General features: G+C 37.6%; 2 long non-coding RNA genes across 2 annotated transcripts; both read right to left on the bottom strand.

Annotated features, from left to right (window-relative positions):
• Window positions 1-16,762: 16,762 nt before the first annotated feature.
• On the bottom strand, window positions 16,763-18,315 carry LOC138923442 (uncharacterized). Its single transcript, XR_011437044.1, has 2 exons — window positions 17,988-18,315; window positions 16,763-17,805 (listed from the first exon to the last, which is right to left on the bottom strand). It is a non-coding gene; the product is annotated as an uncharacterized lncRNA (long non-coding RNA).
• Window positions 18,316-27,092: 8,777 nt separating this feature from the next.
• On the bottom strand, window positions 27,093-46,677 carry LOC138923441 (uncharacterized). Its single transcript, XR_011437043.1, has 3 exons — window positions 46,201-46,677; window positions 38,195-38,383; window positions 27,093-27,225 (listed from the first exon to the last, which is right to left on the bottom strand). It is a non-coding gene; the product is annotated as an uncharacterized lncRNA (long non-coding RNA).
• Between the last annotated feature and the right edge of the window lie 14,271 nt (window positions 46,678-60,948).

Genomic DNA, 60,948 nt, shown 5'->3' with positions numbered 1-60,948 from the left:
ACCTGCTACTTGTGATTGGTGTCTAAAGTGTGTGGTGGGGGGAGTTTTATGGGACTAAGCCCATAACCTGTGCACTAACTAAGCACTAAGTGCATAACCTAAGCACTAACTCTGGGTTGTTAGTGTCAGAATTGAATTAAATTGTAAGAAACCCAATTGGTGTCCACAGAGAATTGTAGGATTGTTTAGTGTGGAAAACACACACATTTGGTGTCAGAAGTGTTCTGTATAGGTAAAAACAGATAATAGTGGTAGACCACCATACAGAGATATTCGGAATAAAGTATTGGTGAAAGAATAAGCATATTAAAACAATAGAACACCCATTGACAATGAACGCAATTAGGTAGAGTAAGATGGGAGGTTAAGACTGACTCAGTTGTGTTGTCTGATTATGGATTTGGCAAAGAGAGAAAGCAACAAGGTGAGAACTGACAACATACTAACAAAAGATACCATGTCTCTGGTCATATACATATAGAAATACATATACACGTATGCACCTGAAAAATTGAAGTACAGAAAAACAAAACATTGGGAGAAAATGGTTTTGCACTCTGGATTTCCCATCTACTTCTGAAAGGCAGATGTGTCATTAACCTCTAGTAAAACAGTCTGTGCTTGAGGAAAATGCTAGATATTTAAAAAGAGAACATAGGCAAAGGAAGATGTAATAGGAAATTGTTTTCTGAAATTAAGAATTTTACTTATCTTTGTGCTATTGTATAAAGCACGTAAATATTCTGTTCCACTTAGAGTTGAAAATAATAACATTGACATAACTATAACATGAATGTTTATGGATTAAAACTATTTTTATTATATAAAAATCTCTGAGAGAAATCACAATGGTGATTTTTTTATTGTTTTCTTATATGATATTTGTTCATTTGACTGTAACAAAATATTGGGGAAAAAATTCAACAACATCCGATATGAAAAAAGGACTAAGTGCCTTGTTAGATGTCACAGTATGAATCGCAGTCCACAAGGGCAGGTGTCAAATCCATTTCCCTTCCTCCTAGTACTGGTCCCCCAGCTATGAAACCTAACTCCTGAATTCACGACTCTACACAGGCTGCACAGCACCCTGGGAAATGTGACGCAGTCCCTTCTCTCAACCCTCACCCCAATCTTCTTCCCTTCTATGACTGCTGCTCTCTCGGAGAGCTCCTCCCTCAAGCAGAGGCCTTTCTAAACCTTTGGGAATAAAAATGATGTCTTCACTTAATTTGGTTGTTTGATTTGTCATAAATTAGGAGACAATACAAAGAGGAGATATACAATCAGAGGAGGTCAACATTTTAAAAATTATTCCAAAAGTCCATTTGCATATTATGGTACACTATCTTAGCTCTTAGGCCACACAATGGACTGCATAGATAATTGGGGGGAACGAGAAGGACATATCAGTGCATAGTCGCTTGTATATTGGGGAAAACATAACTGCTTCATACAAAAAAAAAATCACTTAAAAGACGTTCTTATGTTGATTTTTTAATTATTAAATTAATTTCATAATTAAAAATCCTTAAAATATTGAAAAGCTGAAGGACAATAGATGGTAATTATCCCATTGTATTTCATAGTCTTTAACCTTCCAGAAACCCTGGATGCCATCAGATATTAAAAGGGCACTCAGCTTTTCATTTATCCACATATATACCTCCCTATTCTCTGGGAGGAAACAAATCAGTTATTACATGCTGAACTTAGATAATGTGCAAATGATCCAGTGACATTAACAGCAGAAACGGAAAGAGCAGCGTACTTCATGGAGGGTGGTCTGGTGATTATCCTGCCTCCGCATACTTTACTGGATGGCAGGGGGCAGTAATTACATGATGAGAAGCCCACTCTATTTTAAGGCATATATTTTGTTGTTTCCAATGCTGAGTTAAAATACTTTTCCCTGTTATTTTCACAAGTGACTTTAGTTCTGTCGTGCAGAGCCATACGAAAATAATTTCTGTGGTCTTGCTGCTGCTTGTCAATGTCTCTTTTAGAGTGTCGCGCCCAGAAGGGAACGCTGTGCTCCAGAGACCAATTCAAACGTCACGTGGGAGGATGCTCAGGAGCTGTGCCGAACCTAAACTGTCAGGGGTGTCAGGCTCCTGACAAGGAGATTGTCAACGTCCAGCCCTCAACACTTCCAGTTTCCCTGAAAGTGTCACTCAAGGATCGTTTGAGACAGGACCATAGACATCTGTCTCCACCACAGTAGCAGCTGAGAACTAAAGTGACTCTAGAGCCGTTTCATATATTTAAGACATTCTGTAAGTGAAAATGCAAAGCTGAACTTAATCAATGGTAAAACTTCGCAACTTTAATCAAACTCTATTAATTATGTACTTATACACATAATTAATATAAAATGCATTATTATGGACTGAATTGTGTCCCCTCCCCCCACCACACACAACTTCATATGTTGAAATCCTGACCACTAGTACCTCAGAATGTAGCTGTATTTGGAGATAAGGTATTTAAGAAGCGATTAAGTTAAAATGAGATCTTCAGGGTGGGCCTTAATCCACTGACTGGTGTCCTCATAATAAGAGGGGCATGCTCACAGAGGAAAGAGCCTATGAGGACACCACAAAAAGGTGGCCACCTGTGAGCCAAAGGGCGAGGCCTCCGCAGAAAGCACACCTGCCATCTGGAGCTTAGACTTCTTGCCTCCAGAGAAAATAAATTTCTGTTGGTTAAGCCGCTCAGTCTATGGGATCTTATGACAGCCCTAGCAAACTAATGTAAGTATATTATGTTATTATTATACATTATCATATTTATTATTAATTGTATACAATATGTACAATGAGATATAAATAAATATATATTTTATATTATATATTAATTTATATATAATTTTATATATTAACATAAAGTGATAGATTATATCTGTCTATATCATCTATATCTTATCTTTATCTATAAATGCTCCAACAGGATGAATTCCTTGGGAAGAGACAATATTAAGGTCAATATAACTTATGTCAGCAAGCAAATTTTTATAAGTATTTGTCTATACTGGAAAACACTCTGAATTTAAAAAAACAATAGAATGCAGAGATCATTCCACATAGATAGCTTGTGGGGGGTGTATAATTCTACTTTCCCAGCCAAGAGTGGTTTAAAAAGTGCTGACAACACTCTTACACAACTGCTTTCAACCTAACAACCTTAATGAGAAATTTCTCTCGTGTTTTGATCTTCCCACAGCATGACAGGCTGTCTTTTTCCGAGTAGTGTACCAGTCATTTGCTCATGTGTGCTGATAACAGCATGCTGCCAACTTTCACATTGTTGGACCTGTCTATTGTATCTGACATCTTTGATCACGGGTTCTCACATTCTTAAATAGTGTATGTTATTGCCTTAAACAAGGCTTATTCTTTGCTCGTGCAGTATATATAGTACCTATTGTTAAGATTGCCAAGCATTTTCCCATTCATTTTAAACATATCATTGAGACCCATGGAATTTAACTCTTGACTAAAAGTGGCTCCAGAATTGTTAAATCTAAGTTCTATTTTCCTTCTAAGACCATCAGTCTGAAGCACAATTTCGGCTGACATTGTTATGTTGATGATATATGAGTTTATTTTTCATCTCTCAAAAAGCAATTTAAAAATTGATTAAGTACCTGAGTGTCATTTGTAAAGTAAAACTGTGAGCATCCATCCATCACCTGAACTGCGCTTTATAATTCTCACTTTCACATGGATTGTATTTCTTCCACAGCTATAAGGGCATTTTCATTTATATATTTAGTGACAGCAGGAAACTTTGCTGGCTCCTACTGTAGTTCAGGTTGACAATATTTTGATACTTTACATCTTTTAAATGCTTACAAAAGTGACATCTTAGGATAACATCATATTAAGGAGTCTTATATACAATAACAATTTAAAATTCAAAATTAGTCTACCAGGTAGACATTTTTATCCTGTTTTATATAAGAAGTTACTGAGAGACTCAGAAAGGTTAGATTATCCACTGATCTGAGCTAGATGTCAGGGGGAGGATATGAACCTAGTCTGATGCCAAAGTCTGCTCTCTCACCTACAATGCTACACTAACACATAACTCCCACGGAAATAATTAGGAAGGAGTTCTAATTGGGTTCTGCACCTGGAGATTCATTATTTTAAGGTTGATATTATTCAATAAACCAGGTGTTTCAAAACAGATATTTGAATTCATACAGCTGGTTGATCACGTGATTCAAATCAAGCATTAAAAATGGTTATGTAAGCCCTATCATAACAGAAAAAATAGATATTTTGTTTGTTAATAAAATTAATGTACAAAAATAACATTAAGAAAGTGAAAAGCATGGTGCTGACCCGGTGGCCAAGTGGTTAAGTTTGCACACTCTGCTGTGGCGACCCAGGGTTTCAGTGGTTCGGATCCTGAGCACGGACATGGCACCACTCGTCAGGCCACGCTGAGGTGGTGTCCCACATGCCACAACTAGAAGGACCCACAACTAAAATGTACACCTATGTACTGGGGGGACTTGGGGAGAAAAACCAGAAGAAATAAAAAAAGAAGATTGGCAAGAGTTGTTAGCTCAGGTGCCAATCTTAAAAAAAAAAAAAAAAGAAAGAAAGTGAAAAGCAACCTACAGAACGGAAGAGATATTCTCAATACATATATCCAACAAAGGATTTATATTTAGAACGGAAGAAGAACTCTTAGGAATCAATAAGGAAAATATAGCTTAAAAGAAGAATTGGCATAAGTCTTCTACAGAAACTTGACGAAAGAGAATATTCAAATGGACAATGAGCATTCTAAAAGGTGCACAACGTCAGGAAATGCAAAATAGAAGCACAATGGAATAAGTGTACACACCACCAAGTTGCTAAAAATAAAATGATTGAAAATAACAAGAACGTATTGGTAAGAATGTCAAGGAATGAAATTAAGATTTTTCCTGAGAATAAAATCGTGAAACAAGAATTAGAACATGGTATTTGTCAAAGCTCACCTTTCAGACAAGGTGTGGTGGTGCTGAACACGTTCATATATGGAAAATTTCCTCGATAGATATTCACATGTGAGGGTTCCAAACAGCATTAGGGCTGACCCATCATTTTCAAGATATGCCAATATTATCTCTTCATCACTCCCTCTGACAGCTTTGAGTGACTGTGGAATAATCAACTTGAATTTGAATGCTTTTTTTCTTATATTTTGTGGGTTTTCACCTAATAGGACTGACGTGACACTTGGAAAAGTTTACAGTGATGACTGACAACAGCAATTTTTCCATACCAGTGCTCGCTATGGTATAATTTAATCATTTAAGACAGTGTTTTTAACATCTTTTCTCTCTTTGCCTAGGCAACCCTACGAGTGGAGTGTAAACAAACGAAATGGAAAAGACTGTGCTGATCTGGTTCTAAAACAGCTTGGGGAGCATGAAAAACCCTGTTCGCCTTTCCTGCTCGCTCAACAGGCAGGGTCTCGGGCACACGATGCTTAATTCTCTCTCTCCAGGTGACTGAAAGGAAGGAATGTTTAATTTCCTGAATGACCGATGTGCTGAAACACTGATCTACTCCACTGTTTTCAGACATTGTTTCTTTAAAAAAAAAAAAATTTCCAGAACCGTCAGGAAAATCATCCACTAATCCCAATTGAGAAACACTAATGGAAGAGAGTAAACTTTTAATCTAATAAAACATTTTAAATTATGAATTAGCACTGTATATTAGAAGTTCCCTCTGTATAACTGTTAAAAATAATTTTTAGGGTTATCATTGAAATAAAACTGTCACCAACTAACTGCTCTGAGTAACTCAAAGGGAGTTTGGGAAACCACTTAACTGTTTCTCAAAAGTCGTGTTTCAGTTATGTTGAGAGATCAATCAGCAACCACACTGAACCAGTCCAAGCCCCGCCACAAGAGTGACACCTGCACAGATGGGCCAAGAAGAGCCCAAGAGTTACCTTTGCTTCATTTTAATGTTAAGATCTCCACCCCAGGAGGAGCTTAAGCCTTACCAGCCCAACATGCAATCTATGTGAAGGCATGTTTTCAAACTGTGCCTGCGCATGCTTATGCCCATCTCTACATCTGATGACAAAACTTCCCTTTTTAATATTCATCCCCATCCAAAATAAAAGATCTGTTTTCCTTTGTTCGGGAGCCACAGCATTGGAAGCAATTCCCTGTGGTCTCTTTTTTTGCTGCAAATAAATTTTACTTTGTGTGACAACTACTTCTGAGGAAGGCTTTGATGTCAACTCACCAAAAAGTGAACCCGCTTTGGTTCACTAACAAAACCACACAATTTATGATTTTCTTTTATTTATTTATTTTTATTCTTATTTTATTTTTGCTGAGAAAGATTCACCCTAGCTCACATTGGTGCTGATCTTTCTCTATTTTGAATTTTTGATCATCAGTCTCTGTGGTTCATAGATCTCTAGTTTGCCTATACAAAACCAGTTTCAGACAACTGTAAAAGCATCATCCTGCTTCTAATGTGAGATTTCTGCAGCAAGGAGGCTGGCGTCTGGCTTCAGCTCTGTCTGTTATTAGTTATGTGCCTGAATAGGTCACTTCAACTCTGCATCTTTTTCCCTCATCAAAAATGACAGTTACAGGGTCCCGGCCTGTGGTGTAGTGGTTAAGTTCAGTGCACTCTGCTTTGGCAGCCCAGGTTTGTGGGTTCAGATCCTGGGTGCAGACCTACACCATTCATTAATCCATGCTGTGGCGGCGTCCCACACACAAAATAGAGGAACATTGTTAGCTCAGGGACAGTCCTCCTCACCAAAAAAATTTTAAAAACAAGAGTTACATTAAGTTATCTCTGAGGACTTGTGGTAGGCCAAATGATATCCCTCTCCCCAAAACATAACCCCTGGCACCTATGAAAGTTACCTTTTGTATGTAATATAGCAGATGTTTATACCTAATATGGCAGATGTGATTAAGGTAAGGATCCAGAGATGGGGAGATTATCCTGGATTATCTAGTGGGCCCTGAGTTCAACCACCATGTCTTTATAAGAAGGAGACAGAGGGATATTTGACACAGAAGAGAAAAGGGCAATGTGATCACAAAATGATGCAGCCACAAGCCAAGGAATGTCAGGGTCACAAAACACTGGAAGAGGCAAGGAACAGATCCTTCTCTAGAACCTCTGGAAGGAGCACAGCCCTGCCGACACCTTGATTTTGGCCCTGATTTCAGCCTTCTGAACTCCAGAACTGTAAGAGAATACATTTCTGTTGTTTAAAGCCACCAAGTTTTCGATATTTGTTATAGCAGCCATAAGAAGCCAATATAGGACTCTTCCAGCTTTAAAATTCTCTGGGTAACAAAAACAAATTGAAGATGTGAAAGTCCACAGGTATTCAGAATAACCTGCTTTTACTAACTAAAATTACAAAGCACAACTGGGTATTAAAAGCTCTGAGCTTCTTGACATTTGTGACTGATTGGTGGAGAGATGGGCTGACTTTTTTACTTTACATGAATGATTTTTACTTGAAAACTCAAATCAGTCAGTAGTTAATAGCACTGTCCTAATGTCTAACTTGCGAAATTTACGCTACAGTCTCCTATGATAAGGGTGCTTCCTTGACCTCTGTCATTTCCTACCGCACAGCTCAACCTGTGCCCTGCTCAAAATTTCCCATTTACTGAGGGACCAGTTGGTTGTTTGAATTTTCAATTCATTCAATAAATATTTCTTAGGAACTGCCTGTTGTCTTTAATTCTTCACCTCCCTCTCATTCATCAATCTGCTCAGCTCTGGCTGTTGCCTCCGCCATTCTGGTAAAACTATTTTCTAAAAGTCACTAATATTCTCTATACAGCCAAGTACAAGGGACACATTTCTGTTCTCTTCTTAACTAGCCGCCCCCCTCCCCCCCTCCCCCCCCCCCGCGGCCAGCAACATTGGACATAATTGGTCCCTTTTCTCCATCATGAAACAATTTCCTCTTTTGACTTCCACATCACCATGTTCTCCTGACAGTCTTCTTATTACACTGTCTACAGTTTCTCAGTCTCTTTGTCTGCTCCTCTTTTACTTCTGACCTCTAATTTTTAGAATTATTTAGATCTCAAATGGCCGTCCTCTTCTATCCTATCTTTACACACTCAGCCTAGATGATTTTATCCATTCCCCTGGCTTTAAATGCCTTCTGACTTCTGATGGCTCCCTGACTTACACAGCTGAACTTCAGATTCACAAACCCAATTGCAAGATTCATAGCTCCTCCTGAGTACTTAATGGCATCTGAAATTTAAATTGTGCAGAAAGGACTATACTTTTCCACTTGCACACTCCATTTCCCATCTTTTCTTTCACCAGCATTCTCTGTCTTAGTAAATGTTGCCACCATCCACCAAATTGTTCCAACCATAAATCTGAGGATTATCTTTAATACTTCTTTTTCCTTCAGCCACCATGTTGAATCCGTCATCTAATTTTGTACATTATGACTCAAATATATTTTCTATTTAATCATGTATCTCCATTTCCATGGCTACCATTGTCTCTAGCCTGAACTACCTTCTATTTCTAATGTTGCCTGTGTCCAACCCATTCTCCACATGGCAGCCAGCATCATCTTTAGAGAAATTTGCATGTCTGCTTAAACATTCTAATTTCTTCTAAATATTTTTTTTTGTAAGATTTTATTTTTTTTCGTTTTTCTCCCCAAAGCTCCCTGGTGCATAGTTGTATATTCTTCGTTGTGGATCCTTCTAGTTGTGGCATGTGGGAGGCTGCCTCAGCGTGGTTTGATGAGCAGTGCCATGTCTGCACCCAGGATTCAAACCAACGAAACACTGGGCCGCCTGCTGCAGAGCGCACTAACTTAACCACTCGGCCACGGGGCCAGGCCCCTAAATATTTTTTTTATAAATAAAACCCCTGCCTACACAACTAGAAAGACCCACAACTAAAATATACAACTATGTACTGGGGGGATTTGGGGAGAAAAAGCAAAACAACAACAAAATCCTTTAAAAATAAATAAATAAATAAATAAATAAATAAATAAAACCCCTGCCTAATCTGGCCCTTTACTGTTTCTTGAAACTCATCTTAAAGTCTCCATCATACACACTATGAACACTCAGGACTTTTCTCAATTTCTCTAAAATGTCAAGTTTTTTCCTGCTTCAGGGTCTTTAATTGACATTTCTTTCTACATGCAACATTCCTCCAATTCTACCCCCAGCTATTCCTATGTATGAATTTTTATTCTGGTTTCAACTTACATTTCATCTTTTTAGAGAAATAGAGAAATCAGCCCTGCTTACCCAATGGGAAAAGAAGTCTCCCTGCTTATTCTCTATCAGGGCACCCTTGTTTGTTTCCCTCACAGCACTTTTCAGAACTTGTTCCGTTATTTTATCTGTGTGCTTGTTACTACCTGTTTCCGTTACTAGATTATAAGTCCTATGAAGGAGCAGACATCAGTAGTCTTTGTTAACGTTTTGGTTTTATTATGTTTTGCTTTTCATTTTTATCAAAGTTTTACATGTACAGAAATTTTAAAAAGACAAACAAATGCATGAGCTTGGTAACAATGAAAAGCCATCCCCTGACCCCTTCTTTCACATTTCTCCTTTTTCGTAGGCAATGATGTTGTGGGGACCTGGAATTGGCCACCCCAAGATATGTCTCTTTGGCATCAGGATTATTTGAGGCTGATTGCTTTTGATAAACTGGGACAGGGAAGGAGGCTCTGAGGAATGGAACTTGCCCTTCCTTAGGACACATTTACATTTGTAAGGTAAATCTCTATCTGTAAAAGGTGCCTCCCTCTCTGTACCAGGAAGAAGAAAGGAGATGACTTTCTCTCTCTAAAAACTCTTAATCGGTACCAAAGGCAAGGACATAAAATCTGCATTTTATTGTGCTTCTCTGGTAACCTCCTGTGACTGACTTCCCTCCCTCTCCCAACGTTGGCATCTCCTTAAAGATTAAGCATCTTTCTTTAGGCTGGGAACCAATTGCGGTGCTCATCTGTGACCCCCCCCCCCTCAGCCCGAGGCAACACACCTGCCACCCCGCAGCGTTCACTGGGACAGCAGACCTATCTGTCGTTTCCATCAAGTTCTGTGCTGACAGAGCGGCCTCATGACTATTGTGGGAGGGACATTTCAATCACATGTGAAACACCCTGTTTGGGGGTATATAACCACTCTGTGCACCCCACTTCTTCGGTGCCCTTTCTTCCTTTGGGAAGAAAGGCCCCGGGCCATGGTTCCTCATAAAGCTTTGTTTAATTTTCTCTTTCTATTCTGTCTCATGTGAATTTAATTCGTTCTCCAGCTAGACGAACCCCCATTTGGGGAGAGGAAATGTCCTCCTCCCCTACAATGTTCATCACTTTTAGGTGATTACTCTGGTCCATGGTTCTCAAGAACATGTTTGTATTCCCACTTCTTGATATTTCAGTTTTAGGAATCGTTCCATCAGTTGCTACTGTGGAAGATGAGCATCTAACCTTCTTCCACGAGGTCCCACAGACACATAACCATCCCACCGCCAAAGCTCCCAATACAGCTATGTCACTTGTTTGACTAGATTAATATTTCACGTTTACGTGATGATGATTATGCAAATACTAGTCACAGATGAGTTTTCTCTGGAGTTAATAATCATCTTTTTATTTGTTTGCTTAGTTTTCTATACTCATCACTAATTTAATCCAAAACCCTTTGCCAATTGTCTAAATCATCTCCTAAGTAATCAAGATTCCGAAGTCATTCTATCAATTTCATTTTTGACTCCAATCTAGTTTTGTTCCCTCTTGGCCTGATGCACAGCTGTCATCCAGGGACTCTTTTCACTCTCATAGTGGAGATTCCTTTCTTGTCTTTCCAAACTGAATCTATTCCATGTATTCCTCTTTCTTGTTTTCGTCCTTTGTTTTAATGGGTCACCTTCTCCAGCATTCTTAGAAAAAATACAAGGCACATAATTCTTTGCTACCTACATGGCTAAAATATCCTTATTCTATCCTCATCCTTGATTGAGTGTGTATTGATTATAAATTCTCAATTTAAAATAGTTATCCTTCAGCAATGTTAGCAGATTATCCAAAACCTTGTTAGCTTCCAATGTGACTACGGAGAAACTCAAAGTTAACATATTTTGTTACAGCCTCTCTTATTTTTGTTTTCCTATCTGGAAGTTTAAGTTTCTCTTGTCCATAGTGTTTTGTATTTTCACTATGTGTCTAGATGATAATTTATTTGTGTCTGTTAGCTTGAGCACTCAATGACAAGAGGCAGGGAGGAAAGTAGCAGCAGGTATATTTGTGAGATGACAAAATTGAGGTAATTTCTGGTGGAGTTTATTTTTGTAATAAGGTGAGGTCTTTTACTGAGGACCAGAGAATTTTTGAAAAGTTGTCCAAGTCTATTGTGGAGAATGGGAAAGAGTTTTTATTAGGTATGTTTATTCTTATTCTTAAGTAAGGAAATGGGACTGTTTGGGTCTCAGATTTAGCTGAGGTCCAAAAGTTCGAGAACTTGTTGCTGGTTTGAGAACTAAAAAATAGCTTGCAAGTATTTTCACATTTCACAATGATGTGCTAGACATCTCTACAGCATTGGTAAGTAGATGATTAAAAATCAGTTTTGCACACTTAGTCAGTACCTCTGCATGCCATCCCTGCTTTGAGTTCTAAAGATTTGAAGCTGAATGAACAGGAAAGAAAGAGTTTCTTTGAGGAAGGATGGTGAAGTTCGGTAGCATTTTCTTCTCCCTTCCTCTTTTCTCCCAAAGGAAGTGAGGATCAGCTTATGGCCTTTTACCAGGAGCCTATTGAGTGCGGGGAGTCAAGAGGACTGCTCAGAGACCTTGACTTGTACCGCCCAGAGTTTTGGGGAGGTACTGAGACAGTGCCATTTACACCTGGAAAAGTTTATAAGTGAGATATTATGGATGGCTAACTTCTCTGACATCAGAGTGAGTAGAAGTGGCTATTATGGAAAAACAAAAACAAAAACAACAACTCCATCTGCAGGCAGGCAGGATTTTGCGGGGGCTTAGGATAATGTTTTCCCTGAGGCAGAGTCATCTTGAATGGACCTTCCCAAGAGGATGGCCAGCCAAGGCAAGGGACCATAAAAGTAAAAGGATGGAGGTGGAAGGGGATGCGATAAGAGCTCAGCCAGATATATATCACCTGTGTAAATAAAATGTGCATTATGCAAGTCCCCACAGAAGTGTTCGAATAGTGAAAACTATCTCTGAACACACGCCAAGTTTAAAAAGTTTCAAAACCGGGGGCCAGCCCAGGGGCATAGTGGTTAAGTTCCCACACTCCACTTTGGCAGCCTGGAGTCCACAGGTTTGGATCCCAGGCACAGACCTACACACTGCTCATCAAACCATGCTGTGGCAGTGTCCAACATACAAAATAGAGGAAGATTGGCACAGACGTTAGGTCAGCAACAATCTTCCTAAGCAGAATGAGGAAGATCGGCAACAGATGTTAGCTCAGCAACAATCGTCCTCACCAAAAAAAGAAAAAAGAAATTCAAAACTGGATTGTGACAGTACTGGTAAATAGCTTCCTGTTTCTTATGGATTATAATCGAGCACTATAGTTGTTTATGTCACTGCTCAGTAGTTCCAGGTATGGGCGTTGGGAACTCTTTCTGCTTGGATCTTTTGTCATATCAACCTGACCCCCATTTTTCATTTTTTTCTTCTTTTTGTGTGTCTGTACATTCTGGCACCACAAGATGCTGTAGGTTTCCCTTGTATTTTTCCTGCCACAGCCCTGCAATCACAGCTTCTCCAAGAAGTTCTGGCTCATTTTATTGAAGAATGCATTGTGAAAACAAGATCTGGACGCTAGATGTGCTTGTTGATAATAGGTTAGTCACAGCTTCTAAACCCTCTCAGTGTTTGGAGCTAGGAAAGAAATGTATGTGCACTAAACCCTTACTCACACACACACACTTATGTGTATTTCTATATATATATATCTATTTGGAGACTTTTTTTTAAATTAGTTCCTATGATACCAATCTAATCTAGTACCAAAGGGTTCATTCTAGCATCCTCCTTTTTGCTTATTTGTGCCTCTTTCTCTGACAGCGGAAAAAAACCTACTTAAAAACCTTTAAAGGGCTTTCTCTTCTGCTCAGAATAATACTCTTTGCACGGATTCCAAGCCCTGTACGATCAGTCCTGCTCACTCTACTCTTACTGTTGTACACGCTACTCTGAGATCATTGGTCTCATTTCCCTATCTTGAAAGTTCCTGTTCCATTGAAAATCTAGTTATTTGCCCTAGAGGTGACTTCAGCGTGTTCTTTGCTTTGCTTGCTTGAATCAGATGTCATCTCCTATAAGAGGAAGGCCTTCGCTGACCATGACCAAAAGTGGCACTCTCCATGTATCTCTATCATAGCATCCTGGTGACTTCATTTATTGCACTCAGGAAATTACCTGTTTATTCTGTCTCCTCAATCGGAATGTTAAGTCTCAGAAGAGAAAGAATCTCTCACTCTTTTCTTTACACCTATGTCACCAGAGCAGAGAATAGCTCCTGGCATATAATAGAGACAATAAATATTTAGAGAATGACTCGTAGAATGACTGACAGTCAGCAAGGAGAGTCTGCCCTATCAAGGTTGGACACTATAGGGGATGGGCCCACAGCCAAGTGGTTGCATTCCCATGCTCTGCTTCAGTGGCCCAGGGTTCACCAGTTCAGATGCTGGGCAGGGACCTGCACACTGCTCATCAAGCCATGCTGGGTGGCATCCCATATAGAAGAACTAGAATGACTTACAGCTAAGATATACAACTATGTACTGGGGCTTTGGGGAAAAAAAAGAGGAAGATTGGCAACAGATATTAGTTCAGGCCCAATCCTCCTCATCAAAAAAGCATTACTTAAAAAAAAAAAAAAAAAGATCGGTCACTATGAATTTGCTATAGTACCGACACATGCAATTGTGAGAATTCAGTAACTCCTTATGGGAAAAGAAAGGTGGAGTTATCTAGGGTTGTCATTTTGCCAAATGGATGCAACAAAAAGATAATAAGATAAGGCTATTAGAATACTGGCAAGGAAGAAGCAGGGCAGCAGAAGAGGAGGCTGTGCAACATGGAGGATGATGTGGCTATAAGCTTTCCAGAATTGTTCGTCAAAGCAGTGTGCTGCTGGTGGTAGCGAGGGGCAAGAGAGTAGGAAAGCAGAAGGACTTAGACCTCTCCAAAATTACATATTCTATATTGAATAATTAGATTTATTGCTAAACCATAGCACAGGTGGGCAGCAAGTAATGTCATTTGTAAATTCCTGGCCTCTACTAAGTTTTGGAAAGAGTAGCAGTCTCTGATGCTTACAGAATGTAGATGTCTTGCGACTCCATAGGATTAAACATTGGTCAGCTTCTGAATTCCTAATAAGTATGTAGTTGTGTTGGTAGGACACCTTAATACATTAGTATGCAAGCAGCTACAATGAACTTAATTTTTGTCTTCCTCCAGCCCTTATGGAGATGCATCCTGCTAGAATGAATTCCTCCTGGTGGCTGTAATTAGATCAGTGAATGCAGTCCTTGCCTTTCCTTCTGTAATCAACTACGTTTTGCTTTGTCATTTCCCAGGAATGAGTTTTGAAATCATATGTGCTTAGATGAAGACATAGCTGGCAGATGATTTGTGAGGTTAATAGTGAAAAAACAGAGGGACCAAGAACGTGGTCCCTGACCCATCCTGATGGAAATAAAGTTAAAAAAAAATTTAAAAGACTCAAACTGTACAGAATGCTCAGAACCTAACAAAAAGAATTGAATGAGACATAGATTGTTTTTCTTCTGAATTTCATGATCTCTTTCAGGCCACTAAAGAACAATTTACTTCACTAGAAGTAATTTACCAAATGTATTCTGGAGGAATCCCTGAGTCCATGTATCACTGAAAATGAGCAATTTGTTCCTTTCTTGTAGTAACAGGCCCAACAAATTATACAGATATTGGGGAACAAGAAATGTCATTAAATATATTGAACTGGTTGAAGTAGTGGTTTTCAAACTGTGTTCCAAGGTCAGAGGCCACTTGCAGGAGGGGCAGACCAGCTCCACTTTTACTTGTTTTATATATTGATCTTCTACACGAGATTAAATTTAAAAACAGGATTCTGCCCTAAAATAAATTAGAAAACCATTGGTCTTCTAAGCATAGAAAAAATGGAATGTCTTTAAAAGACACCACACAGCTATGTTCAAATATACTATATAACATACCAATAAATGTAATATTTTATCTTTCTGTAGCTATCATTTAAAAAATGCTCTTACATATCTAATTTAGTAATTTTAAAATAAAAAGGGAGTAAAAAAAGAAAAAAAAGAGAGGGAGGGAAGGAGACAGATAGGTTGGGCTGGATTTCAGTTTCAACTTTATTCATCTTTAAGGTGAATTATCCTTTGACAATTCCCCTTAAAGTCTATGACTACATGAAAGTAGATTTTAAATAGACATATGACTATTTCTTTTTATTCATAAAACTAATAAAACATTGTTTTAAAAAAGGAAAATTTCTCCAGAAGAAGAAAGTGATCTGATATTAAAATTGACTAGAACATGCTAAGCACTCTGCAAATATTTGTTAATAAATAAATAATGAATAAATTTCACGAAAAAGTATAAAACTATAATTTCATCTATTCATTCAAATATAAGATGATTACTAAAATTTTGTGAAAATATATATTTCCATTCATTCTCAGGAAAATGTTTACCTTTTTCTTGGTTCTCAGGAAAATGACCTATTTAGTTACTGCTCTTCTTTTTTTTTCATTAAGGTAAAATTCACTAACATGAAATTAACCATTTTAAAGTGAACAATTCAGTAGGATATAGTACATTCACAATATTGTGTAACTACTATCTGTAAACAATTCCAAAACATTTTCATCATCCCAGAAGAAAACCCAGTACCCATTAAGCAGTCAGTCCCCGTTTTCCTCTCTCCTCAGCCCCTGGCAACCACTGATTTGCCTTCTGACTCCGTCGATTTATCTATTCTGGATCTTTCATATAAATGGAATCACGCACTATATGACTTCTTGCAAGTGACTTATTTCACTTAGCATTAATGGTTTTGAGGTTCATCCATGTTGTAACATGTATCAGTATTTTGCTCCTTTTTATTACTAAAAATATTCCATTTGGTGTATATACCACATTGTGTTTATCCATTCGTCTGTTGATGGCCATTTGAACTGCTTCCACCTTTGGCTATTGTAAATAGTGCTGCTCTGAACATTCATGTAGAAGTATTTTCTTGCATACCCATTTCCAATTTTCCAGGATATATAACTAAAATGGAATTGCTGGGTCATACGGTAATTCTATTTTTAAGTTTTTGAGAAACTGCCAAACTGTTTGTCACAGTGGCTGTACCATTTTACATTCCCCCCAGCAAAGTATGGGGGTTCCAGATTCTCCATATCCTCACCAACACCTGTTATTTTCCATTTGGCTGTCTTTTAATTAAACTTTTCTGCGATTAAATATAATTATTGGTTTTACGGGGGAATAAGTTACTCAAAACAGGATTTCCTTTTTCATAGAGTTGCTTTTCTATTTTTCCAAAATTGAATTCCTTACTCCTCTTCATTGAATGTATATAAAAGAATACTTTCTGGCTTTATTAAGACCGAAATGCAGAACTCCATGTCATTATACTGTGGGGACCGGCTTTCTCTAAACGGATCACAAGGATTCATTAGGAGCCCAGGTAACGTTCCTAGTGGTTTTTATTACCTCTCACTCCACTGCCATAATGCCATATATTTTCTTTTCTACTAAATACTTTTGGTGTAGAGTATCTAGGTCAGTTATAGTGAACATTGGGAGAGAACAAGGAACAGAAACATAAAGACGTGAATTAGAAAATATGTTGAAAAATCACAGTTTAAACAGGTATATCCATACTATATGGAAACAAAATTGTTTCATGGTGCAAGAAAATGTAAGTCTGAGAACAATAGAAACATGGATATTTTGGCCCATTTTTTGACATTTTACCATTATTTTATGTGATTTCACTTGTAATTTTGCTTTTTATTCATATAATTTTATTTTTCTGCTCCTTGGCTACTTTATCATCTAGAATCAGTTGTTTAGGTGACTCTCATGTGGCCACATATCAGCTTAATACATTTCTGCTCAAGCAGTGATCAGTCACACGCCACCTGCCAAGCATTGTAACCAATCGGCAAGTAGACAGTTTTGACAGGCTGTTCCCAGGAGATCCCTCTGCTGTTCTGTAACAGGCGGGCGCCCAGCGGGATCACAGTCTAGGAATGTAAACCCAAAAGCAAGAATGAAAAATGAGGGAAATAGAGGGGAAAGTGACAAAGCACAGGATAAAATCTTTAAAAATTAGACGTGCTAAAAGATTATAAAAGTACGAACATAGGAGAGAAACACATGATAAAGAGTTTGGTCTCAGAATTAGAAACAGAAATTAAAAAGACTGCACAGCGTGATGAACAATGTAAATTAAATATACGACAAACAGAATTTCAGAAAATGACAAAGGGGAAAACGCATAGCATTTGGCACTTTTTGCCAAGTAAGTTGGAAGGATAGAGGGTATAAAGCCCAATGTAGCAAAAATAGGCAGGGAGATGCAAGTTGCACACAAACAAAGCAATAATTCCTAGAGGCTCTAGGTCATTGACAGAACACAAGCCTTCCCTGTATGAAGCTTGGAGTTCCACTCCCGTCATGATCCATTTATGCGCACTTGTAGGAACTCAGTCAATATTTGCTTGCGCTGTAAGAAAGAAAGGCATGCTACACAGGACAGTTAGATATATAAAACATAAAGAAAAAAATGCGTTTGTTGTTTTTTTCTTCTAACCTGTGGAAACATGTTAATTAGCATTTATTGATATTTCCTAAATGTGTCCTTCCTCTGAGACAGAATAATGCGCCTTTGCTGTAAGATGTACTTACCAGGAAATAACAGCAGGTAACCATACAAATATAACCAGAGGAAAGACTGTTTCTTTGAAGACTCCTGTTAAGAGCTTTTGGCTGGACTTCAGAAGCATGATGTGGACACCCAAAGGTCTGCTTCCATTTGACTCTGAGTGGTGTGGCAGGTGGGAGGGCCACAGACACACTCTGCTTCCTCCTGTCATGCTGAACAGCCTGGCGGACCCATAAGCAAAGAAACCAGGGCTGCTGCCTTGAATCCTGTTCAAGAGGAAGACAAAGGCGCCTTTGTGCTTGCTTCTGCCCAAGGGAGAGTCTTGTGAGCACAGGCTCTGTTACCGAAAACCTGCCCAGAAGGAAAGCATATTTGAGACCAGACTCTGGGAATTGGAGACTCAAGCTTTTGTGAAGCTAGAACCTGCAGGGGACAGCCTTGATTTGATTGGTAAATATCTGCCCTCTCTAAACTGTGTGGTAATATCTTCTTTCGATGAAGACACTGGAGCTGACTTTGTGGTAGAAAACTATTCTAGTGTTACACTTGTTCATCTAAATTTTAAAGTCATGAAGTCCATGGACAGAGAAAAGAATGAGTAGTTCTTTGAAGAGAGCATGGAAACATATTGGAGAGTTGTACTAAAGTGGGGGTGGTGGTTAATGCATAAGAATCAAAAGAAGTTTGCATAAGGAGTGCCAAATAGCTATTAAAATACCTCTTTGGAGAAAGAATGTTATAAAAATTTAAAAGAGTGTCTCCTCTAATTCTAGAAATTTCACCACTAAGTCTTTGGAATTTAAATATAACCTTATGTTTACATACTACATGGATTTATTCTTTATGAGCCAGTTTAAATAAAACCTGTCCAGAATGATGTCACAACAAATTTATCTAGCAGTTATAGAGATGTAGTGTGGGTAGCTATTCACGCAAAGTAAGTGTGATTAATAGATACTTTCAAAATAAGGAATTTCTGACATCTATAAATTTAAGAGAGGGCAGATCTAAGCACAGACAGATCTGATTTGGACATCATTCCGTAAAGGATGCTGCTTGCCTGGTCAGCCCACAATAAACCAGTTTTGTGATTAGAAATATGAGTTTGGCTCATGAGTTTAGATACCTCTCTTAAGGTCAGCAAAATACTGTTGATAATCATTGATGAAACAGTATGGAATGGACAGGTTATAGTTTACTAAAGAGAATAAGTGTTTTATAACAAATTCAAATATTATGCAGGTATAATTACAATGAAGTTCTTGCTAATCACCAACATCTTCTTACTTAGCCACTGAAGACACCGACTGACCAGAAGTTCTACAAGGATCCTTTTGTTCTTTTCTCTTCTGTTTCTTCATTTCATGGTAATTCATATTCTACATAGGATTTTGCTGAAACATGTCAGACTGATCATTTCCTTTTTTATCCAAATTGATGAGAAAGTTTCAAAACGTCTCAGCAATTGAGAAAATATAGACCCTTAGCCAAACCAACCTGGGTTTTAATCTTATTCTGTGGCCTTGGACAAGTGACATAACCCCTCTAACCCTTGGGGTCCTCAGAGCAAAATGGGACTATCTCCCATTCAGAGGCAGGTGAGGATTTGAGACACCATGTTCAGGGCCTGGTACAGAGCAGGTACTTGATAAACGGCAGATTTTTTTTGTTTTTTTCTCCCTCCAGTTGTTGTAGGTTCAGTCTCAAATCTGCAATGATTCTCTTTCTCAAGCAGATTTTACTAATCCAATTTTCATTGCTCTCTTCCTTTAACAAATTGTTCACAAACATCCATGTAAGAAAAAGAATTCTGGCAGTATGGGTCTGTCGGGTGTGTACACACAATTGACAAGTCCCGTGTTTACATTTCTCCTACAAAATGCCTTCTACTGTAGCTGCTGTGGGGGTTTCAACAGTGCTCCTAACCCACGTGGGAAAAGAAAGTTTTCCAGGCTGAGTGTGGCTTGAACATACTACTAATAAAAATATCCTTTACTAACACATGTAGTGTGCCTTCGCAATCTCAGAGGCAGCTGAGTTCAAAAAGTTGTGCCTTTGCTAAATTTTGAATTATCAACATTTCACTGTTTAACTGTTTTAAAACTACTATGTATGTTTTCACAAATATAACCTATATATCACCTGGAGTTTTATCACCCCTTGAAATCTATTAAGATAAACTTGAACCTCATTCTATGCCCATGTATAATTTGCTCAGATTTATGAAATATTTCTATAAGCATATTTGCTAAGATTTAACAAAATTCCCAAGGGTTTATATTCAAATGATCAATTCTGGATCTGGGTTTCTATTTTCACACATGCTATGTCCACCCATCCATAAATCTCAAGCTTATACCTTAATCTCCACCAAAACTGCATCACTCATGCAGAACATATGCATGAAGTAAACTTATTTAAAGACTTTGGTGGGAGTGGTAGAGTTGAGGAAATTTATATTGAAGCAACACCAACAACTTCCAATCCGACATTGACAACCATGTTCTTTAAAATCCTTTTGGCTACCATGCCACTTGGTGTTTCTCATTGGCACTTTATTCAATGGGGTGCCCATACCTAAACTACCTCACTCAGTCCTTCCCATTTCTACCCCATTTTCTCTGCAATTTTTCTCTAATTCAGTCCCTCAAATTGTTTGCTTTCAAAAGGAGACTTTTCATGTCATACATCATAGTATTATCTAAAGCCCTTAGTCAGCAAAAGTCATTAAATTCCCTTAGGAAGTATTGATTTACCCTTTTTTGCTAAAAGGCAGAGGTGAACTGGTTTGGTCTTGTAGTGGGCTCTATGATATGCCACCAAGATCCCCCTTCAGGACAGAAGGACTTCTTCCCTAGCTGATGGTAATATTGTGTCTGTGAGCCCTGGAATTGGCTCAGGTGAATAGAGTCTCTTTGACTAGGGCCATGCTCCTATTCTAGGGGCAGCCCAGAGCTAATGAGTGGTCTATGTGGAGATATAAAGGCCTTGACCACTCACTTAAACCCAGGAAACTTTGACAGGACATCTCAGCCTCAGTGCTCCCTATGGGGCCAGCAGACTGAGCTGAAGTCTTTGTTTTTGGTGTTGTAGCACAGCCTCTCCCTCTGCTCATTCCTGCTTTCCACCTTTCTTTTCCACAGTTGTTATTCCAGAGGCCACTCTCTAGTAAACTTTCCAATGGGATTTTCATCTCAGAGTCTGCCTCCCAGCCAACCCAACCTACAATAGTGCCTTATTAGTTATGAATATGTAATATATAAGATAAAGATATTTGAGAGGGATGGAGAAAATACAAATGTGGAGAGACCTAAAAAAAAGAATTTGGGGTAAGAGAAGAAGTGAGAAGGGGACTAACCAAGAGTTTCAACTCTAAAAATGAAAATTTTGGTTGTAACATCTTGGTAGTATCAGTCTGGTAACAGGAAAGCAAGTAGCAATTGATGGAAATAAAATAGTAAGAAAGGAAACGATCCAAATAGAAAAGTTTCATTACACTACAGTCAAAATGGCACAGTGGGATTTAAACTCGTTGTACGCCCAGTAGTTTTGAAGTATACAATGTTGCACTTTCATGAGACACGATTTTTGGTTCATTGATTATAAGCCCAAAGCTTCTTACTTCTCACCTAAATATAGAAGCAAAGGATAAACGCCTGATTATGAAAACTAGGAATATTTTAAACAACCTATTTGAAAAATAATTCCCCAAAGACATTGGCTGTGAAAACCAGTGAAAGATATTTCCTTGGTTTTGGTCACGGTAGGTTCACATCTGGCATTTGGTCAATCACTCATTAAATATTAATTAGCATTATTTATGCAATTTCAATGCTCTTTTACCCTTTTAATGAGGGGGGAATATGAAGGAGAGGGATTTTTCAAAGGACAGTTATGTTCTTTCTCACTGATCTGCAGGTTGCTTATCCAATTTAAATAAATGTCTTTTTCTCATTTCCCTTTACCTTAAGCCTGAAATAGAAAAGTGAATTAAGTGCAAAGAAAAGATTTTTACTTTTCAGCAGGCAGTTTCCTTTCAAACAAAGAAACATTGTTAGGTTAATTGCTATTAATATAAAGAATAAATCACTACACTATTTAGCGTTTCCTGAATCTGTTTTTGTTTTTTTTAAATACATAATTTTCAAACAACATATTCCAAATTCGAGGAGTTTTATACACAAATCTTAAATGTGCCAAGAGTTTAAAAATTATTCAATGACAATGCAGGAATTTGGAAATATTATTAATTTTTGGAATAGTAACAGGACTCAATAAAGTCATGTAATTCTTTTTTTAATACACATTTGAGCCTCTGTTACATGCCAAGCCTTGTGTACAGTGGATTTCAGAAGCAAACAGAACCTCCTGCCTATTCAGCAGGACTTCGCCTTCTTGTGAGGGGACCAATGAAAAGTTAGTGATTACAGTGTAGTGAGAAAAGTACTGTAAGAGACCTACGCACAGAGAGTAGAGGGTAGGAAAGACCTAATTCATCCTGAGGATTGGGGCACGATCAAGGAACACACGCTTGTGAAGCCCAGGAGAAGGAGGTAGCGACTCGCAGGTGTGAAGTGAATCGAGGGATGAAGACCAGACAAGAAGAAGGAAGCACAAGTTCAAAGCTGGGAGTTGTAAGGGATCCTAACACATTCTGAGAATGGCAAGTATGTCTATACCATTGGACAAAGAGATGTGTGTGGAGGGGGGCTGGCCCAGTGGCGCAGCGGTGGAGTTCACACTTTCTGCTTCTGCCGCCTGGGGTTCACCCAGTCGGATCCCGGGTGTGGACATGGCACGGCTCAGCAAGCCATGCTGTGGTAGGCGTCCCACGTATAAAGTAGAGGAAGATGAGCACGGACGTTAGCTTAGGGCCAGTCTTCCTCAGCAGAAAAGAGGAAGATTGGCAGCAGATGTTAGCTCAGGGCTAATCTTCCTCAAAAAAAAGATGTGTGTGTATGTGTGTGTGCGCGCGCACGTGTGTGCGCGCGTACATGGCAACAGATGAGGCTGAATATGTAAAAATTTAATGAAGAGTCTTGTGTGCTACATCAAGAACTTTAACTTTATCCTGAAGTCCGTGTGGACCCAGTGAAAGATATCACAAGAATCCAAACCAAGAAAGATGGAAGCAACTAGGGCTCTAGAAGATTGATGGAGGTTAATCTGTTCCACACTTATGGTCCTGGGGCAGGGTGAGCGTTTGTACTGCTAATTCTTTCCACAGCACAGACCACCAGACCTCCTTAGACAACCCACACCAGAGGTCTCACATGAGAATCACCTGAATATCTGCTTTAATTGGCCCAAGGAGGTCCCTGGGTATGACTACTTTTAAAATGTTCTTTAGGTGACTGTAATGGGCATGTAAGGTTGGAGGTGCTGTTTCCCTAAGTCATAAAAAGTAATGAATAAAAATAGAATATTGTGACGTTTACAAAGAATGGCTGAAAATTGAATTATAATGTTCACGTATTTGAGATGCACATATCACCCCCCCCCCCCCCCCGCCCTGAGCCTAATGCTTAGTGGGTGTTAAATAGGGGTTATAATAAATGAATGCATTCCAAAAGAAGATTTATGAGCTAAAGTAGAACAATTAGGTAAAGTCAGGGCTGAGGGCTATCATTCCCCCAGGACACTCTGCACACTGTTCTTCAAACATCCTCTGTCCTTTTACGCATATGTGCCTTTGCTATCTAGAAAAATGTCTCCCAAACTATGGACATGGAAACCTCCCACCACGCTTCAAGGCTGCTCTGCTGAGTTTTTCCCAAGACAACCTTCATGTCCAGAAGTGGACTGCTCCCTTCGCTAGGCCCCTCCAGCACTGTTCTACTCCTCTGACAGTGTCTGCTCTCCTTGCTGGAGTGTGTACTCCACGAAGAGCAACTCCCCTCTAATCCCCCCGCAGCGCCCAATAGTCAATGTTTGTTGAAAAGTTTTGGGTATAGAAAGAGGGAAAAAAAATTGCAGGTTATATATTCAAAGCTGCATAATGGCAAAGGTAGGTGAGCAGAGAGCAGAGGGCATGAAAGTCATTCTGAGAAGTACTTCGCTTAACTGAGAATAAACAGAAAAACAAAAAGAGCACTGATTGTTCCTCAGTATTGACAGGGAGGGAGACCATCGCACATTTCTACCTGCAGTGGACTTGCACTGCTGCTGGGTTGAGCAGGAAAGGACAGAAATGGCCTCACGATCTTAGTTTCCATTTACATCAATGCTGTGTGGAGTACTGAGTGAACAGGGCCTGAGGGAAATTCTCAAAGCCATTTGTGATCTAAACAAATACACGGTGGAACTCAAAGTGATTCAACTACTAGTATCTACTATTTTGTGCCTTCTACAAAGTAAGAAGCTTTCTTTTTCTCTTTTCTTTTTTTTTTTGAGGAAGATTAGCCCTGAGCTAACTACTGCCAGTCCTCCTCTTTTTTGCTGAGGAAGCCTGGCCCTGAGCTAACATCCGTGCCCATCTTCCTCTACTTTGTATGTGGGATGCCTACCACAGCATGGCGTGCCAAGCGGTGCCATGTCCGCACCCAGGATCCGAACCGGCGGACCCCAGGCTGCTGAGAAGCGGAACATGCAAACTTAACCGCTGGGCCACCGGGCTGGCCCCTCTCTCTTTTTCTTTTTTTTTTCAACTTGAGACTTTTGGGAGCACAGACAGGCAAAAGAAAATCCAAAAATCTTCTTGTACCACTTTGGACAGGAAAAACAAAAAACAAACAAAACCAAAACCACTAAGTGTGGTATACTCTTATATTTATGTGCCTGGAAGCGTATGTTCTGACTCAGTCTCCAATCACACCTGTGGCAACAGGGCACATATGTCACATCCACCCCTATTGGTGTCAATAATTTGGATGAGCTTGTGTTAGGCATTCTTGTTTTGATTTTCTTTGTAATTTATTTCTGGAACTACAAATATCAAATTAAATCCATTCTTCACTCTTGCTTAACATATGTTGTGATTTCATCAGGAAAGAAGTAGAATATTCTATCCTCTTTAGGATATCAGCATCTCTACCATTTGAAGATTATTTCTCTGGGGAGTAATACAAAATCTGTACCCTAGGCTGTTAGTAATGTGCTGGAGATTAATAAGCCTCTGGGTTATTACAACATTTCCTAAAAATGGAAGACATATGGATCAGATGTTTGGAATTCACACTTATAAACATAATATGTAGGATAGAGTTAAACCTCAATCTTCAGAGTTCATTTTCTACAACGTCACTGCAAAAGTCCTTCTTAGTAAGGATTAAGTAAGACTGAATAAAGCCCAGTGTCTTATTTTGTTCTTCTTCCCTGCTGATCTGGTTTTAAAATGAAGTTCAGATGTCAAAGCCACTGTTGAGATAAAATGAGGAGTTTGACTTGATTCTGCCGTCAGTGCACTGTGCAGCCGTGGAGGAGGCCTTGAACCTTCCTGAACTCCACATTCACTGTGTCAAAAAGGACTTTATAACGAGGTTAATAAGATCATGTCTGTAGGGTATTTTAAGCTCTTTTATTTTCAGAATGATAAGCAAATGTGAGGTTTTATTATCATTATCATTGACTTCAAAGGGAATTTGGCTTTCATAGCTCAGTGGGGTGAAAAAAGGATAAGAACCTGGCTGCTGGTGTTCAAATAAACATCAGGGTTAACAATTCAAGGAGAAGGTGAAGAAACAGGGAGAAACACCTTGTTTCATTGATACATCAGTGATGAGAGCCAGCTTGAGCAAGACGGAATCCTAAATAAACCATCAGGGCAAAAATTTCATATTCTTTCTCCCTCTGTTTCTCTTTCTCTCTGTCTCTGTCTGTCTGTCTCTCTCTCTCACACACAGACTCGTTCTTTTAAATTCACTTCTCTGTTATTGAATTTAATATATTACTCATCTTCCGATGTTAAATTCAAAAGATAAGTAAAATCGCTCTAAATGTATTCTTGACTGCACTTCTTAATACATATATTAATGGAATTTCCCTACATGTTTAATGTTGCATATATTAATGAAAAATATAGCAGACCACTTCCGTAAGATGAGCCCCAAACACAGCTATTTGGTCTGAAGAAGTAACATCTGTAATCTCCCCATTTGAAATGGATGGTCATATTGAGAGGAAAATCTTAAACTTCTGTAGTCCTTGGTTCTCCTACCACAGTGAAATCATAAGTGACACATTTTTAACGTAGTTTAACATTCACTTTCTTTCGCTCAACTGAGAGCAAAAAGGCAAATCTGCATCCTATATCTAGTCCTGCTCATTGAAATGTAAATCACAGTAAACAACACATGTAGAAATAAATGGACAAACAGCAGAAAAAATAAAAATGTATTACCGCTCTACAGCCATTTGTCTTCTGATAGCATGAGTAAAGCTTCAGTCAGATACAATTAAATGGACTGAAGCTTTAACAGTGACTTTTGAACTGCTTGAATTAACAAAATCAATCCTCATAAATTAAGCTATCAGTGATCTATGATACAATTAAGTTCCATAATCAAAAAATGCTCCAGTGCATACCGTGTCACTTGTGCTATTTCTAACACTGAATTTTAACTACTGCTGGCTACCTCTTCCTGCAGGGTTGTGTAAAACTCCATCTGGCACATGAGACACTAACATTATGATACACGGTTTCTCCTCCATTCTTCAATTTAGGCTGACATCTGGTGGTCTAGGGAAACGACAAGTAATGCTTCTGAATGTAAACCAATTCACAAATGTGGCTTTTTTCAGTTTTCCCTTTGTCTTGCTGAAGTGCTTGAAATTGCGACCAAACCAGTTAATTACATGGAAATTCACATAGAATAACAATTTAAATGGCAGAACAATCAGGGTGAAGAAAGTGACCTTCATGTGATGAATTATATACATGTAAGTATATCGAGCTCTGTAGTGACTAAAAAGCATCAATACAAAGCACCATATATTGGCCAATTAGACCCACTCAGACAGGGTCCTATTTAATGGCACCACACTGGGGATCATAATGGGAATGTGCTACATGTACGACTTCCTTCTTTCTCTCTCCTTGTCAGGATAGTTGGAGGGAGGGAAGTGAAGGGAGTGAGGGGGAGGGGTGGAGGGAGCTACTGTGTATAGTCAGAAACTGATGTTTAAACAGCCATAAGGTGGTGTTCAAAAGCATTTACCTTTTATTTTTTCTTTGGGAGGAAGGGGGCATTTCTAGCTGTTAGTGGCAGTCCAGATGGCAAACACATTGGGCGAGAAGCAGGAGCAATTCAACTCTCCCTATGCCTAGGATTAAAAAAATAAATAAATAACTCAATTAATTTACTGCGGTATATTCCACTAATTACCAAATCATGGAGGAACAGAATGATGCACTGTCAGCCCTATGACTTTCCATACCATTTGTACAATTTACCAGCACAGAAAAAGAAAAAAGAAAAAATCTCTGCTGATTTTTCTCACATTCAGCACTTAGCTATAACATTCGTAGTATTTTGACCATGAAGAAGCTTAATAAACGGGCGTTTTTGGGTTCAGATTTTGACTGCTGTTTTGCTGTGTGTGTTCTTTCGCAGTGAATGTAAATTGTACAGGAAATAAATGTGATGCTTGATTGACTTTATTTATAAAAGATTCTAGAATGAAAGAATTATGGCCTAACCTCCCTGTTATGAAAAACAACTACAAAATAAAACATAAAAAAAAAAAGACTAACTGTGTCCAAGAAAGTCCATTGTGAATGTTTGGTTTGGTCTCTGTTTCCACTTAACCTTGTGACTCTATAAAGGTTATTGGAAGAAGTGCCAATTATGTTGGGGTTTTTGAAATATGGCCAGGTCCTCTAGGAGGTAGCCTTAACCTGCCAATACCTAATTTCATAAAGGTCACTGAGAAGTTCAGAGGAAATTGCTTTTAGTTACTATAAAACTTCCCTGAGTTGAAATGAGTAAGAGAAAGTAAAATGTTTCCATCCGCTCTTACCAGTCCTTTCTCCCCTTTTAAGAGTGAAGTTTAGTTCTAATCAGTAACCATAACATCTCTCAAGAAAAGATTTTACTTTCTTTGAATAAACTTATAACTATTATATAAACTTTTAAAGAAGGAGAAGAATGGGGGTCGGTTGCATAGTGGTCAAGTTTGGCATGTTCTGCTTCAGCATCCCGGGGTTCGAGAGTTTGGATTCCAGGAGCGGACCTACCCCCCTCATCAAGCCATGCTGTGGTGGTGACCCACAGACAAAATAGAGGAAGATTGGCACAGATGTTAGTTCAGCAATAATCTTCCACAAGCAAAAAGAGGAGGATTGGCAACAGATATTAGCTCAGGGTGATCTTCCTCACTAAAAAACAAGAGAATACATGTTCTGTAAGAAAAATATCTACAATAAACCATAAATTAGAAAGACAATGCCATTCTAGTAGATTTCATGTAACTATTACATTTATGAAGGGTTAGAGCAGAGAAAAAACTTATCTGTGATTTTAGGAGTACTCAAAGAGTCTTTCTATCTCACACAAATATCTTACATTGATTGCTACTGAATGAGGTCTCGAAATTAGACATTAGTTCTTTCAGCTTTGGACTTTTTCGCCTCCCTAAATGTAAATATTTCTCCAAGGAATCACTTCTAGAATTATGTCTCATTTTTATCAACCTAATTTTCTTTAGGAAAAAAATATTTCATATGTGTGACTTCCATTTCTAGTTACTCTGGTCCAGGTATAAAAATGGTGCCATGTTTAGAATAAGGAAAACTATTTCTTTGGGAACTTAGTATAGTATCTTGATCTTCTTCAAAGACTTTTCCGCATATTGGGGAGAGTCCCAAAGAAGTCTCTCATGTATGCTCTCGTGTAAGCCCTCTATTCTGAGTTCACCACTGCCGAGTAACCCACATGAAGCTTCCTCATCAGCTCCACCAGCACCACTTCTACTGCCACCTCTACTGTCACCTCTATCACCACCGCTTCCTACTCTGCTGACGTGGCTGGTGCCAACAGAGACCACAAATGCCAGCACCACCCCTCCCAACAGGAACACTTTTGCTCTTGCCTACTGAAGATGGTGTGGTTTTGGCATTGGAGCACAATGGCAAAAATCTTCAATTTCAGACTTAGATTTCCTTTCATCTTTCCTTCCTTCCTCCCTCCCTCCCTCTCTCTCTTTCTTTTTTATGAAGAAAAGTGTTGCTCAACTAATATGTATAGATGCTCAGCTATGGAATAGCTTATGGAATGGAAATATAGTTACCGTGTAATTTTGAAATTTGGTCCTAAGCTTTAAAAATACAGAGCACTCTCAGAAGGAAGCGGGATTCTATAAAATGTTGAGGACAAGAGACAGAAATGGATCTTTCCCTTCCTAATGGAGTAGAGCTAGGTCATTTTTAGATAAACAGGTTCTTTAACCGGTAATTCTATTCTAGAATTTATTTCTTAGAACTACACAGACCCATCTTTTAAACCTACAAGCAGATGATAGCATAATAAAACACATGCTAGGTGAAATTTAAAGATCAAATAATATACTGTTATGTTTATATATATGAATTATATTAGTGTCCCTTTTATTTTTCTCAAATTGTAAGAAGCACGATTTAGATGTTGCCGGTTGGAATGTCGGAAGGGGAAGGAGAGTCGGAATCACTGAGTCTAGTATGTGCTTTGTTTTTTCACATTTCCCCTCAAACTCTCAAGAGATTTTTGAAGAGGGAAGGACAAATGTAAGTTTTTTCAGTAGAACTGTTATTGAAACGGCTTAATTGCTTCTCTACTATAAGATATGGAAAAAGTGATCATATTATGGGTGTGCCTGTTTACTGTAAATAAAAATAGTAATAAAGAAGAGAACTGGTGGGGCTGGCCCCATGGCCGAGTGGTTAAGTTTGACAGCCCCGCTTCAGCGGCCCGGGGTTTCACCGGTTCGGATCCTGGGCACAGACTTGGCACTGCCCATTAGGCCATGTTGGGGCAGTGTCCCACATGCCACAACTAGAAGGACCTACAACTAAAGTATACAACTATGTACTAGGGAGATTTTGGGAGAAAAAAAAGAGAACTGGTAATGTGGAATATGTTTGTTGAAAGTACATTTATTGTGGATAACACATCTTAAGTATGGTTCTATGTAAAAATACAGGGAATATGTTTAAACATTAAAAACCATCTACATTTATACACTTATTAATACTTGAATGTTATATTTTAAAAAGACAGTCACTGTTTCATTCTTTAATGAAACTTGACCCTGTAACAAACAAAGCTCGGTCTGATATTAGTTCATGGGTATTAGGGGTCCATTCCAGAAACTTAGAGCAGTTTCTGTAACTTTAGCAGTGAGACCTACTATATGCTTCCAGGTTTGGCATACAGGGAGCCTGGTCTGGGGCCAGGGCCACCATGCCAGTCTGTCTGGACGGTGTACACACAAAGTGTCTCATCTTCACAAGCAGGTTCCATTTCCAGATGTTAGCTTGAGCAGACAGCGAGATTAGATGCCTCTCTTGTCAGGCAGCCAAGAATTCCTGGGATGTCCAATATTTTTGTTTAGGAAAGCAATAGCTGGATAAAGGCAGCTGTCATGGCTGCTGAAATTTCCTTGGTACAGAAGGAGCGAGTGCTCTTCTTTGTTAAGCGGCTGGGTTTTGGTTGTTATCGTTGTTTTATTTTTTTGCCTGCATAGTCACAGCAAGGATCAAAATGGTTGTCATTTGTTTATCTCCTTTGAGAGCCAGTGCTTTTCCTGCCCAGCTGTCTGAGTTCCAAACGCCATTAAGCATGAGGTTCTAGAAGCCAAGTAGCAGTTTCCTTGATTCATTCCTGAAAACTTTTTCTTCTATCCTCTTTCATTCCTAGATATCCACTTGGCCTCATGATGGGAGCCAGAACCCAGAAAATGAGTCAGTCCAAGGCAGATTGACGTTTCCCAAAGGTAGGCATTGAACAGCAGTGATTAAACCGGCCTTAAACTAAGTGGCACAGTTTGAAAAACAGCTTTTTCCTTCTCACTTATGTAACCTAGAATTTCCATCATTAGAATCATTATTTGATTAAAGGTATTATCTCTGAAAAAAAAGTTATGCACCAATCACTATGCTGGGCACTGGAGATAAAAGATGACTAAGCAATTGTCCAGCCCTTACTACATGATGAGATCATGCTTCAGTAGAAATACATAAAGTACTAAGAAATGGAAAAGGATGAATCTGCCTAAGCCAGAGAAGGCAGTCAGTGAAACTAGACTCGAGGAATGAGTGCATGTAGCAGGTGGAGAGAAAAGCACAATGTTTCAGAAAAAAAAGAATGAAAAAGCACAACCTGTGAAAGTAATGGGAGACGGGACAAGAGTGGAAGGCAAAGCCAGAACATAGAGGGAGGTGTGTGACTGCATAAATAATTTAAATTGTACCGTATAGTTTTGAGAAACTGCTGGTAGAGTTTAAGTAAGTGAATAGTGTGATCAGATTTCTAGCAACATGGGAGATAAATTTGAATGCTGAGGGCTGGGAAGGCAGTTAGGACATTGAAACAAAGAGCTGGTTGTGATAGAGAAATGCCAGGAGAAGGGGAGAAGAACCACAATTAGAGGTACTTAGAGATAGGGATCTCCTTTTGAAAAACATCCCTAAACGTAGTATGAGGGATATATGCACTGGATCAGTTACTTACCAAATAGTAGACATTGAAGAAATATAGCACCTGGACAGGTAAGCTCAAGGGCTAAGATGGGAATCCAGGACTGGCTCCAGAAAGAGGAGGGCCACCTGACTATCGCCTTCAGGAAGAGAGCCATAGGAGGGCATCAAATTCACAGCGGTGTGCAGAGAACCGAAGCCTGAAGAGCATCTGCTTCCCAGTGGCTCCACTGCATTGCTGTGCTAAGACTTTCTCAGATAATGGCAGCTAACATTTCTATTATTTAATTTCTAATTGTTCACTCTATTAGCTCATGATTCACCTTGTTGTGGACATTTTACAACAATCTGAGAAAACGATAATAATTTTTATCAAGGCCATTTTTCCCCCAGAATTGAGTGTGTAGCATGGTGCTGGGGGTTTATTAAAACTGTATCAATATTCTCAAAAAATTTTTCCAGGAGAATTTAACAGATGAATAATGTAAGTATTATTTTCTATCAAAATTACACAGATAAATTATTGATGAGATCACAAAATGTACATAAAAACATAGGACTTGAAATGAATTTACCGTGAGAGGTCAATTCTCAAGGTAACATGTTTATTCGTCTCTACTGCAAGGAACACTTCAGTGAAACGTTTCAAATAATTTCCGTTAAGATAGTTTCGAAAGAATGTTACTTTAGGTTTCTCGCTGAAGATGAAAATATTTAAATATATTCATGGCTACTCAAATCAAATGTGTGAAACTGGTAAATAATGTGCTATTTTGTCTCATTCCAGTATCTCTAATGGGACTCAAGAAATAATGCCTCACCGTCTTTCTCATCACCAAATGTACTCATGATGGCCTTGGTAGGCAGAGAGAAAAGATGACCGTGGGATTAAGGCGGAAATGGTTGGGGCATTGTGGTGAAAGCTTTCTCTCTTTAATGCAGTGAGGTTATCTCAGCCCACAACATCCCGCTGTTTGAAGTTTTGTTGGTTTAAAATAAGAATCTACTTTTCTTAATATAATACTTGATTTCCATTTCAGCAATGCTATCACACTGTAACATCGTGGCAGTACTGACAGTATTTGCACATAATGAGATGGAACGCTTGTTTTCATTCCTAAAACCGTGCTTCCAGTTCAAGACCTCATTAATTCTTGTCTTACTTGCTACAATAACCTCCCGACTGGTCTCTTCGCCTTTAATCTCTCCTGACTTGAGTCCATCATTCTGCTTGATTAATCTCCCGTTAGTACCATTCTGCTCTTGCCACTATGTCTCTCAAAAGCTTCAATAACTCTCAACTCTCCATTTCAACAAAAAAAAATTTAATTCTTTAGATCAATTATTTGTAGTATTTTGAGTTCCTGCACCAAGAAATCTGTTATGGACCCTCTCCTAATAAAACTGCAATTATATTTACATTTATAACAAAGTTCTATAAAATGTCCAGCTAATTCACAGATACTCTGAAATACCTAGAATACGAACCACTGTCTTCCATTTCCTCAATAAACATTAGTGGGTTTTTACTGTTCTAAGTGCTGAGGATAAGGTAGTAAACAAAACACATAAAAATTCCCATCTTTATTTGGCTTATTTTAATGTGGAGAGGTAGATAATAAAGAAAATAAGTAAAATATATAGTTTGTGAGACAGTGATGGGTGCTAAGAAGAAAAGAGAAATCAGAGAAGTGGGATATGAAGTGCTGAAGGGTAGTTGAGAAATTAAATAGGTGAACCAGGGAAACCCTCATTCAGAAAATGGTTTTTGAGCAAACACCTGAAGGTGAGTGAGCTAGCCAAATGATAATAGTATATGACAGTAGGAATAGTATTCAGGCATTGGTATTAGCAAGTGCAAAGGCCCTGAGGTAAGCATGTTTGGCAACTTTGAAGAATAAAAAGAAGACCATCAGAGGTTAGCAGAGAGAGTGAGGAGGCAAGTAGCTACAAATGAAGTCAGAGTAACATGCAACCAGATGTGTAGGGCCTTGTAAGTTATAGGAAGTACTGTGGTGTTTATTCTGAGTGAGATACCAGTCTTCAAGGTATATTCAAGTCTCTCAACAGTCTGGTTCTAACCAATTTTTTGTCTTAACTGTGACTACTCTCCAAACCATATAACATAATTTTATTTAATCCTCACAACATAAAATTTAACCACTTGCATATATATACATACATACACACACATATACATATATATGCATATATACATATATTTTTAAAGTGAATATATAGATATGTGTACAAAAATATTTTTCCTGACATTCATAATTAGTAATTAGCTCATGCAAACTAAAATTCCAAAATTGACGTAGTACCAAAGTGATACTTTGTCTTTATGGCTTATAAATCACACACAAGCTTAAGAAAAAAATATTTGTCACACTGTTACAAAGGCAGAAAATAATCATATCAGATAACTCATGTTATAGTAACTACTGAAAAAAAGATGTTTCTATTCAAAACTTTATTTTTAGCAATTAATCCAACCAAATAGTTAGAAGGTCATTAAATAAAGATTCCAGACTTCTTCAGGTATTTATTGATCATCTACTATGTTCCAGGTATCTCCCTAAGAACTAGAGATACAACGAAATGTCAATCAGATTTTGCTGCAGGATAAACTACTCAAGAACTTAGTGACCTAAAAGAACACGTCTTTATTTTATTTATTTATTTACTTTTTGAGGAAGATTAGCGCTGAGCTAACATCTGCTGCCAATCCTCCACTTTTTGCCGAGCAAGACTGGCCCTGAGCTAACATCAGTGCCTTTGTTCCTCTACTTTATCTGTGGGATGCCTGCTTTATATGTGGGATGGCCTGACAAGCAGTGAGGAGGTCCACACCTGGGATCCCCGGGCCACCGAAGCGGATCGCGCAACCTTAACCACTGTGCCACTGGGCCGGCCCCCGCCTTTATTTTTTTCTCATGATGCAGTGGATCCACTGGAAAGTTTTGGTCTGAATCAGCTTAGGTGATCTCCGTAGTCAGGTCATTCTCAGCTGACGCTGTTTGGGACAACCTCGTGAAGATGTCTGGGCCCGGCAGTGTGCTTGGCTTTGGGGGCTGCAGCTGAGATGGCTCACCTCATCTCTATGTGGTCACTCATCCTCCAGGAGGCCAGCCTGGCCTTCCTTACACGGGGCAGTCAGTGATCCCAACAGCAGCAAAGAGGGCAGATCCCACAGCACAAGTGTTTTTCAAGCCTCTGCTTACATCGTCTCTGCTTTGGATTGACCAAAGCAAGTCATATGATCAAGCTCAGAGCCAGTTGGGAGGGGTCTACATAAGAGTGTGCACATAGGAAAGCAGGGACAAACTGGGAACATCACTGCAATAGTCTACCATAAATGGTGTGCACTGTTGAAAGTGACAATTATAGCAGACTCTCTCACTTAGAATAATATCAACAAGACCTTTAATATTGCAACATACACAAGTGGCATTTTGAAAAAAAAGCCAAAAGGCAAATTAAACCTTATAAAACATCTTTTTTGTTTTTTTTAAGAAAGTTATTCCTCAGAGAAATATGCTACTAGGAAAAGCTTCCATTTGTTGACTCCCAGGTGTTTGACATACATTTTCTAATTTGATATTTACAGAAAACCTGCCAGGTGGCTATCATTTCTCCTTTCATGTGGAATATAGCTTGAGGGTCACAAGGGTTAAGTTACTTGTTGAAGCTACCCCAAGCTGTGGTATTTTATGGCAGCCCTAGCAAGCTAATACACACTTGAACCGAAAAAACTTGTCAAAGTTTATCCATCCTCCGCTTGTGATTTGCAGTGACCCAATCTTCACTTGCCATACCATGGTCCAGTCTTCTGCCTCTCATAATCTCCGCTAAAGGAGACTTTCAGAGAACCCAGTGTTCCACCAGTGAGGAATACAAGACCAGTGAGGTTGAATGGTTTTCCTGAGATTCTCCAGCCAGTCAGATTTCTGTGTGCCTTACCCAGGCCTGTGAATAGCCCGAGCTCGCAAGCCTAGAGGACACCCTTTGGCGGAGGGCATCCACAGCTCCTAATGCTTTATAAATACGTTCTTTACAAGCAATTTATGAGGAACAAAAGGAGTTTAAATGCACTTATAATCCTTTTATATTTTTAATATTCTCAGTATGAGGTAACTCAAAGGTGGGATTCCATTCTCTTTGTGAATCCAGCGATAATTCCCGCCCCCATTGCGTTTTGTAGCAATGGTTTTTGTTTGAAATAATTTAAATCTGGTATTTTAAACTTCTCTTACAGTTGGATATATTTTTATAGCCAGCATTCAAATTTGTTCAAAATGAATTGAAAATTATTTTTCATAATTACAGTATTTTTCTTGTTTTATATTTTTATCTGAAAATAACAGATTGTTTATGAATTATTTTCAGCCCTAAAATGAAATGTGGCTCTTTTTGAGCTACATTTCACACACAACTTATTATGAATAAACTAAGGTTTTTATTGACATTATATGTAAGCAGAAATCGTTATTTGTTTTGGAACCAAAAGTTTAAAAAAAAATCATTTCTTCTATTTTAATATACTGCTATTGAGTAACAAAGCATCTAAATACAACCTGTATTGCTCCATTTACACTTAGAATTATAGGTTTTACCTGTATTGCTAATTGTTAGCACATTAATAATAGCTTCTATTTGAAAGGAAATAATCACTTTTTCTCAGCCCTCTGAGAGGATTTGGAATGTCTTTGGGCTGAACCACACTGCGTAGTATTAACTTATATCTGATTATCTGTTTATAAATGTATTGGTTCTCATTACTAGCCTTTAGAATAGTCCCTGATCAGTGTGTAAACTGACATCCAGATCACTCTTCAGGGTCACTTAAAATAAAAATTAATTTTTACACTCAGCTCTTATCTTACTGAAAATGTAGTCCTCACTGTTTAAAATATACTTTATTTTCATTGCTGTCTTTCTGAGGATATCATTGAAAGTCAAAGGATTTCTAATCTGTCTCATCTTTATGTTTAATACTGACATTACTTTAAAATACACTCACTTATACAGAAGATTAATTTCATTAGCCAGTGGAGATGTGTTACTGCTATACTTGTTACAGATTAATATCTTTTTAGAGCAACAATTTATATTCATTTAACTTAACTATTATGAGTTCCTAGGTTGCACATTGATCTTGAGAGAAGAATATTTTATCCAGCTTTTATCTTTGGAATATATTTACTCTTTTCCATTTAGAAAAAGCTTTGAGTGTGGCCAAATCCCTCTGATACAGAGAGGAAATCATAAATTCATGGTTTGCCAACTAGAAAAGAATGAAGTGTTTGCTAGGGAAGGGAGCATTGTGAGCTATCCATGTGAGAAAGAAGAAAATGAGTGGATTGACTCAAGTTAAGCAGCCAGAAGCTGAAAGTGAAGACATTTATGAGTTTTAGGCCTTCCTAACATCTTTTTTGTCTTCTGGTAAGAGCAGCCAAATTCATTTCAGGGAATTGGCACAACTGTATTGTTTTACGAGTTTTATGGTCTTTGTAAGACTTTAAATCAAGCCAAACATGGGTCCTTAACTCAAATAGGTGTGTCAGACTCTCTTTGTTGAATATCTCCAGCCGTGAAACGGTGAGAGGAAAGACTCAAGAACACACAGGAAAAAGTCATCTGTAATCTAGATGCTGTGAGCACAAGTAAACAGCAGCAGTGGTGCCATATGCTAAATGTTTGTGTGCTCCCAAAATTCATATATTGAATCTAATCCACCATGTGACAATATGAGGAAGTGGGACCTTTGGGATGGGATTAGGTCATGAAGATGGAGCCTTTATAAATGGGATTAGCATCCTTATAAAAGAGACCTCAGAGAATCCCTTGTTCCTTCTGCCATGTGAAGTTACAGGGAGACGACGGTCACATATGAACCTGGAAGTGGGCCCTCACCAGACTGAATCTACCAGCACCCTGATTTTGGATTTCCCAGCCTCCAGAACTATGAGAAATGTTTGTTGTTTAAGCTGCCTGGTCTATGGTATTTTTGTTTTAGTAGCCTGAACAGACTAAGACAGATGGGTTAATTATAATTTTATAATTTGTTACATAAGTGGTTAGAGTATTATGGATGAGAGTGTACTACATATGAGTTTCATTTTATTTCTTCTCAAAGGACTGTAGATTTTCTTGAATTGCCAGCACACAGAGCCTCGAATTAAGAGCTGAAAGTTTGGGGGCACCTCTGTCACTGTGCCTCTAGTGTTAGTCTTATGGTCCTGAACCCATCCTTTCATACACAGCTCTCTTCATTTGAGTAGAGAAATGCTCAGCTGTTAGGGGACAGAGTGGTGGATGTGTGGACAAAGACAGAGCTAGACTAGAGGGAGCATGGGATCAAGCTGCTGTCTGAAAACTGTCAAGGAAATATGGCACGGAACAATGCAGGAGAAAATGGGGTGTTTCAGGAACAATTGGTGCTGCTCATCAAAATCTACAGAAGTTCAACTCTGACGTTCCCCAATACCTTGGGTCTTTATCTACTAAGAAGAAGGATATTATAAAAATAGATCTGCCTGAATACACAAGGCCATGGTTTTTTCTATATCATATGGCTGCTTGGTAAAATTAATTTAACCTTTAAAAATTAAAAATTACCTCTGAAGGGGCTGGCCCCGTGGCCGAGTGGTTAAGTTCGCGCGCTCCTCTGCAGGCGGCCCAGTGTTTCGTCGGTTCGAATCCTGGGTGCGGACATGGCACTGCTCATCAAACCACGCTGAGGCGGCGTCCCACATGCCACAACTAGAAGGACCCACAACTAAGAATACACAACTATGTACCGGGGGGCTTTGGGGAGAAAAAGGGGAAAAAAAAGAAAATCTTTAAAAAATAAAATAAAATAAAATAAAATAAAAATTACCTCTGACTATAGAAGCATATCTTACTTGAACATTATAATTTGCTTTTTTAGAAATATGAAAGTTACTAACAATGAGTATTATGATAACTGACTACTCTGTAACACTGAACATCATAATAAGCCAAAATAACCTAGACAATGAAAAAAAATGGGACTAAAACTCAGAATCCTTAATCTTAATAAAGCATGGAACCACCAATAATATTCTGGATGTGAGTGCTCAGCTGTGATTCCCCAGAGCACTTGTTGGATATTTGAAATGAGATTAAAAGCGGTCACATTGTCTTCACATTGCAAACCGGTAAAGGCCTTGTACTGCTGACCATTAGCAAAATTTTCACCTGCAGTAAAGTTCATGTGCTTCTGCTTTCTGCAAGTATAATACTACAGAGCATGCCTTTCCATACAAATCGCTCCTAAAGTAACAATTGTCCCAAGAGGAAGCCCTACTCTATTCTAGAAACTTCAGCCATGTACATATTAAGTGGAAGACTTACAATTGCATTTTTGTTTTTCTCTCCCACATTGTAGCCATTACTTCCCTTTACCTCTACGTTATTTAGAGTTTGCTACAGTGTGAGGCTCACTGCAAATGGTACAGATCACCTGCAAGTGCAATCTGATCATGCCTCCGTTATTACACGCACCCTCTGCTGTTAACAGATTTTACACATTGTTTCAAATTTGACTTTCAGCCTTTCCAACATCTTCACAGAGTATGTGAATACCAATAGCTCTATCTGTAATTTTCTTTCTTATGCTTTCGCCATCTAATACTTAGCTGTCGTCCCTGAATTCCTGTTCCCTTTACATGTTATACAGCTCCACCGTATTTGTTATATTCATCACAACACAGATGCCCTTTGCATGGTCCTTTTCCTCACCCAACTCTGTCATATCCCTTGCCTTATTTCCTCATCTCAAGACACTTCTACATCTTGCAGCACTACCCTTCTATCTGGCAAATGGTCCTTTATGATTTTCTTTTTGTGCTGAGGAAGATTCACCCTGAGCTAACATCCATTGTCAATCCTCCTCTTTTTCTTTGCTTGAGGAAGATTAGCCCTGAGCTAACACCTGTGCCAATCTTCCTCTATATTTTTGTATATGGGACACCTCCACAGCGTGGCATGAGTGGAGTAGGTCCACGCTCAGGATCTGAACCCATGAACCCACACTGCCAAAGCAGAGCATGTGGAACTTCAACCACTCTTGCACGGGGCCAGGCCCTATGACTTCTTACTTATCAAGAATGGCATGCTTCTTGGTTCTGGAGATTTTGTTTATTAATCTTTGTTTATTGTTTATTACATGTGTATTTTCCACAGATATCAAAATCATTTTGTATCTCTTCAACATTACATTTTGGCAGATGTTTTTTTGAGGAAAAGGAAACATGAAACCTGATGGATTGGTTGTCTGTTAAACATGCTGGGCCCGTAAGAAATAAACCCACTGATGAATTTCAGCATTACTATGTGCTACACTCTGATTCATTGACTATTATGTGGCTATATAGTAAACTCAATATTTCTGTAAAATAGACTCCATTACTCTCTTAGAAAATTTCATCCAATGGTCAAAATTTAACTACAGCTATAACTAACAAGGATGAATATCCAACACCATTAAGAAAATATGCATGTGAAGTGAAAATGAAAAGAAAATTTAATTAAAATATGAGAAATGGATTGTCAAATAATTTCCATTGATTATCCAGACTGCTAAATGCCAGATAGTAAGTTGCTGTGGCAATTTTTTTCTCTTAAAAGAGGGTAGAGAGAATGGTTTGAGATGAATGAAGTTCCCTGCTCTTCAGCCCTATCATTTCAGCCACAGTAATGGAGGAGAGCCCATTACTCTATGAAGGGCAATGTGAATAATTTAGACCTGGGTTTCACTTCTCTGCCATTTGATACCTTTGACAAATAAAAATGGCAAGTAATAGGATATATTGGAGTATATGAGGAAGCCATTTTGTGTAAACCTAATTCGGCCTGACCTTGTCTTTCCAAAAGGGCCTGACCGAGGCCATTGAGCATGCATTTAAAGATTCCCTATGGCAAGAGCAAAGGCCCTTGAGATAAAGGTGCAACTTCCCTCCCCCTCCCAACATTGGCATCTCCTTAAGGATTAAGCATCTTTCTTTAGGCTGGGAACCAATTGCAGTGCTCATCTGTGATCGCCCAGCCCCAGGCAACACACCTGCCACCCCGCGGCGTTCACTGAGACAGCAGACCTATCTGCCGTTTCCATCAATCGCTGTGCTGACAGAGCAGCCTCGTGACTACTGTAAAAGGGACATTTCAATCATATGTGAAACATACTCTTTGAGGGTATATAACCACCCTGTATACCCCCACTTCTTTGGAGTGCTCTTTTCCTCTGTGCAAAGACTTTCCCGGGTTATAATCCTCAGATTTAAGCTCAGAATAAACTCACCCAAATTTTCATTTATAGATTGGTTATGGATTATTTTCGTCAACACCTTTAACTTTAATCACATCATTTAAATTTCCCATCTCTACTTCTTCATATTCAAAATGAAAAAATTGAGGGCCAAGCCCATGGCTGAGTGGTTAAATTCTCAGACTCTGCTTCAGCAGCCCAGGGTTCACTGGTTTGGATCCTGGGCGTGGACCTAGCACCGCTCATCAGGCCATGCTGAGGTGGCGTCCCACATAGAAGAACTTGAATGACCTACAACTAGATATACGACTATGTACTGAGGGCTTTGGGGAGAAGAAAAAAGACAAAAAACAACTGCAGTTCTTTAAAAAAATAAATAAAATGAAAATCTTGGAGTATTTGATATTCTAGTTATAAAATTCTGTGATGACATGACTTTGCTACATTTTTCCTTTTCTATTTCTTCTCCCTTACTCCTAATACTCTAAAAATCCCCAGTTTCTTTCCAACTCATGAATTAGTTTTGTGACTATTCTTCAAATTTATAAAGTTATATAATTTTAAGTTAAAAATAATGTGTCACTGCGTGTGCCCCTCATATGTAGGGGACACCCACCTTCAGCAGGTGTGCCATCTAACAGTTCTAGGTACCCTTGCTGCAAGCTCCTTTGCTGCAGACACCTTTGCCCCAAACATTTTCACTGCAAATATATTTGCCACACAAATAATTGGCCGTAAGGCAATTTTTCTGTAAAAGATAAAACCACAAAAATAAAAGAAGGACATTAATTTAAAAGAACATAATGAAATATGGAAAAATGAATAACAAAATTAAGACTTGCAAAATACAAAATATTTAAATACCTTTAAAATGTATGTGCATAGATTCACGGTAATATTGCACAAAGAACTTACTTTATTTTAATTTCATTTTATTTTTGTGGATTGTACCTAACTAAGTTCTTGTCTTCCTTCTATGGGAAGTGTGAGTTCAACTCACGACCTCAAAGGAGAGGCCTTTGGCCCTCTTTTTCTTCTCCAATGTAGTGTGTTTGAAAATTAGAAACCAACTCTTGGGGCAAATCATTGTCATTTGTCAGCTCCATAAAGCCATCAATAAAATATCAATAACCGGAAGAAATGCTAACTATTTTAAGATCACCATTACCACCACTTCTACTTCTACTGTACAGACCATTATGAGGGCTAGCTAAGATTTATATCATATAAAAATGAAACTCGGGCTGGCCCGGTGGCATAGTGGTTAAGTTAATGTGCTCTGCTTCGGTGGCCCAGGATTTGCCCAGGATGGGGGCGCAGATCTATGCACTGATCATCAAGCCACGCTGTGGTAACATCTCACACATGAAACAGAGGAAGACTGGCACAGATGTTAGCTCAGTGACAATCTTCCTCAAGAACAAAGAAGAAGATTGGCAACAGATGTTGGCTCAGGGCCAACTTTCCTCACCCCACCCCTCCCCCCCAACCCTGGCAAAAAAAGGAACTAACTGTGAGAACTTCCTCAATGGAGAAATTAAACTGGACTGACAAAAACAACAATAACACACTGTCAGCCAGTTATTTTTTTGTCTTTTATGGAAAAAAAAAATTGTCAACTAGTTTTTTTTTTATCTCTTAAAGTAAAATTGCTTTATGGCCAATTAGTTGTACAGCATAATGTTTGTAATGAAAATTCCTGTGGCAAAGATGTTTACGGCAAAAACACTGGACATGCCAGCTGTTACTGCAAAGTTCACGAAAAATTAATAATAGGGAATGATCACCTGACGAATTTATTTTATATATTTAGAAAGTGAAGGTCAGATTGATTAAATAACTGATCAAAGTTCTTAACTAATTGGTAGAAGCATAAGGAATAGATTCCCTGACTATATATATTTCTTACATTTTTTGCTATCCATTTTCTCTCCTTTCTGAATTCCCTTCAATCCATCAATACTGTTAGGTTTGGAGCTTTATTTTGTGTTTTAAAGTTTCCATGCATGGTTGTGTACCCTAGTTGTTACTGTAATTCTCTGCGTGAGCCGCCTGGTTCCACAACCAGGAAACAAACCCAGGCTGCAGCAGGAAGAGCACCAATCGCAACCACTAGACCACCAGGGCTGGCTCAGGTTTGGGTTTTTTAAGAAAATTTTTATACTCTACCCTCAGATTAATGACTCATGGTCAACTTGCTATGAACTATTACCCTAAGCCATTTTTCTGCCAGATGTTTGGGCTATTTTTAAGTATTTTCCCTCCCTGATGTACAGCTCGACACTTGTCTTTATTGAACTGCATTGTCTGATTATTTCTTCAGTCAACTTTGCTTTCTTCCAGTCTTTTTGACCTTATTTAATCTTTCTGGGCCTAAGTTTCCTCATTTGCAATATAAGGGACGTTGGATAAATTAACCCCTGACTCACTTTTTGAGTCCCAAACACCATTTTCAAAGTTGGGACTAAATCAATCTTCATCTCCTCAATGCCACTTTGAGATTTAAGGAAGATGTTCTGTATTTTATCACGCAGACACTTGATGAGAAGATGGACCGACACCAGGCCCCAAGTCAACTCTTCCAGGACACCATTTGTTGAGTTCTTCTGAGTTGACACTAATGTATTGATCATCCCTATTACCCATTTATTTTCTCTGCAAGTGTTTTCAGTTTGGGGATCATTTATTGATGTTTTACAAAATTTCTGGGGTAGATTAATTTTATTTTGTGTATCTTTATTTTTTGAAATTTTGCTTTTTCAAATTGTTGAGGGTATACAAATTCATTATTATTTTTGTGTGTGTAAGGAAGACTGCCCCTGAGCTAACATCTGTTGGCAATCTTCCTCTTTTTGCTTGAGTAAAATTGTTGCTGAGCTTATATCTATACCAATCTTCCTCTATTTTGTATGTGGGATGCCACCACAACATGGCTTGATGAGTGGTGTGTAGGTCCACGCCCAGGATGCAAACCCACGAACCCTGGGCTGCCGAAGCTGAGCGTGCAAACTTTAACCACTACACCACCGGGCTGGCCCCTACAAATTCATTTTATATATTACTTTCTAAATCTTTAAAAAGATGGAAATGTTAGATTGGTTCAATTCAGTGAAGAATATCAATATTCTGTTAATTCTAGGAATACCAAATTTATTTAGTATTTAAGATTGAGAGACAAATGGACTATAATTATTGTCAGAGGTTTACAAAACTCAAATTAATCTCATAAAGTAATTTAGCTTTATTTTGTCTCCTAGAACCTTAATGGAATTAACCAAACTAGATGTTTATCATTATTTTTCAACAAATTAATATAAAAATTTGAAGAGCAAAATGTAACTTGTTATTTTCCAATAACTTTATTTAACCTTGCTATAAACCACAATACCAAACTTGCCTGCAGTCCTTTTAAGACAGTTACTTAATTAATTCAAATCTGTTTTGGTCCTTCTGTAAAAATGTCTTTGAATATAATGTGCTGTTCTGCTTCCAGGATTTTGTTTCTATTGTCTCTAGAAAGAGACTATGATCTTAACTTTGCCAGCAGAGGGCACAGACACATATCCTTCTTTGTGTTTTCTAATCCACCAGAAGGAAATTAAAAGAAAAGCCACATTTGAGGTTCTATAACATACAACATTGTTTGAACCGAGTCTGATCGAAAAAGAAAACAATATCACCACCATTTTAAGACTTTCTCTTAAAAGTCTAATGCCTGAATGAACACTAAAAGATGCTCAGATACTGTGTCACTGAACCAGAGCATTGCTTTAATATTTTTGCTCTGCAAAATTCGGCTGGAAATTTTGCTCTAATCATATTGTAGACTGGCGTTTCTGTTTTTGGTATTTCACTCTGGATGCAGAATTAGTAAATAAGCGGTCAAATAATATTTATTTACATGTTTATTTGTGTGTAGAATTAGCAAAAATTTGAACAACTCGCAATCTGTGTTTCAGCCTAAAGTTAATATAAACACATACGCAGAATATTGAATTTAATTGGACTGTCATTTAACTGTTTCTGAGAGAACATTTTTCAAGAAAATAAACTGGAGTAGAGCAATAAAAATTAGTCTGTTGACCATTTTGGTTAATGGCTTATGAACAGACGTGAACATTTTAATCTTCTGGCCGCTTCCAATGAACTAATAGAATGGTGGTATTTTTTTACACTGTCAGCTAAATGAACACAGAGGAGCATCTGTAATTTCCACATTATGAATATGCATCATGTAATTATATAATTGCAGATATGTTGTGTCTGTGAACATCAAAAGGTTATGCTTTTAAAAAGGAAAAGTAATGTTGAAAAGCAGAAGTCATAGGCTCATATGTTGATATCTATCTCCAGCAACATAAATTTTCAGTATTGTGTATAAGTCACTGTATGGCCTGACTTGCACCAAAACCAACCCAAAGAACTCACAAATGAAAGTTCAAATGCTACATCAGCTTTTAAAAACTCTAATGACTTAGATCAAGATGACCGATAATCTCTACAGCTTATTCCAAATTTTAGCATTCGCGGAACAAGAGCCATTGTGAATTTTATCATTGATCTGTATGAAGCAGGACACTTTGGGCTTAAAAAAAAATAAGTTATTTGAAACAAATACAAAAAATAGTAATAATAGTCTAAGTAAAGAGTTCAGTTCAAGGCTTAGATTCTGCGGTTGTTAAAATATTCTAGCAAAAGATAATTAAAGGTGATTACAGTAGGAGGAAAGACAAGATTCCAGACAAAAGAAGGAAAAGCACTCTGGGAATATGAGACTATTTCCATTGACAAGGAGTGCTTTTTCCAAATAAAGTCTCTTCCAATTGGTAGCCCCAATAAACCCCAACAACTCCTTCCATAAGGAGTTTTTTTTTCCAAATAAAGTGTTTTCCAATAAAGCCCAATCCCAATTGTAACCTCAATCATAAGACCATAGGATCACTATTAATGATACCAAACATTTTGTCAGGTCCAAAAATCTTAAGTAATTAAACTTTTTGACAGTTTTTAAATTTACATATTTACACATAGCTTTTAACATCCATGTATATAATTATAAGTAAGCATTATTTACTGATTTGTAAAAAGACCTAGTGCTCTGCAGCCTGTGATATTATAATGCTTTGTCTCTCTCTCTCTCTGATAAAATAGAGACTCTACGCAATCTTAAAACGTTAAATCTGTCTGACATCCAGGAACCGGAACGCTGTTTAGCAAAGAGAGAGAGATTGTAAGAACGCAGAATAATCAGGAAGGTTGAGTACCTCACAAAGAAACAGACTGCACACACTTTGAGCACATATGTCACACACTGTTTTCCACTTAGCTGACAAACCTCAGGCTCAGAACAATGCTTCTCTGGTACCGCAGCTTGCCTTTTCTCTCGATGTCCTCCACTCCTTCCTCCTTTCTCCATTTGCTAAACTGAATTATAGCATCACGGTTTGCTGAACTTACAGCTAATACCTTAGGTATATTTCATTTTACTTAAAAACCTGCCCAGGATCATTGAAAATTAATAGGATAATCCTATGGCATGCGCTGAGCAGCAAGGTCTAAAGGAGAGGATCTAGCATCAGGATTTGGCATCCTAATTACGGAACTCGACAAACCAAGCACCCTTCTTCAATCATCTCCTAAAACAAAAGAACAAAACAACAACAAAACCTGCTTCATATTTCTATGGCCTAGGTTAAATTGGACATATTTCATTATTATTGTTTAAAATTTATCCTACTCTGGCTTATCCAGACATTTTCATTTGTCCAGTAACTGACTTCTCCTTTAATAATAAGGAAGTCGAAAGAAACTTGTGGTTCCTTAAGGTATAATCTTACTGGGGTTTTCCATTATCTGATTCATCCTGAAATAAAGAAAGAGAACTAGAAGATAGGCATTGATTCTGTAACAATTAAATGAATGCATTTATCATTTTAACCATAAAATTTATCTTTTTCATTATTTTTTGTTCATGTTTTCTTTTTGACCACTCAGGTTGTGTGAACCAACACCCTGAAGTGGATAAATCAAGTCAATTAATACCTTCACCAGACAGAGCTGAAAAAAGAATACTTTCTTCAGTTACCTGGTAGCTTTCCTGTTGTTCATACTATTTAGAGGTATTTCTCATCTTTGAAGGAAGAGGGTAGCACGGACAAACATTTTTTCTGTCCTGTCTCGAATCTGCCTTGGTGCAAACTAAGCCTGTTATACTGAAGCGCTTATTCAGTAGGCTTTGTGGGATGGTTTTCACCGATGATTAAACGGTGAACTATATATGTTATAATTACAACGTGATAAAAATCTTTGCAAGAGATGGCATGAATAAATGAGATCGGTTTATTACTTTCACTCGTGAACAATCGTCAGATGAGAGAAATGTGGGTGAGAATGGGTTTGTGATAAATGTGTGAACAAATACCGAATTTCAGCCCTTAGGGTCCTCCATTTAGCGACTTCCGGGGTACATTTCATACACGTGGGAGAGGAAGTGCTGAACCATTGGAAAGATTTTTTTTTAAACTATTTATTGTAGATAAAGAAACGGAGCTGCCTGAAGGCAGAGAAGGGTACGGGGGAGGTCCCCAGCTACAGATGAGATTTGTGACAGCCACCAGAAGCCGCAGGTTCAGGGAGGTCTGCTTTTTACTACTAGATGGAGCGTCTATCCTGAGGTTGACAGAGGGCATCGTTAGTAGTGGTGATGGGAGGTGTGAGGATGGAATCTAATTAGGTGGTTGCCAGCAAGTCGGAAACAAAAGGAAGATCATATCTATTCAGCAGTTAAAATGTGCTAATACCAAATTAGATGCTTAGTCAACGTAATCACCTCTGCATGTGGTAAGTGCCTGTGCCTCAGAGAAGCAGTTAATTACCTGTCCTCAATTTACCAGCCTCCTCTTGAAACCCAACTTTAGCCATATATTTAATGCTATATTTGAGGAAGATGTGGGATTTTCCCCCTTTATGAAACAGATTCAATCTATTTCTTCCCCAGGGAGTGACATTTCATCACTCCTGTGTTATAAGGCTTATGACTGGGATTATGATTATTATTCTCATTTACCTTGGAGGCTGTGTGCTTTCAAAGCCTGTACAGCAAATCTCATACCCACGCAGAAAGGCCCGCTGCTCGCCAGTTCTCCAGCCCCTTTATCAAGTGGATCCTGAAGAAACTTTTCTTTTTAATGTTTCCTAGTGCGTGGTCTTAAATTATTTGTATTCTATACAGAGTAGACGCAGGCCATAGGCAAATGCATTTCAATTTTTAGTTATATATCTGAGACAATCTTATAAATTTGCTATTTAAAAATAACACTTTGTGCAGACAAAGAGAACTGATCGGTGGTTACCAGGGGAAAGGGGGTTGAGGGGAGGGCACAAAGGGTGAAGTGGTGCACCTACAACATGACTGACAATAATGTACAACTGAAATCTCACAAAGTTGTAAACTATCATAATCTTAATAAAAAAATTTAAAAAATAACACTTTGGTCAAGATCGTTGGTTATGTTTATATACTCCTGATTTTTTTTAATTTTAAAAACCGATAACAATTATTTTAAAAGGATAAATAATATGGTATGACATCTAAGAACTTATGCATACTTTCTTTTAAGGAAATCCAAAAGCTTTATAGTCAATTTAAAAAAATCAATATTCTAAGGTCTCTATTTACTGAATCCCTATGGAAAGAACATTGTGTCAAATAAAGCATAAAGGAAAATGTATTATAGAATTTTGTCAGTAATAAGTTTTTCTTGGATACAACTTGATATCTTTTTAGTTTTTCTAAAATTTGGCAATTCACTTAATATTTATTTTAGCTCCTAATATGTGCAAGGTACTGTGCTAGATCATTTGGGAATATTAGCATCTCAGTATTAAGCTCTTCCTCTTTGCCAAACATTGTGCTAAGTGTTTTACATATATCTCCTTTTTCCTCAGGTAATTCCACAAGTATTACCATTATTTGTATTTATCGATGGGAAAATTGAGACACAGAGAGGTTAACCAATTTGCCCAAAGTCACACAGCTTATAAAAGATTTATCCAGTACTTGGACACAAGTAGTATAAGTCCTTGTTTTCTTCTTTTTAGTTTCAAAAATGAATTTACTCTCTTTCCTTCTCTGTTCAGATTCAGTGGAAAAGATTTTTCCTATTTCTGCTGTTTTAAAAAAGATTTAGAATTGTAATAAACCAAAACAAAATAAACACAAAACCTGAAAGATATTCCCTGCTGGCGTAATTTAATTGTTATGCTTTCTTTGGTAAGTGATTTAAAAAGTCATTTACTTGCTCTGAAAACCAAAGAAAACAAACACAATACACACACATTCCATGTTATTTGGGCAAAGTCACATAGAGCAAAAGTCCACATTAGCCAGAATCAGGACCGGCTACATTAATTTGTCGTGCCCAGTGCAAAATGAAAACATGGAGTTCCTTGTTCAAACATTGTTAAGAATTGTAAGACAGAGACAGCTGAGTATTAAACCAAAGAAGCCTGCACAGGTCGCATGCCCGTGGAGCCGGGCCTGGCAGGAAACCAGCGCTGATCCCTGAAGAGCTTTTGTTGCATTATTTACATTCGCATTTCCTTCCAATGGCAAAGTGACCCGTGAATGAGACACAGAGATAGTGAGGAGGGACTGTTAAGATTTTGCCACTTCATTTTCTTTGTTTCTTTTATGTTTTTGTTTTTAGGTTTTTGCTTCAAAAATTTAACTGAAAATAGGGATTTCAAAGGCAGTGAGATGACTATAGACACTAAATCTTATTTCTTGTGCTAACCCTTCCTGCCCCAATGGGATTAAAGGTTGTTTTCTAATAACACCTGGAATATTGCACATTTAGGATGGTCAGAATTTTGCAAAACTTCAAGGACTCTGACTTTATAAGCAGAGCAAATGTGTGCCAATTTTTCTATTATATGGCAGTTTATGGGTAGTATAAACAACTCCCCCATTTAAAATAGGTCAGATGCTATTTGTGGAATTGTGCATTGCAAGGACGACTAAATTAAATGACTTCTAAGATCCTCATTGTCTGAGATGAGAACTGAGAATAGCACTCCTGTGACCAAAAGATGTTGAGCACGTGGTGCCATATGATTCTAGAGTTTGTGTGGGCAGATAGACTACATCCCAATCTCCTCCAAATTAGGGAGAGAAGATGAAGATGAAAATATTGTGTTCATTGCTGACAGAATCAAATCGGTAAATGTGCCTTGACCCACTGTTTGTACTCCCCTGCCCTATTTAAACCAATGCTCCCAATCAGTCTCATAGCAGTTGAACAAATGCTTCTTTCCCCAAGAAAGCACCTCTAGGGGAGGAAGTGAGAAATGATCTTGTGCTTCCTGAAAAGGAGATGATCTGAAAAAGAGAAACGAGAAAGGGTTGAGCAGGCACTCGTTGCTCCTGGGAAAGAAAGGAGGTAGGGTTGGGAGAAGAGAAGAGATGACATTCTAATTATTCCAAGAGGGCAGAGTTCCCATTTGTTAGTTCACAGGAAAGCTGCAAAAACCCACAAGAGCATGCACTCCTCTCTCACCTCCACTGTACTAAGGTGTGAATAATAAATTTTTCATTGGAATTAGGATAATCTATGGACATTCATGGACATAAACGCATAGCTGTGTGGTGCCAACAAGAAGTACTGTGCTGCCTCCACGCATGGGTTAGACGTAGGTGGTTCCATGATGCGAGGAGCAAGGGTGCAAGCTTTGGAGTCAGATGAACCTGAGTTTGAATTCTGGCTCTGCCATTGATCAGTTGCATGGTATTTTGCATTTTATCTTGCATGTCCTCAGTAGATCTCAGTGTGTTTATCTTTTTGACAATAGGATAACATTTTACTGTGCAAGTCAAATGTAACATGTTTTTCAATACCTCTCCCTTCCTCACTCTCAGTCTAAGTTAACTAGTTTGCAAAATTCAGCTCAAATTCTGCCTATTGAGATTATTCTTCAAATTTATCACAAATATGTTTTCAACATAAATGGTGGAATTTCCAATGTTGTAAATTATCAAGAAAATTAAAGCAGGAAAAATACTACACCACTTGAACTATCCATGACTTGCTCACTTTTCAGGTGGAAGATGACAAGGTTTTCAAATACAAATAGACTATAAACTTTATCTGAAAAGGGCCAAATGGTTAAAATTTTAGGCCTTGTTAGTCATGTGGTCACTGTCACAAGTATTTAACTTTGCCATTTTAGTTCAAAAACAATAATACATAAGTGAATGGACATGGCTGTGTTCCAATAAACTTTATTTCCAAATACGTAGTTGGCTAACCCATGGTCTATCCGTTAAGTGTGTTGAAAATAAGATAAAACATTGGTTGTGTTAGCTTGTTTTTGTATGAAGGAAAATATTCTTGAACACAGAGTATATGACACATAGCAATAGAGAAAAACTATTAAGCAGCTGTAAATACTGCGCTGAGGGTTGAGTATGTTCCAAAGAGTGTCTAGATTTATTTTTTTGCATGTGTATGTCCAGTTGTTTCAGCACCACTTGTAAAAGACTATCTTTTCTCCATTGTCTTGCCTTTGCTCCTTTGTCAAAGATCAATTAACTAAATTTCTGTGAGTGTTTCTCGGGTCTCTATTCTATTCCATTGATCTGTTTGTCTATTCTTTCATCAGTACCACAGTAGATTTATAGCAAGTCTTGAATACTGTGGTTTTATAGGAAGTCTTGAAGTTTGGTAGTCAGTTCTCCAAATTTGTCCTTCTCCTTCAATATTGTGTGGCCATTTGGGGTCTTTTGCCTTCTATACAAACTTTATAATTAATTCATCAATATCCACAAAATAGCTTGCTGGGATTTTGATTGGGATTGCATTGAGTCTATAGATCAAGTTGGGAAGAAGTGATATCTCAACAATATTGAGTCTTCCTATCCATGAATATGGAACATCTATCCATTTATTGAGTTCTTCTTTGATTTGTTTCATCAGAGTTTTGTATTTTTCCTCATATAGATCTTGTACGTATTTTGTTAGATTTGTACCAAAGTATTTCATTTTTTTGGTGCTAATGTAAATGACACTGTGTTTTTAATCTCAAATTCCATGTGTTCATTGCTGGTGTGTAGTAAAGTGATTGACTTTTAACCATGTATACTGCAACCTTGCTAAAATCACTTCTTAGTTCCAGGAGTTTTTTGTCAATTCTCTTGAATTTTCTATGTCATCTGTGAAGAAAGATGATTTGATTTCTTCTTTCCCAACCTGTATACCTTTTATTTCCTTTTCTTGTCTTATTGCACTTTCTTGGACTTCCAATACAATGTTAAAAAGCAGTGGTGATAGGGGATATCCTTGACTTTTTCCTGATCTTAGTGAGAAAGCTTCGAGTTTCTCACTATTAAGTATGATATGAGCTGCAGGTTTTGCCTAGATATTCTTTATCAAGTTGAAGAAGCCCTCCTCTATTTCTAGTTTACTGAGAATCTTTATCATAAATGGATGTTGGATTTTGTCAAAAGTGCTTTCTGCATCTATTGATGTGATCATATGATTATTCTTCTTTAGCCTGTTAATGTGATGGGTTACATTTATTGATTCTCAAATGTTAAATCAGCCTTGCACACCTGGAATAAAACCCTCTTGGTTTGGGTCTATAATTCTTTACATACATTGTTGGATTCAATTGGCTGATATTTTGTTGAGGATCTATGGTCATGAAAGATATTGGTCTATGTTTTCCATTTCTTTCAATGTCTTTGTCTGGTTTTGAGGTAGAAAGTAGTCCTTGTTTCTATCATCTGAAGGAGATTGTAGAGAATTGGTATAATTTCTTCCTTAAATATTTGGGAGAATTCACCAGTGAACACCATCTGGTCCTGGGGCTTTCTGTCTTGGAAGGTCATTAATTATTGATTCAATTTCTTTAATAAATATTGGCCTATTCTAATTGTCTCTTTTTGTCTGAGTTTTAACAGATTGTGTCCTTCAAGGAATTAGTCCATTTCATCTGGGTTACCAAACATGTGGGTGTAGAGTTGTTGATAGTATTCCTTTATTATCCTTTTAATGTCCATGGGAGCTGTAGTGATGTTCTCTCTTTCATTTCTGATATTAGTAATATGTGTCCTCTTTATTTTTGCTTAGCACTGCTAGAGGCTTATCGATTTTATTGATCTTTTCATAAAACCAGCTTTTGGTTTCGTTGGTTTTCTTTAATGATTTCCTGTTTTCAATTTCATTGATTTCTGCTCTAATTTTTATTATTTATTTTGTTTTGCTTACTTGGATTTAATTTACTCTTCCTTTTCTAGTTTCCTAAGGTGTAAATTTAGATTATTGATTTTAGATCTTCTTTTTTAGTATGTGCATTGACTGCTATAAATTTCCTTGTAAGCACTGCTTTTGCTGCATCCCACAAATTTTGACAATTTGTGTTTTCATTTTCATTTAATTCAAAATAATTTTTAACTTCTCTTGAAAGTTCTTTGACTCATGTGTTATTTAGAAGCATGATGTTTAGTCTCCAAATATTTTTGAATTTTTCAGCTATCTTTATAAAATTGATTTCTATTTTAATTTTATTGTGGTCTGAGAGCAGACACTGTGTGATTTATAGTCTTTTAAATTTGTTAAGGTGTGTTTTATGTCCCAGAATGTAGTCTTGGTGAATGTTCCATGTGAGCTTGAGAAGAATGTGTATTCTGTTCTTTTTAAATGAAGTAGTCTATAGATACAATTATATCCAGTTGAATGATGGTGTTGTTGAGTTTGATGATGTCCTCATTGATTTTCTGCCTGCCGGATCTGTCCATTTCTTATAGAGAGGTGTTGAAGTCTCCAATTATAGTAGTGGATTCATCTATTTCTCCTCGCAATTCTGTATTTTTGTCTCACATATTTTAATGCTCTGTTGCTAAATGCATCCACATTGAGGACTGTTACGTCTTCTTGGAGCATTAACCCATTTATCCTTATGTGATGCCCCTCTTTATCCCTGATAATTTTTCTTGATCTGAAGTCTGCTCTGTCTGAAATTAGTATAGCTATGCCAGCTTTCTGTAGATTCGTGTCGTCCAGGCATGTCTTTCTCCATCTCTTTACTTTTAATCTATATGTGTCCTTATATTTAAAGTGGATTTCTTGTAAACAACATATAGTTGGATCTGTTTTTTTTTTATCAACTCTGAAAATGTCTTGTAATTGGTGTATTTAGACCATTGACATTTAAATTAATTATTGATATAGTTTAATTAGTATCTACCATATTTGTTACTCTTTTCTAGTCATTGCCCTTGTTCTTTGTTTCAGTTTTTGTCTTCCACTTTTTCTCTACCTATTATGGTTTTAACTGAGCATTTTATATGATTTCACTTTCTCTCCTTTCCTAGCATATCAATGACACTTATTTCCGTAACTTTTCAGTGGTTGCCCTAGAGTTTGCAATATACATTTACAACTAATCCAAGTTCACTTTCAAATAATGCTATACTGCTTCACAGGAAGTACATGTGCCTCATAATAACAAATAACCCTAATTCTTCATTCCTGTCCTTTATATCATTGTTGCTATTCATTGTACTTATTCATAAATATACATAAGACATATTATACATGAGATATATATACACATAAATAATCAAATACATTGTTGCTATTATTATTTTGAACAAACTGTTATCTGTTAGGTCAATTATGAAGAGGAAAAATAGAAGTTTTAATTTTACCTTAATTTATTTTATCTCCAATGCTCTTCCTTTCTTTGTGTAGATCTGTTTCCAACTTATATCATTTTCCTTCTCTTTGATGAACTTCTTTTAATATTTTTTGCCCTGTAGTTCTACTAGCAAGAAATTCTGTCAATTTTTGTTTGTCTGAGAAAGTCTTTATTTCACTTTTGAAGGATAATTTTGCAGGATATAGAATTTTAAATATTTAAACACTTCAAATATTTCACTCCATTCTCTTCCTCCTTGCATGGTTTCTTAGAAGTCAGATGTTCTTTTATCATTGCTCCTCCATAGGTAAGTTTGTGTGTGTGTGTGTGTACGCGTGCGCACACCTTCCTTCAAGACTTTATCTTTGATTTCCAACAGTTTGAATATGATATACCTAGGTGAAATTTATTTGAAATTTATTCTTCTTGGCATTTTCTGGGCTTTGTGCATCTGTGGTTTGGTGTCTGACATTAATTTGGGGAAGCTATCAATGATTATTTCTTCTGTTTCTGTCTCTCATTTTCTCCTTCTGGTAGTCCCATTTTACATGTTTTACACCTTTTGTAGTTACCTCCAGTTCTTGAATATTCTGTCCCACCTTTTCAGTGTTTGCTTTTCAGTTTTAGAAGTTTCTATTGATATATCCTTAAGCTCTGAGATTCTTTCTGCAGATGTGTCCAATAGACTAATAAGTCCATCAAAGACATTCTTAATTTCTCTTACCATGCTTTTATCTTTTGGCTCTTAGAATTTCCATTGCTCTGCTTACATTACCTATCTATTCTTCCATATTTTTCACTTTTTTTCTATGAGAACCCTTAGCATATTTATCAGAGATTTTTAAAATTACTGGTCTGACAATCCTACATTTCTACCATATCTGACTTTGGTTCTGATGCTCGTGTAGTTTCCTTAAATTGTTTTTTTCCCCTGTTGTATGCCTTGTAATTTTTTCTTGATAGCCAGACATGCTATACTGGGTCTAAGGAACCGTAGTAATAGTCCTTTAACGATGTGGTGGTGAGGTGAGGGAGAGAGGAAGCATTCTATAGTCCTACGATTAGTTTGAAGTCTTTTAGTGAGCCTGTGCCCTTGGTCTGTGAACTTCACCAGTGCTGCTCGGTTTTTTCACCCCCTTAGGCAGGACAGGAAGGCTGGAAGAGCTGGAGTTGGGTATTTTCCTTCTCCCACATGGAAGATTAGCAAGGGCTAGAGTTGGGTATTTCCCTTGCTCTGGATCAGTTGGTTTCTGATAAAATCCCAATAGGTTAGGCTCTGATAAAATACTTTATTCAGGGCAGGGCTTGCTAAGGAGAACACAATGCTCTGGTATATTTCAAAATAATTTCTTTTCCCTTCCCCCTGCCAGAAGCATGCAGGGATTTTTCTCTGATCTTCACTGAGAGAACCCAGAAGAACTCCTGGAACCAAAACTCACACAATTGTGAGGACCCTTCTATGGTTAGGGACCCTGGAGTTTTTAACTCACTGATTTGTCCACTGTGAGCCTCCAGCAATTCGTCAATTACACTTTAGGTTTTCCTACCTCCACATTCCTTCCAGCAAAGGTTTTCACTCAGAGATTTCAGCTCCAGAAAGTGGTGATTCTCTGTAGCGAAACTATCTGTCTCTACTTTTGGGGGCAGCAATTTGCTCTGTGACCTCACCTCTCTGCCAGATCTAAGAATAGATGTTGATTTTCCAGCTTGTTCAGCTTTTTCGTGTTGTTAGGACAGAGTGACAGCCTCTAAGCACCTTACATGTGAAAACGGAAATCAGAAATCTAAAATTAGTTTGAACCCACAAAGCAGTTTAGTATGACAAAAACGCAAAATAAAAGATGTCTGAAAGTAAACTTTAAAACTAGATGGCTCAATGCCACCCCAATCCCAAAGTCTTGAGATTTCATCTTCAGTCAAATGTCACCTGCATTTTCTAATTTGCTTTGTATCAGGTTTGTTGTGTCAATCAATAAATATACTATATGCCAACATGAAACTCTAAACTGTTATCTCCCTAATGATCTCTTTACTGTTTTCTTTAACCAAATAATTAATCAAACATACAATTCTAATTGACTCTAGAGTATATTGGTTAAAATAATTTTCAATAATTTTTTATTGAGACTAGATGACTGTAATTTCTAACGTGTCTTTTCCCAACAATTTAACGAACTTTTTTACCTCCTGCTCAGATTCCAGTTAAATGTGCTAAACAGCAAGGAACAGTTTATACATATATTAAAATTTTTTTAAAACCCTAGAAGCACAAAATTAACAAGGATTTATAAAAACACATTGCTGAATTATACACTACAATAAACAGTAATTTACGTGATAGAATTTATATTCAACTTAAAAAATAAATCTTATGATTACATAAAATAAAATTTTAATAATTGAGGTGAGCAGTACACAGAGAGGATGTGTTACACTGTGTTCCCCTTTCCCTTAACCTCCATTTAGTAAACCGGAAAAAAAGTGCTTGCAGGAGGCGGAAAAGGTAAGAATGTGTTCTCTAGTTTTATTAAACGGAAAACAAGGCCGTTTCCTGCCTTCATTCATATATTGTTATGCACATGAATACATGTGGCCAATAAAGCAGCAGTTTTCCATTTTCTATATTTATTTATTATTAGATACTTGGTTTTCATTGAAAGACACTTTGTGTTAAGAGGGTTGGGTCAAGTAGGTTTAGGTATTTTCAGTAATAGTTTTCAACACCACATAGTTCTTGGAAGGGAAGGGATGCACATACTGATAGGACAAGCAAAAAGTACATAAAGAAGAGGCTGCATGTCATCACCATCGTGAAAAACCTCTTTGAATGGCAGTGATGAGTCTAAAAATATGAGCCAAGCAGAGCTCCTGTTCTCTAGTACTAGCAGTAAATAACAGAGGTTGTGCTTTAGAAAAATTCTTGATGGGTGATCTGGAATTCTTAATACAAATTCAAGTATGTCTGATAGCTCTTAACGGTTCATGTGAAATAACAAGAAAGCTATAATTCCATTATCTGGGAAATCCTGTTTAAATTAAGTAGAACATTGTGCTTTGCTTTACCCTTTACTCAATCATTTTCTGAAGGGTGAGGGAAGAGGTAGGAAGGCAAAAGGGATAAAAGTACATTGGTCTATTTGTCCACACCTCATTGGTCTTGCAGAATGCTCATGATAACGCATTTATATCTTTGTCCTTGGCGTCATATGTGTCCACAGAAGCTCCAAGTTTTCCTGGTAATCTTAATTAGGGACTCTTCAAAAATAATCTCCGTCTTAACATCTATCCAACTGAAGCCTCTGCTTATAAGTATGCAAACAAAAATTTTACCTAAGAAAATATTTCTGTGTATGAAAGGAGAAATAGTTTGTAAAGGGAAAGCTGAAAACCCATTATCTCTTGACAGAAGGAAGTTTTATACATGGTGTATTCAGGCAGAAATTATGCCATATTTGGGATGATTTAGAAAATTACTGCATGGAATGGTTTCAGGATGAATTGAATAATGGAAGTAGACAAAGAAAAATAGACCAAAAATAGGGTTTGTTTTTGGAAAAGGCAAAGAGGAAACATAAATTTTGCAAACAAATGTATATTAAAAAATTAAGTTTTCAACATATTCAAATTTATAATTTTGAGTAAGAAAAGTGAGTATATTTATTGCTAATAGAAGGATAAAAAGATAGATGAGATAGATAAACAGATATACAGAGAGGTACATAGATAGGCAGACAGGTAGCACAGTCAGTCATAGCCAAATGTCTTGCAATGAAAAAAGGAGAACAATTTAGTATTGGGGTCTAAACAACATAACATTTCTTATTGATGACCTCCACATACATCTATACCAGGTTTCCAAGAAGGAAAGTAATTATTAGTTTGTAATACTTACAAGGTGACAATATTAATGGTATGACCACCTTATTGGAATTAAAGTCTCTGCTTCTCTCTTTGATCTAAAACAATGGACAAATTACTAAGACTTTTTCCCATATGGTTTCTCCATTATGAAAGTTGATAATGTTGACTTTCTTGCAGAGACTGTGAAAATTAATGAGGTAATAATCCTGATTCTAAGGTTGAGATAGATGTCAGAAAAATGCCACAATACTTAGTATAATGAGAAGCAAAATACTAGTCCTATAAAGGAAGCCAAATTGCCTTTGCTCAACCAAATGCAAGACCACTGACCTAGCATCTAAAAATTTACCCCAATCTCCTACAGTAGCGGAAGTGTCATTGTTTAAGAGAAATTCCCTGTATAATTTATTTCATTATCTTAAAAGATAAAGTAAATTAGAACCAAAACATATGCAAAACTCTTCAATGGTTAATAAGCACAAATCTTCAATTAAGCATTCCCTATCAAAAAAAAGACATTATTAGATTATTACTTGGAATTTCCTGTGTGCCTGATTGCTCTAACACTGTTTAAGACACTACTGTCAGTGGTTATTGACAAGTAAATGACCACAATGTCATCATTTTCTTTTGAATAAGTAAATAATGATAAAACAGCTAACACTTCCCTGCCTGGCACATAGCAAACACTCTCAAAGTGATGGCTGTTATACTATAAGGCACTGTTCTAAGTAATCCATTAAATTCTAAGAAAGATTTACATATATTCTCTTTCTGAATCTTCCAATATCCCCATGTGGGAAGTGTTTTGTTATTACCATTTTATATATGAGTAAACTACGACATAGAGAGGTCAAGTAACTTGACCAGTGTATTAGTCAGGGTTGTCCAGAGAAAGAGAACCACTAAGAGAGATAAATATATGGAGATTTCTTCTGAGGAATTGGTTCACATGATTATTGAAGCTAAGTCCCACAATCTGCTGTCTGCAGGCTGGAGACCCAGGAAAATTGGTGACGTAATTCAGTCTACGTCTGAAGGCCTGAGAATCAGAGGACCAACCGTGTAAATCCCAGGCGGAGGGCAGGAGAAGAGGAGATGAGGTGTTCCAGCTCACGCAGTGAGGCAGAAAACCAAGGTGCAAATTCCTCCTTCCTCCTCGTTTTGTTCTACTGAGACCATCAATAGAGCGGATGATGCCCACTTCCACTGGGGAGGACAATCTACTTTACTGAGTGCACTGATTCAAATGCTAATCTCATTCCGAAACACCCTCACAGACACATCAGAAACAATGCTTAATCTGGATATCCCATGGCCCGTCAAGTTGACACATAAAATGAATCACCACAACCAAAGTCCCTCAAGTAACTGGCAGAGCAAAGATTTGAACCCAGGTCCCCCTTCTACAGAGTCTGGGCTCTTAACCATCATGTTCAATTGCCTTTGCCATATACAATGTATAGTTTGATGCAGCATCTTAATGTAATCTGTTAAATTCTAAGATTTAGCAAATGTTGAATATGCAAACTTAGAAACACATTTATAATTCATGAACTATGTAATATTTTCAGAAATAGGTTCAGTTTGATGTTCATTAAATGTTATTAAAATGTTGTTAAATATTTTGTTAAATATACACAAGCTGAATAATTCAAAAGATCTTTATATCTGTAAGGGAATTACAATTTACTGAATGTTTAAGACATTTGAATAACATTTTTTTGGAAAAATAATCTCCATAATTGGATTAAAATACTAGCAGCAAAATCATTTTTTATAAACTTTTTTTGGATAGATTTCTTTCTATGTAGGGAACATTTGAAACATATGACTATAGAGCTTGGTGTCCATCCCCCAAGCTGCCCTCTTGGAGGTGATCCCTTCTTCTGGACACTAGGGCTCAGGGCAACAGCTCAAAAACCTAATCTGAGACTAAACTAATCATTTTACGATTTATAAATATTGCCTCAAAGGTTATGAATTGTAAATCTATACAATAGAACAAGTAGATAGCAATTACGAAGCCATTATAGGAATAGGCAAAAATATTTGCCTTAAAATTGCAAATATTGTTTTATTATTCTGAGAAAATGATTTTGAGCTCCCTCTATTACTGACCACTGTATGTCATTTTGGTCAATTTTCACAAACTATAATATCTCAATTTTTATCTGGTGGTTTTGTTATATCTTCCCATTTGCCTGTCTATTTTTTCTTTTATTTTTAACAATGGTGAAATAAGAAAGTGCACCCCAACAATTTTTCTTTAACCCAGTTATATGACTGAATAGGGAAAAAAAATACCCTTAAGTGTTGAAGTAACTCATTTTCCCTTGCCTAGCAATTTCCTTGTGGTAGGATACCTCTAGCTCAAAAACCATCCCAAAAATGTGTATTTAGTACCTACTCTGAACCAGGAACTGGAGCTGTCAAGCCAATGCCTTATGATTCGTTTCTAGCAAGTTTTGGATTGGCATAGATATTATAAGTTTTGCAGCTTCTTCAGAGAGCTTAATGAAGA

Source organism: Equus caballus, chromosome 3 (genome assembly GCF_041296265.1).
Source record: "Equus caballus isolate H_3958 breed thoroughbred chromosome 3, TB-T2T, whole genome shotgun sequence".
Taxonomy (NCBI): domain Eukaryota; kingdom Metazoa; phylum Chordata; class Mammalia; order Perissodactyla; family Equidae; genus Equus; species Equus caballus.
This window is presented reverse-complemented; position numbering and strand designations above follow the sequence as displayed.